We start from the raw sequence: 72,089 nt of genomic DNA on the forward strand, positions 1-72,089 counted from the left end.
CCATTTACAATATCATGAAAAATAATAAAATATTTAGGAATAAAATTAGCCCAGGAGGTGAAAAACATACACTGAAAACTACAAAACATTGCTAAATATTTTTTTAAGAAGACACAAATAAATTGGAAAGACATCCTATGTTCATGGATTGGAAGATGTAAAATTGTTAAGATATCAATACCATCTATCCAAAGTGATCTACAGAGTCAATGGAATCCTTGTCAAAATCTTAACATTTTTACAGAAATAGAAAAATCCATCTTAGGGGCCCCTGGGTGGTTCAGCTATTTGAGCATCTGACTCTTCATTTCGGTTCAGGTCATGATCTCATGATTCCTGGGTTTGAGCTCCACATTTGGCTCGGTGTTGATGGCATGGAGCCTACTTGGGATTCTTTCCCTCTCTCCCTCTGCCCTTCTGCTGCATTCTCTCTCTCTCTCTCTCTGTCTCTCTCTCTCAAATAAATAAATAACCTTTCAAACAAAGAAAAATCCATCTTAAAATTCATATAGTGTTATGCCCAGAATTCGTGATCCCCAAATACCACCAGGGAGCCGAGTCCGATGTAAAAACAAAAGAGCCTTTATTCAAGCTAGCCCGAGCTCAATCCCCTACCTGCACCAAAGCAGCGGTGATATACCGGGGAGAGAGAGCGAGTTTCAAAAGGACAAAGGTTTTATTGGGGCCTAGGGGCAGTTGGTGAGGTAATGGCTATGGCCTCAGCCAATTGGCTGGGGAAGGGTCCGAGTCCTGTTAGGCAGGTGAGGGGTGGGGGTTACTCAAGGGGAGGAGGTGTGGTCAAGGTGAAGGACACAGAACAAGATGGAGTCGGCCGGCGTAGGCCCGCCCTTTCATTCCCCCCTTGTCATGTAGCTTAGGGACCCAATCATGGGACCGGCTGCATTTATGGTGACAAGGGGAACAGAGTTTGGAGGTTTATGCAAAGTTCTGGGAAGCAAGTGTCCCTGGGGTGGCTCTGGGAGGTCTGATTAAGTATTCTCTCCGAGCTGGTGTCTATGATCTGCCAGGTGATGTTTTGGGGGGCGTGGGGACTCCTGGCAGCATGAGCAATGACAAGCAGAGTTAACAGAGTTACCAATATTAGGTGGGTCGAATGTGCTGCAGCTTGAGCTTGAGCGGGTTGTGTTGGTCCCGACTGATGGACCATCGAGTGATGAAGTCCTTCCGGATTGAGGAGGGGTCCACTGGCTGAACGTGGGTGTGATGGACCCAGGTCACGATGCCGTCTGCTTTGAGAGCAATGGGGGTTGTCAACACCACGATGTAGGGTCCCTTCCAGCGCGGCTCAAGGGTCTCTCGGTGGTGCCTCTTGACATAGACCCAGTCTCCCGGCCTGTACTGATGAGGTGTCGGGGTCGGGCCAGCCTCATAGATGGCAGGGAGGCACGGCCAAATGTCCTCATGCGCCCTCTGGAGCCCGCTCAAGGAAAGAAAAAGTTCTTGATCTTTAAACTCAGCAATAAGTTCAGCTCGAAGGCTGGGAATAACAGGGGGTGGCCTGCCAAACATGATCTCGTAGGGAGTAAAACCCAGAGTGTAAGGAGTGTTTCTAACCCGGTAAAGGGCGTACGGTAGGAGAGTCACCCAGTCCCCGCCAGTCTCCATGGTTAATTTGGTAAGGGTCTCTTTTAGGGTTCTGTTCATTCTTTCTACCTGTCCTGAGCTCTGGGGCCTATAAACACAATGTAATTTCCAGTTTGCCCCCACCGCCTTGGCTACTGCCTGTGTTACCTGAGAGATAAAAGCTGGTCCATTGTCTGATCCTACCATGGCAGGAAAACCATACCTGGGTAAGATGTCTTCTAGTAGCTTCTTAGCCACCGTCTGAGCCGTTTCATGCTTGGTTGGGTATGCCTCCACCCAGCCAGAGAAGGTGTCTCTAAATACTAAAAGATATTTAAAACCATACTTTCCTGGTTTGACTTCAGTGAAGTCGACTTCCCATTGGGCTCCCGGTCTGGTGCCTCTGAGCCTGGTTCCTTTTTTATTTGATGTGGCTCTCGCGTTGGCGAGTTGGCAGGTCTTGCAGGCAGATACAACTTGCTCTATTTTGGTGTCCTGTTGGTGAATCTTGATTCCGGCATGTCGGATTAAGTCTTTTAATTTTTGTCCCCCATGTGAGTAGACCGATGCATGTGCTCTAATATTGAGACTCCGAGCTGGTCTGGCAGCACGAGCTCCTTGTTAGGTGTATACCACCATCCCTTTATCTCCTGGGCCATGGGGAGTTTCTTGATCCGCTGTAACTCCTCCTGGGAGTATTTGGGCTGGTCTGGTAAAACTGGGTCTCCCAAGTCCGGTAGTTGTATGGTCATGGTGGGGACTGAAGTAAGGGCTACTGCCTTGGCTGCCTGATCAGCCTTTCAATTACCTCTAGCTACTGGGTTATCAGCTTTTTGGTGCCCTTGGCAGTGGATAATGGCTAGCTTGGCAGGAAGCCATAAGGCCGTAAGCAGGTTAAGTATCTCCTGCTTATTTTTTATAGTCCGTCCTTCTGCCATCAGTAACCCCCTCTCCTGATAAATTGCCCCATGAATATGAGCTGTGGCAAACGCATAACGGCTGTCTGTGTAGATGTTAAGCCGTTTTCCAGCTCCCAGCATCAGCGCCTTGGTGAGGGCTATGAGCTCTGCTCGCTGGGCTGACATTCCGGAGGGTAGAGCCTCCGCCCATACGGTGTCCGTTTCAGTGACCACCGCTGCACCTGCATACCTGTGTCCGTCTGCACAAAGCTGCTGCCATCAGTGAACCAAGTAGCCTCGGCATCGGGGAGGGGCCGGTCGTTCAGGTCCCTCCGGAATCCATGTACTTGTTCCAGGATTCCCGCACAGTCATGTAGTGGAGCACCTAGGTCAGGGTCGGGCAGCAGGGTTGCAGGATTGAGGGCTGCACTGGGGTGGAACCACACTCATGGAGGGTTGAGTAGGAGGCTCTGGTAATGAGTCATACGTGTATTGCTCATCCATCTATCCGGAGGCTGTTTCAGGACCCCTTCAATGGCATGTGGGGTCGTGATCCAGATCTCCTGTCCTAGGGTCAGTTTGTCTGCATCCTTGACTAGGAGTGCTGTCGCTGCAATAATTCTTAGGCATGGTGGCCATCCGGCAGCCACTGGGTCTAGTTTCTTAGACAGGTAAGCCACTGGGCAGTTCCAGGGGCCTAAGGCTTGAGTTAGAACCCCTTTTGCTATTCCCTTATGTTCGTCTACAAAGAGGTGGAAGGGCTTCGTAATGTCTGGTAGGCCCAGGGCTGGGGCACTTAGGAGGGCCTTTTTTAACTGATTAAAGGCAGTTTCTTCTTTTTCAGCCCATTTAAATGTTTTCCCCTCTTTGGTAGCTTCATATAGGGGCCTGGCGATCTCAGCAAAACCTGGAACCCAGAGGCGGCAGTAGCCGGCTGATCCTAGGAATTCCCTCACTTCTCTTTGGGAGGTGGGAGTAGGGATCTTTAGGACAGTTTCTCTTCTGGCATCTGATAACTGCCGCTGTCCGCCCTCCAGGATATATCCCAGGTAACTTACCCTCTCCCTGCATTTCTGAGCCTTCTTCGCGGATGCCCGGTACCCTAAGGCCCCCAGGGTAGCCAGCAGGTCCTGGGTCCCTCACTCACAGTCTTTGGCCATGTCGGCAGCAATCAGGATGTCATCTATGTACTGTAGAAGGGTGAGGCCAGGGTGCTCCCTTCTGTACTCACCCAGGTCCTCGTGTAGTGCCTCGTCGAAGATGGTGGGTGAATTTTTGAATCCCTGAGGTAGCCGTGTCCAGGTGAGTTGCCCACTGTAGCCCTCCTCCGGATCATGCCACTCGAAGGCGAACAGGGGTTGGCTCTGGGGTGCCAGCGGCAGACTGAAGAAGGCGTCCTTTAAATCTAGTACAGTATACCAGACCCTGGAGGGCGCCAAGGAGCTCAAGAGAGTATATGGGTTGGGAACAGTTGGGTGTATGTCCGCGACCCTCTTATTTACTTCCTGGAGGTCTTGTACCGGTCGGTAGTCATTTGTGTGAGGCTTTTTGACCGGCAGTAAGGGGGTGTTCCAGGCAGACTGGCAAGGAACTAGTACCCCTAGGCTTCGTAGTCTCCGGATGTGTGGCTGGATCCCCTTCCGGGCCTCCTGAGACATGGGGTATTGTTTGATCCTTACCGGACTCTCTCCTGGCTTGAGCTCTACCAGGACTGGGGTCCTATGAGTGGCTAGTCCCATCCCCGCACCCCACCCCCCCGTCTCTGCCCAAACCGAGGGGAATTCTTGTAGCCATCTGTCTATATTATCCTCTCTCGGGAGCGCCTCCTGGTGGAGGAGGTATTCATCCTCCAGTTTCATGGTCAGGACCTGGATGGGGTGGCCCTTGCCATCGGTGACCTGAGGCCCCCCTTGTCTGAAAGTTATCTGAGCTCCAATCTTGGTCAGTAAGTCCCCTTCTAACAGCGGGTAGGGGCATTCTGGTATTACCATAAAGGAGTGGGATACCCGGCCCGTCCCCAAATCTACTGTTCTTCGGGTAGTCCATGAATACTGGCTCATACCAGTTGCCCCTTGTACCCAGGACTTCTTGCTGGCTAGTTTTCCTTGTGGGGTGCGGAGGACTGAATGTTGTGCTCCAGTGTCGACAAGGAAGTCAATAGGGGTCCCCTCCACTTTAAGAGTTACCCTGGGTTCGGGGAGAGGGTCCAAACCCCGACTCCCCTAATCACTTAGTTTATCTAGCTCTAGGACTTTTACTTGATCAGTCTTGCTTCCCTTCCCGCCGGCCCTTTTTGGACAATCTCGGGCCCAATGCCCTATCTCCTTGCAGTATGCACACTGATCCTTCTGCAGCCTCTGCTTCCCCCCCTTGGTGGTTCTTTTACCTTTTCTTGCGTCGTCTGCCAGCTGCTGGAGACGGCAGTCTCGTTCCTCGGGGAAGTCAACAGTGGTAACTAGTAGTATTCTGGCCAGGTCTCGAGTCTGCTTACTGCTGGCAGCCGCCATGGTGCGAGCCTGCTTGTCCTCAGGAGGCTCCCGGTTGTTATATACCTTTTAGGCTACCACCAGTAAGTCCTGCAGACTTTTTTCTCCTAGTCTATCTATTTTCTGTAATTTTCTCCTAATGTCTATGGCCGATTGGTTTACAAAGGCCATGATAACAGCTGCCTTGCTTTCCGGAGCCTCTGGATCCATGGGGGTATAGGTACGGAATGCCTCCATGATCCGTTCTAAAAAGGCAGGCAGAGATTCATCTTTTCCCTGTTGTACATTTCCTACCTTGGCCAAATTGGTTGGCTTTCTAGCAGCCATTCGGAGACCCCCCATTAGAGTCTGGCGGTAGACCCGGAGCCTCTCCTTACCTTCTGCCGTGTTGAAATCCCACTGGGGCCGAGTTAAGGGGAAGGAGGCATCTATCTGAGCCTGGTTGGTGGTGGGATTCCCGTCTGCACCCGGAACTAGTTTTCGGGCCTCATTGAGGATTCTTTCTCTTTCTTCAGTGGTGAACAGGACCTGCAAAAGCTGCTGGCAATCGTCCCACGTGGGCTGATGGGTAAAAAGAACAGAGTCTAATAAATCAATAAGCCCTGCCGGTTTCTCGGAAAACTTAGGATTCTGAGCTTTCCAATTGTAGAGGTCACTAGTGGCGAAAGGCCAATAGTGATGGGGTTGATTCCCCTCCGCGTCTGGGGGTCCGGTGGCTCGCAGGGGCAGAATAGTGGAGTCGGTGGCGGAGGCGGATTGCTCCCTCTGAGCCCTTTGTTTGGTAAAGGGGGGGCTTCCCACTGGAGCGTTTCCACCTCCCGCTCTTGGAACAGCGTCTGCCTCCCCCGGAGGGGGAGGATGGTGTTCTTCCGGCATCCTAGAGGGGTTATACGGGGGAGGAAAAATTAATTCTTCTTCAGTACCCCCCTATAGGACAGGGTAGAGGGGTGCTGAAGGCTGGGTAAGACTTTTCCTCTTCTTTGTCCCCTGCAAAGCAAGAATGGGTTTTGGCTCTGGAGGGAGCGGGGCTAGGAAGGGCTTAAGCCAAGAGGGTGGGTCTTCTACAAGGTCCTGCCAAGTGATAATGTAAAGGAGCTGATCAAGATGGCCCGTCTTAGGCCGAGAGATGATACTCCTGACTCGGTGGATAGTAGGGAGGTCGAAGGTCCTCTCTGGTGGCCATCCGACATTGAAAGTTGGCCACTCACTAGAACAAAAAAACTGCCACCGACCCTTTCAGACTTCCACACTGAGGTTATTAGCTCTTCCCCTCACATCCTTAAAGTGATCAATCATAATACTTAGAGGAGTAGTCTGAGTCTGTCTCATAACGTCCGTCCAGTAAGTCCACAGAACAAAACAGAGAAACACAAAAACAGACAAACAGAGGGCCCCTAGAAAGTCTTCCAACTCCATGGAAGCAAAACTGAGAGCTAGCTTAGACATTTGAGGGGATTCCACGTCCCTCCAAAACCGATGAGGGGATTCCACATCCCTCCAAAGACGACGGCCTCACGCCGACCAGTGGGAGCGACCCGCCTCGTCTCAGACCTTTGAGGGGATTCCACGTCCCTCCAGAAGGGAGGATCGGAACGTCTTCCGAAACTCCTGGCCCATGGTCCTCCAGTGCGTCCACTTAGACCGCATCAGGCACTACCAGAATTCCAGAAATGAGCTCACACAGAAAAGACAGAACAAACAGACACTAACCATGGCCAGTCAGGCTCTCCGGGTCGGGGGTCCCTCGGGGGTCTTGGGGATCCCGGGCCGAGCCCCCAAATGTTATGCCCAGAATTCGTGATCCCCAAATACCGCCAGGGAGCCGAGTCCGATGTAAAAGCAAAAGAGCCTTTATTCGAGCTAGCTCGAGCTCAATCCCCTACCTGCACTGACGCAGTGGTGAGATACCGGGGAGAGAGAGCGAGTTTCAAAAGGACAAAGGTTTTATTGGGGCCTAGGGGCAGTTGGTGAGGTAATGGCTATGGCCTCAGCCGATTGGCTGGGGAAGGGTCCGAGTCCTGTTAGGCAGGTGAGGGGTGGGGGTTACTCAAGGGGAGGAGGTGTGGTCAAGGTGAAGGACACAGAACAAGATGGAGTCCGCTGGCATAGGCCTGCCCTTTCAATGGAATATCAAAGGACCCTGAATAGCCAAAGTAATCCTGAAAGAATTGAGGAAAGTTGGAAGACTCAGACTTCCTGATTTCAAAAGTTACTACAAAGCTATAGTAATCAGAACCGTGTGGCACGAGCATAAAGACAGACATACAGACCAATGGAATTGAGTAGAGTCCAGAAATAAACCCTTACATATATGGTTAATTAGTTTCAACAATAGTGCCAATATCATTCAATGAATAACAGATAGTCTTTTCTTCAAATGGTTTTTGAAAACTGGATGTTCATATACAAAAGAATAAAGTTCTGTCTCTACCTTACACCATATACAAAAATTAACTCACAATGCATTAGACTTAAATGTAAGAACTAAAATTATGAAACTAAACACAGAAAAAAAACATAAGGGGAAAGCATCATGGTATTGGATTTGGCAATGATTTCTTGTACAAGACAACAAGAGCAGAGGAAACAAAAGAAAACATAGATCAATTGTACTTCATCAAAATTAAAACTTTTGTCTACGAAAGAACACCATGAACAGAGAGAGAAAAAGCAACCTATGGAATGGGAGAAATTATTTGCAAATCATATATCTGGTAAAATATTAATATCCAGAATATATAAATAGCTCCTACAATTCAACAACAACAGTAAAAATAAACAACTTAGTTAAAAAATGAGGAAATGACTTGAATACACATTTCTCCAAATACTCAACAAAAGGTACTCAACATCAGTAATCCTTAGGAAAATGGAAATTGAAACCATAATGAGACATCACTTCAAACCCATTAGGATAGCCATTATTAAGGACAAAAATAGGAAATAAGTTTTGATGATTGTGTGGAGAAATTGGAAAACTTGTGCTTTGCTGGTTGGAATTTAAAAGTGTGCAGTGGCTGTGAGAAATAGTATGGCAGTTCCTCAAAAAGTTAAACATAGAATTACCATATGATCCAGTGATTTCATTCTGGGTATATACCCTCAGGAACTGAAAACAGTGATTCATTCAGGTTTTTGTACACCCATATTTATAGGACAATTATTCACAGTAGCCAAGAGGTGGAAGCAACCCAAGTGTCAATTGACAGATGAATAAATAAAACGTGGTATATACATACAATGAAATATTATTCAGCTTTAAAATGTACTTAGTACTCACTCTAAACGTCAATGGACTCACTGCTCCAATCAAAAGACATAGGGTAACAGAATAGGTAAGAAAACAAAATCCATCTATATGCTGTTTACAAGAGAACCACTTTAGACCTAGATGCTTTCAGATTGAAATTAAGGGGATGGAGAACAATCTATCATGCTAATGGTGAACAAAAGAAAGCCAGAGTAGCCATACTTACATCAGACAATACAGACTTTACAATAAAGACAGTAACAAGAGATGAAGAAGGGCATTACATTGTAATTAAGGGGTGTATCTACCAAGAAGATCTAACATTTGTAAACATTTATGCACCAAATGTGAATGCACCCAAATATATGAATCAATTAATCACAAACATAAATAAACTCACTGAAAATAATACCATAATAGTAGGGGACTTCAACACCCCACTTACAACAATGGACAGATCATCTAAATAGAAAATAAACAAAGAAACAATGGCTTTGAATGACACACTGGACCAGATGGACTTAACAGATATATTCAGAACATTTCATCCTAAAGCAGCAGAACATACATGTTTCTCCAGTGCACACGGAACGTTCTCCATAATAGACCACATACTGTGACACAAATCAGCCCTCAACAAGTACAAAAAGTTCAAGATCATACCGTGCATATTTTCAGACCATAACTCTATGAAACTTGAAATCAACCACAAGAAAAAAATGTGGAAAGAAAACAAATACTTGGAGACTAAAAAACATCCTACTAAAGAATGAATGGGTTAACCAAGAAGTTAAAGAGGAAATTTAAAAGTACATGGGGCGCCTGGGTGGCGCAGTCGGTTAAGCGTCCGACTTCAGCCAGGTCACGATCTCGCGGTCCGTGAGTTCGAGCCCCGCGTCAGGCTCCGGGCTGATGGCTCGGAGCCTGGAGCCTGTTTCCGATTCTGTGTCTCCCTCTCTCTCTGCCCCTCCCCCGTTCATGCTCTGTCCCTCTCTGTCCCAAAAATAAATAAAAAACGTTGGAAAAAAAAATTTAAAAAAAAAAAAAAATAAATAAATAAAAGTACATATAAGCCAATGAAAATGATAACACCACAGTCCAAAACCTCTGGGAAGCAGCAAAGGTGGTCATAAGAGGGAAGTATATGACAATCCAGGCCTTCCTAAAGAAGGAAGAAAGATCTCAGATATACAACCTAACCTTGTACCTTAAAGAGCTGGAAAAAGAACAGCAAATAAAACTCAAAACCAGCAGAAGACAGGAAATAATAAAGATTACAGCATAAATCAATGCTATTGAAACAAACAAACAAAAAAAACACTAGAACAGACCAGTAAAACCAGAAGCTGCTTCTTTGAAGGAATTAACAAAATTGATAACCCCCTAGCCAGTTTGACCAAAAAGAAAAAAGAAAGGACCCAAATAAATAAAATCAAGAATGAAAGAGGAGAGATCACAACCAACACAGCAGAAATAGAAACAATAATAAGAAAATATTATAATCAATTATACGCCAATAAAATGGGCAATCTGTAAGAAATGGACAAATTCCTAGAAACATATACACTACCAAAACTGAAACAAGAAGAAATAGAAAATTTGGGCAGTCCCTTAACCAGTAAAGAAATCAAATTAATAATCAACAATCTCCCAAAAAACGCAAGTCCAGGGCCAGATGGCTTTCCATGGGCATTCTACCAAACATTTAAAGAAGAGTTAACACCTATTCTCTTGAATGTGTTCCAAAAAATAGAAATGGAAGGAAAACTTCCAAACTCTTTCTATGAAGCCAGCATTACCTTTAGTGGAGATTTAGACTCCACTAAAAACGAGAACTACAGGGGCGCCTGGGTGGCTCAGTCAGTTAAGCAGCCGACTTTGGCTCGGGTCATGATTTCGCGGTCTGCAAGTTCGAGCCCCGCGTCGGGCTCTGTGCTGACAGCTCAGAGCCTGGAGCCTGTTTCAGATTCTGTGTCTCCCTCTCTCTGACCCTCCCCCGTTTGTGCTCTGTCTCTCTCTGTCTCAAAAATAAATAAACGTTTAAAAAATTTTAAAAAAAAAGGAGAACTACAGACCAATTTCCCTGATGAACATGGATGCAAAAATCCTCAACAAGATACTAGCCAGCCGGATCCAACAATGCATTCAAAAATTATTCACAACAACCAAGCTGGATTTACACCTGGGATTCAGGGTTGGTCCAATATTAGCAAAACAACGTGATTCATCACATCAATAAAAGGAAGGACAAGAACCACATGATCCTCTCAATAGATGCAGAGAAAGCATTTGACAAAATACAGCATCCTTTCTTGATAAAAACCCTCAAGAAAGGAGGGATAGAAGGATCATACCTGAAGATAAAAGCCATATATGAAAGACCCACTGCTAATATCATCCTCAATGGGGAAAAACAGAGATTTCTCCCTAAGTTCAAGAAGAAAACAGGGATGTCCACTCTCGCCACTGTTATTCAACATAGTATTGGAAGTCTTAGCCTCAGCAATCAGACAACACAAAGAAATAAAACACATCCAAATTGGCCAGGAGGAGGTCAAACTTTCACTCTTCGCAGATGACATGATACTCTATATGGAAAATCCAAAAGATTCCACCGAAAAACTGCTAGAATTGATCCATAAATTCAGCAAAGTCACAGGATATAAATAAATGCACAGAAATCCGTTTCATTCCTACATACTAATAATAAAGCAACAGAAAGAGAAATCAATAAATCAATCCCATTTACAATTGCACCAAAAGACACAAAATTCCTAGGACATAAAATACCTGTGAATAAATCTAACCAAAGAGGTGAAAAATTATACACTGAAAACTGTAGAAAGGTTATGAAAGAAATTGAAGAAGATACACACACACAGAAAAAAAGGGAAACATATTCTATGCTTCTGGATAGGAAGAACAAATATTGTTAAAATGTCAATACTACCCAGAGCAGTCTACATATTCAATGCAATACCTATCAAAATAACACCAGCATTCTTCACAGAGCTAGAAAAAAAAAAAAACGATCTTAAAATTTGTATGGAACCAGAAAAGACCCCAAATAGCAAAATCAATCTTGAAAAAGGAAACCAAAGCTGGACGCATCACAATCCTGGACTTCAAGCTGTATTATAAGGTTGTAATCATCAAGACAATATGGTACTGGTACAAGAACAGACACTCAGATCAATGGAACATAATAGAGAACCCAGAAATGGACCCACAAATGTATGGCCAACTAATCTTTGGCAAAGCAGGAAAGGATATCCAATGGAATAAAGACAGTCCTTCAGCAAATGGTTCTGGGAAAACTGTACAGTGACATGCAGAAAAATGAACCTGGACCACTTTCTCACATCATACACAAAAATAAACTCAAAATGGATGAAATACCTAAAAGTAAGACAGAAAGCCATCAATATCGTAGAGGAGGAAGAAGGTAAAAACCTCCTTGAACTCAGCCGCAGCAACCTCTTACTCAACACGTCTCCGGAGGCAAGGGAAACAAAAGCAAAAATGAACTATTGGGACCTCATCAAAATAAAAAACTCCTGCACAGCAAAGGAAACAATCAGCAAAACTAAGAGGCAACCGATGGAATGAGAGAAGATATTTGCAAATGACATACCAGATAAAGGGTTAGTATCCAAAACCTATAGAGAACTTATCAAACTCAGTACCCTAAAAACAATCCAGTGAATAAATGGGCAAAAGACATGAATAGACACTTCTCCAAACAAGACATCCAGTTGGCCAACCAACACATGAAAAAATGCTCAACATCACTCATCGTCTGGGAAATACAAATCAAAACCACCATGAGCTACCACCTCACACCTGTAAGAATAGCTAACATTAACAACCCAGGCAACAATAGATGTTGGCGAGGATGCAAAGAAAGAGGATCTCTTTTGCACTGCTGGTGGGAATGCAGACTGATACATCCCCTCTGGAAACCAGTATGGAGGTTCCTCAAAAAATTAAAAATAGAACTACCTTACGACCCAGCAATTGCACTACTAGGTATTTATCCAAGGGATACAGGTATGCTGTTACAAAGGGACACATGCACACCAATGTTTATAGCAGCACTATCAACAATAGCCAAAGATGGAAGGAGCCCAAATGTCCATCAATGGATGAATGGGTAAAAACGATGTGGTACATATATACAATGGAGTATTACTTGGCAATCAAAAAGAATGAAATCTTGCCATTTGCAACTACGTGTATGGAACTGGAGGGTATTATGCTAAGCAAAATTAGTCAGAAAGACAAATATCATATGACTTCAGTCATATGAGTACTTTAAGACAGAGAACAGATGGCCATAAGGGAAGGGAAAGAAAAATAATATAAAAACAGGGAGGGGGAAAAAACATAAGAGACTCTTAAATATGGAGAAGAAACAGAGGGTACTGGAGGGATTATGGGAGGAGGGGATGGGCTAAATGGGCAAGGGGCCTTAAGGAATGTACACCTGAAATCTTTGTTGCACCATGTACTTAGATGTAAATTATATAAAATAAATATATAAAGTAAAAAAAAGTATTACACATCACTATTAAATTATTAGAGAATTGACTGACTATATATTTACACTTACTGGTGAGTTTTACATCTACATTCATACATTTTATGACGTTAATTAGCATTCTTTTATTTCTACTTGAATAGCTCACTTTAGCATTTCTTATAAAACAGGTTAATCCAATTATTTCTGAGAAACAGAATATATATATGCATAGGAAAAGACTGTTAGAATAGATGGTGAGTTTATTTGCAGATGTTTCCCAAGGTTATTTTAAACATTTATATTTTTCTCACTTTTAGTTAATAATATGATATATATATAAAACTTACATATAAACTCTTTGGGGTCCTGAATAATTTTTTAAAATGCAAAAGTCTCCTGAGACCAAAAGTTTGAGAACTGCTGCTCCAGGTGAATCTGAAGCATGCACATGAGTTGGGTATCTGTGACATCCTCTAAGCCCTAGAGAAACAAGATCCTACACAAGATCCATGCCATGAGGTTGCAGGGACAGCAACTGGAGTGAGGATCAGAAGATCTATGAGTGCAAATGTCTGTGCCATTGCCATTATAGTGTGCACATAAGTTTGTTGTCTGGTATTCTGAGCCCCATAAAGACAATATATTATATTACAAGAAACACAGTGATAAATCTGCTGGGAAAGATGTTGCAGTAAGGGTCAGAAGAGTTTCCTAGGTCTTATAGCCAGAGGCATTGCCAATGACAAGACATTGAGTGAGTCAATTCCCTTTTACAGGTCCAAAGTAGGATGAGATCAGGTAGACTTCCCAGTGGTCCTGGAGTGTTGTGAAGACCCACAAGATCCCAGCTACGCAAGCACTTTTGCTTTCTCAGCAGGGTAGGAAGGAAGGAAGGAAGGAAGGAGCTCTGTTAAAGCCAAAGAATTATTTTAATTATGGATGAAACAGTTTAACAAAACAAAAGGAAAGTTACATTCAACTTTTACTCTGATATATTGATAGAAAGAAAGGAAGGAGCATTGAGGAGTGCAACGTCCCTATTAGCTCTTATTACTAATGTTATTTATTGAGCTCCATTAATGCAAGTAGAATACAAAGGTCACCTAAAATAAGAATCCCCTTTCTTCTAGGGAATTAGGGAAAATCACCATTAACCAGGGAATGCTGCATGCTTTCTGTGAGTTTTCCACTTTATTATCACCAGGTTTTGAGAGGAAATTACGTTCTGACCATTCTTCTTTTCTCAGAGGTAATTTTTTTTTTTAATCTTTTCCTTTGCCTCACGTTATTTTCAAGTCACTCCTCTTGAAGCAGTTGTTTTAAAGTTAGATGGGAGAGTTAATACGAGTATAATTGGCCAAAAAAAATCCACATTTGGATTTTTTGCCTATTTTGGGAAACTGTGGGAAAAGGAGAAAAAAATCTTAGGTTATTTTGCTATTTATTTATTTGTTTATTTATTTATGTATTTATTTATAAGGTATAAGTGTTTTAGTTATTATTATTATTATTATTATTATTATTGCTGTATAGTTAATATACACTGTTATATTCATTTCAGGTTTAGAATATAGTGATTCAACACTTCCATACATCACCCAGTGCTCATCACCACATGCACACTCCTAATCTCCATCACTTATTTCACCCATCCATCCACCCAACCCCCCCCCTCAGATATCCATTATTTTTTTCTATGTTTCTTGGTTTGTCTCTCTCAACCTCTCTCTCTTTTTCCTTCACTCATTTGTTTTGTTTCTTAAATTTGACACATAAGTGAAATCATATGGTATCTGTCTTTGTCTGATTGACTTATTTCATTTAGCATTACATATATACCGCATCTTCTTTACCCATTCATCTACCCATGGACTGATTCCATAATGTGGCTATTGTAAATAATGCTGCTATAAACACAGAGGTGCATGTATGCCTACAAATTAGCGCTTTTATTATCTTGGTGGTAGATACCCAGTAATATGATTACTGGATCATATGTCCATTCTATTTTTAACTTTCGGAGGAATCTCTATAATCTCTATACTATTTTTTACAGTGGCTGCCTCAGTTTGCATTCCTGCCAACAGTGCAGGAGGGTTCCTTTTCTCCACGTCTTTGTCAACACTTGTTGTTTCTTGTGTTTTTGATTTTAGTCATTCCGACAGATGTGAGGTGAGATCTCACTGTAGTTTTGATTTGCATTTCCCTGATGATGGGTGATGTTGAGCATCTTTTTATGTGTCTGTTGGTTATCTGGATGTCTTCTCTTGATAAATGTTCATGTCTTCTGCTCATTTTTAAATTGGAATACTTTGGGGGTATTAAGTTGTGTAAGTTCCTTTTATATTTTGGATACTAACCCTTTATTAGTTATGTCATTTGCAAATATTGTTTCCCTTCAGGAGGTTGCCGTTTTGTTTGTTGATTGTTTCCTTCACTGTACAGAAGATTTTTATTTTGCTATAGTCCCAACAGTCAATTTTGCTTTTGTTTTCCTTGCCTCAAAAGACATATACAGAGAGATTTGTTATGGCCCATGTCAGAGAAATTATTTTCTGTTGTTCTCTTGTAGAATGTTTATGGTTTCAGGTGTCACATTTAGGTGTGTAATCCATTGAGTTTATTTTTGTGTATAGTGTAAGAAAGTGGACCAGTTTTATTCTTTTCCATGTACCTAATCAGTTTTCCCAGCGTCATTTATTGTAGAGACTGAGTTTTTACCATTGGATAGTCTTTTCTGCTTTGTCAAAGATTAGTTGACCAAATAATTGTGGGTTTATTTCTGGGTTTTCTATTCTGTTCTATTAATCTATGTGTTTATTTTTGTGCCAGTACCATACTGTTTTGATTACTACAGCTTTGTAATATAACTTGAAATCTGGAATTGTGAAATCTGGAATTCCAGCTTTGCTTTTCATTTTCAAAATTGCTTTGGCTATTCAGGGTCTTTTGTGGTTCCATGTAAATTTTGGGATTGTTTGTTGTAGTTCTGTGAAAAATGATATTGGTATTTTGATAGGGAATGCATTAAATGTGTAGATTGCTTTGAGTAGTACAGACATTTTGATAGTATTTGGTCTTCCAATCCATGATCATGGAATGTCTTCTCATTTCTTTGTGGTATCTTCAATTTCTTTCATCAATGTTTTAGTTTTCAGAGTACAGGTCTTTTCATGTCTTTTTAGGTTTATTCTTAGGTATCTTATTATTTTGGTGTAATTATAAATGAGATTGTTTTCTTAATTTCTCTTTCTGCTGCTTCATTATTAATGTATGGAGATGCAAAAGATTTCTGCACACTGATTTTGTATCCTATGACTGCACTGAATTCATCCATCAGTTCTGGTAGTTTTTTTTTTTTTTTTGCTGGAGTCTTTAGGGTTTTCTATATAGTATCATGTCACCTGCAAATGGTGAAGGTTTTACTTCTTCCTTACCAATTTGGGTATCTTTATTTATTTATTTAGTTAGTTAGTTAGTTAGTTTATTTTATTATTAGTTTATTATTTATTATTTATTATTAGTTATTTTATTATATTAGTTTATTTATTTATTTATTTATTTATTTATTTAGTTGTTGTTGTTGTTTTCTAATTGCTGTGGCTAGGACTTCCAATAGTATGCTGAATAAAAGTAGTGAAGATGGACATCTTTGTCTTGTTCCTGACCTTAGGAGGAAAGCTCTCAGTTTTTCCCCATTGAGGATGTCGTTCACCATGGGTTTTTCATATATGGTTTTTATTATGTTGAGGTATGTTCCCTTTAAACCTACTTTGTGGAGGGCTCTTACCATGAATGGTCGTTTACTTTGTCAAATGCTTTTTCTGTCTATTGACATGATCATATGGTTTTTATTTTTATTTTTTATTTATTTTTAGGGAGAGAGAGTGGGAGAAAGGGATAGAGGGAACAAGAGAGAGAATCTCAAATAGGGCCACAGTCAGCGTGGGGCTCAATCCCATGACCCTGGGATCATGACCTGAGCCAAAATTAAGAGTTGGATGCTTTACCGACTGAGCCACCCAGGCACCCCTCATATGGGTTTTATCCTTTCTTTTATTGATGTGATGTATCATGCTGATTAATTTGCAAATATTTAACCAAACTTGCATCCCAGGAATAAATCCCACTCAATCTTGGTGAATGATTTTTAAAATGTATTGTTGGATTCTGTTTGCCAGTATTTTGTTGAGGATTTTTGCATCTATGTTCATCAGAGATATTGGACTACAGTTCCCTTTTATTGTCGTATCTTTATCTGGTTTTGATACCAGGGTGATACTGGCCCCATAGAATGAATTTACGAAATTCCCTTCTATTTTAGGGAATTGTTTGAGATGAATAGGTATTAACTCTTCATTAAATGTTTCGTAGAATTCACCTGTGAAGCCCTCTAGTCTTGGACTTCTGTTTGCTGGGAAATTTTTGTAGTACTAACTCAATCTCCGTGCTGGTAATTGGTCTGTTCAAATGTTCTATTTCTTCCTGCTTTGGTTTTTGTAGGTTATGTGTTTCTAGGAATTTATCCATTTTTTTACATTGTCTAATTTGCTGGCATATGGTTCTTCATAATATTCTCTTACAATTGTTTATAATTTCTGTGGTGTTGGTTGTTGTTTCTACTCTTTCATTTGTGATTTTGTTTATCCGAGTCCTCTCTCTTCTCTCTCTCTCTCTCTCTCTCTCTCTCTCTCTGATGAGTCTGGCTATAGGTTTATCAATTTTGTTGATCTTTTCAAAGAACCAGCTCCTGGTTTCATTGATCTGTTCTTTTATTTTTGTAGTTTCTATATCATTTATTTCTGCTAATGATTGTTTGGCTTTCTTTAGCGATATACTTGGATTCTTTTTCTTTATCTTTGTGTGTCTATTAGTATTTTGATTTCTGGTTACCATTTGTTTTATACATAACATCTTGTGCAAATAGTAGTCAGACCATTAAGCTGATGGTCACTTAATCTGAACTCATTCTTTATTCCTCTCCCCTCCATGTCTCAGATGTTTGGAATATTTTACATCCTTTTATCTTATGAATCTCATGCATGATTTTTACAGAAATACTTTTACTGATTTTGTGTTGTTTTAATTTTCACACTCTCAATTATGGTATTTCCTTTCCATTCAATGTCTACTGTACCACATTCAAAGAGTCCCCTTTAAGGGGCACCTGGGTAGCTCACTCAGTTAAACATCAGACTTGAGCTCAGATCATGATCTTGTGGTTTCTGGGTTCAAGGCCTGTGTCAGGCTCTGTTCTGACAGCTCAGAGCCTGGAGCTAACTTCAGAGTCTGTCTCTCCCTCTCTCTCTGCCCCTCCCTTGCTCTCTTTCAAAAATAAATAAATATTAAAAAAATTAAAAAAAGAGTCCCCTTTAATATTTCTTAACAGTGGTAGTTTGCTCATCATGAACTCCTTTGGTTTTTGTTTGTTTGAGAAACTCTATCTCTCTTTCTATTTGAATGACAGCCTTGCTAGATACAGTATTCTTGGCTGTAGATTTCCCTTTCAGTACTTTGAATATATCATGCTACTCCTTTTTGGCCTGCAAAGTTTTTGCTGAAAAATCAGCTGATAGGTTTATGGAGCTTTTCTTTGTATGTAACTGTCATATTTTCTCTTGCAACCTTTAAAATTCTTTATCACTATTTTTTTTGCCATTTTAATTACTATGTGTCTTGGTATGGACCTCCTTAGGTTGGATTTGTTGGGAAATCTCTACCTGAATCTGAATCTCTGTTTCCTTCCCCAGATTTGGAAATTGTCAGCTATTATTTCTTCAAATACATATTCTGCCCCCCTTTCTTTTTCTTCTCCTTCTGGGATCCTTATGATGAGAATGTTATTATTCTTGATGGAGTCACTAAGTTCTCTGAGCCTGTTCTCATTATGCATTATATGTCTCTCATTTGTTTAGCTTGATTGCTTTCCATTACTCTATCCTCCAGGTCACTGTTATATTCCTCTTGTCCTGTGTGTTACTACTTATTCCATATATTTTATTTTTAATTTTACTTATTGAGTTCTTCATCTCTGATATGTTATTTCTTATCTCTGATGTCATTCACCTTTTTCTGAAGTCCAGTATCTTTATAATCATTACTTTAAATTCTCTATCAGGCATACCACTTATTTCTGGTTCACTTAGATCTCTTCCTGTGATTTTGTTGTGTTCTTTCATTTGGGACATATTTCTCTGTCTCACTTTATCTACCTCTCTGTTTCCCTGTGTTAGGAAAGTCAGCTATGTCTTCTACTCTAGAAAGAGTGGCTTTATGAAGAAGAGGTCCTGTAGGGCCTTGCAGTGCAGTGTCCCTTATTCACCATAACCTGGCACTTCAGGGGAGTCTCCTGTGTGTGTTGTGTCCTGATATTGCATCTGAGTCACTTTTCCTTTCAGTCCAGACTTCTGTACTGACTCCCTGCCTATTATGGGCTGTGCTTGCTCTCTGTGTTGTTAGTGAGACCCAGGCAGGCCAGCTCTGAGGGGTTTTGACCACAGGAGGGCTGGAGAGCAGGACAGAGGTTTTAACAAAATTTTCACTGAGCTGCTAGACCTAGGCTTAATCCTTTGAGCACTGCTACAGTCAGGGGCATGGTGCACGTTTGTTAGTGGGTGTGGTGGCAGACATGGGTGTGCAGTGCCTGAGCAAAGCATACACAGCATTAGCAAAATTTGTGCTGAGTCACTAGTCCTAGCCAGGATCCCCCAAATCATGATGGTTGCTGACACCTTGGCATGCAGAGGCAGGTGTTGTGCAGGGCACCTAGTGTTAAAAAGACTTGCGCTGAGCCCAAGGCCAAGGCCAGCAGGCTTGGAGTGGGTGAGTGCTCAGGCACACCGTTAGCAGGTTGGGTAACAAGTGTCTGTGCCTCCTGCAGGTGGCTCTGTGTTTATGCTGGGGAGCTGGGGAGGAAAATGGTGACTGCCAGCACCATTGTTCCAGGTAAAGTCCCCCAGCATGCTCTGAAACACTTATAAACAGATCACCCTCCAGTTTGCCCCAGTCGTTGTGCTATAGATTCTATGTTACCTCTTTTGGGCTGTGGTCTCTTTAAGGGTGGGGACCCAGGTATCACTGGCTTTCCAGGCTAGCTCAGTGCTGAGTCAGCTGACTTTTAAAGCTCCAAGCTCCAAATCCTGTTGGTTATAGAAACTCACAGAATTCATACCCTGTGGTTTTCAAAACCAGACATCTTGGGGACTTGTTTTTCCCCTGTGGGCTTCCTGGGGATTTCAGCTCTCCATGCCCCAGAGTTCCTTCCCTCCAGCATGCAGCTCCTGGCCAGTTTCTGCCCTTCCTAAACCCTTTGATGTGGCTTCTTTTCTACATTTAGTTGTGGAGTTGTGGAGTCTTCAGATTGCTCTGCAGTTTATTTACTGGGATATGAGTGATATCTAGTTGTAAGCATCGGATGATGTGAGCTTACGGTCCTCTTACCCCACCATCTTCTGGACACCTTCATATTTTGTTGTTCAGTAGCATCTAATTTGTAGCCCATTCTTTGCACAATAAATGAATTTCCCCATTTTTGTGACTCACTAGCCAGTAGATATCTACTGAGCATCCACCAGTGACAAAAGAGCAGTGAAAGATAACGTGATAAATGTAATACAAAATGTTTCAGGGTCATAAAAAATAATGATGTATCAGTTAGGCCTCCACTTATAGCTACATAACCTTGGGCAAACAACTTTGTTTCTAAAATAGTTTCCTTTAGGGAATATAGATGAAAATGGTAAAATGAGATGCCATACATACAGTGCTTAGCATAGTACCTGGCATGTGGAAGATAATCAAGAAATCTGCTCTGCCCTCAACCTTGTTTTTTGTGCTCTCATTGCTACATCTCCTGGTATTTGGGGAATATAAAATATGTCTCCCAGATTGAGTTCTATTGTGAAAAAGATAAGTTCTATTGTGATAAAGATAATTACCAGAATTGTCATTCTCCTAGGTTGTTTGAATATCTATGTTAATGATGCAGCATAGGCAGTATCAGCTAAGGTTTAAACCAGCCAGTACCTGGACCACAGAAAAACTCTATGTATATATAGGGAGAATTCATTGAGTGTTAAGAGCACAGTCATTGAAATTAAACAAAACTATATGGGAGTTCTGGCTGTCACTAATTAGCAATAACCTCTGAAAGTTTCCTTAACTTTGTTCAGCCTTAGTTTCTCCATCTATCAAATAAAGATAATAAATAGATCAGAGATTTTGTAGTCAGGAAGGGAAATAAGCACACATTTACATTATATATAAACTTCAGCACCATTTTTGTGTTGTAGAATGATTAGGGTGATATAACTGGGGCAGGGATGAAAAAATCACCCATTTCCATGTAAAAGGTGTGTGTATATTCCTGTTTCCTGTTTTTGTACCCTCTTGGTCAGCAGCAGATAAGCAAGAGAATTGAATGTTGGTTCTATCATTCAAGTTACAGAAAGATAGAATCCTACAAAAGAACAAAGCAAAATAATGATTTTACTAAACAAAACACCATGATGAAAGGCAGGAAACCTGGGTCCCAGGGCTATATTCACCACAATTTCACTTTATGATATTGAGTAAGTCACTCCACCACTCCTTACTTCCATCAGAAACACTAATACTACCAGCTAGCCCTGAAGGTCATCAAGAAAAAGCATAATGAAGGGACACTTGCTCTGCTTTATTCTAAAATAATTACAAGGTTAGAATAATTAAGATTTATGCAAGTATATATAATTTAATAAAATAGAATAGAAAGCCCAGAAAAAGACCAAATTATATATAAGTTCTTATTATGATGAACGTGGCATTTCTTTTACAGTCTTGAGATATTTTATTTATTTTTTTACATTTATCATGGCATGAATTCATAGGGAATGGGTTCCAGCAGTTCAGGCTCCTTTCCATTGGTGCTCACAAAGTGTGCTTTTCTAGGTGGGGCAGGCTGGCACTTCAGTTGAACTCAAATACCTTTCTCTTTGGCTTCCTCCTTTTTCTGATCATTTTCCTTCATATGGTTCAGGAAGTTATTTCAGCTCTTTGAGTGCTTAATAGGCACCCTATGCACATTAATTCTCTTGTCAAGAATCTTGCTTTTAACTTCTTTGTTTATGACAATGCCAATAGCATGCTGGATAACACTGTAGACTCTTCCAGTTTTGCCTGGGTGACATTTGTGGGGCATTCCATTTTGAATAGTGCCCATTTCTTTAATGTCCACAATATCGTATCACAGATTCACATGTATGTGGCCAAAGGAACAACTTCATGTTTTCTTTAAGTTTATTTCTTTTATTTATTTTGAGAGAGAGAGAGGCGAAGTAAGAGGGACAGGGAGAATCCCAAGCAGGCTCCGTGTTGTCAGCACATAGCCCCACACGGGGCTCAATCCCACAAACCATGAGATCATGACCTGAGCCGAAACCAAGAGTCAGTCACTTAACCAACTGATCCACCCAGGTGCCCTGACAACTCCATGTTTTCTAAAAGGCCTAGAGAACAGGAGCATCTTGGTGGCTCAGTCAGTTAAGAGCCCAACTTGGGCTCAGGTCCATGACTCAAGGTCCATGAGTTCGAGCCCCCTGTTGGCCTCTGTGCTGATAGCTCAGAGCCTGGAATCTGCTTTGGATTCTGTCCTCTCTTTGCCCCTCCACTCTTTCTCTCTCTCTCTCTCTCTCTCTCTCTCTCTCTCTCTCTCTCCTTTCTCACAAAAACAAATAAATATTAACAAAAAATAAAATTAAATTAAATAAAAGGCCTAGAGAACTCACAGTGGGTATCTCTCCTCTTTCCATTTGTGTTGGTCATTTGGCATATGGCTGGAAGATGGCAGTTCCAAAAGTGGCATTTTAAAGTCATTGGGTAAAGAAAATAATTTTTAATTGTTTTATTAAATATTCAAAAGAAAGTAGTTAGATTTAATTCCTTGCAGCATATTATATAGGATATGTCAAATGATAAAAGTATTATTTAAAACAATATATTAATTAAGATTCCAATATTTAATTTAAGGGGCACCTGGATGGCTCAGTTGGTTGAGCACTGGACTTAGGCTCAGGTCATGATCTCTTGGTTCATGAGTTTTAGCCCTGCATCGGGCTCCCTGCTATCAGTGCAGAGCCCACTTCGGATCCTCTGTCCCCTTCTCTCTCTGCTCTTCCTCCACTCATTCTCTCTCTCTCTCAAAAATAAATGTATTTTTTAAAAAGATGCCAATATTTAATTTAAAAAAAGCACACAAAACCTCTATTGTACCTATACATACAAAACATTTGTATTGTTTGTATGGAAGAAGTTCCATACTCTTTGTATGGAAGAAGTTCACAATTATAGTTTGAGTTGGTTTGTTTATTAATACATGAAACTTGCCTGATCAGTAATGTGATGTGTGAATGATTACTGAAGAAGGGAGCCACTCAAATTCAATGCATTGTTCCTATCACAGTTTGAAATATATCAAAGACCATACATGTCACTCAAGAGATATTTGCATTTCTTGGTGGCAAAGGCTGTCCAAGAAACTAATGTTTAGTTCTCAACTTACATTTTAAAGATGAAGAAGTGAAAAAAAAAGATGAAGAAGTGTTTTTTCAATATCTGCGGCCTTGCACCTCATTCATCCATTCAGTAAAGGAACATTCAGTTGACTAAGTGCTCAGTTTTTTTACACTGTAGAATTTTAGATAGTAAATGAGGGTGTTATGGCAAGTATTAATAGTATTAATCAATAATGCCCCTTGATGCTGAAATCATATTATTGCCTTAATCAAAGAACGTAAAGAATGTCAGTTTCAGGGGAAAGAAGAGATGTCTTCATTAGTTACTTTTTATCACAATCACAGAATAATCACAAATGTCTAAGGAGGTACAACTTAACAAAAAGTCATAAGGCATTACCAATCAGTTGTTTCTGTGGCTGGTAAAATGAAGATAACACATAATGATTTTATTATCTTTTGCTTCTGACAAGATTTGATATGGTCACTTTTGTAGAAAGTCTGACGTCTGAATATGGAATGATTCTTTGCATTGCCTAATATATTCAACAACCATCTACGAACTTCCACTTCCCTTGACCAACTCCCTCAGAGAACAAAGAAGCTTTTCTCTTCCCAATATATACTTATAGCGTTTGTGTCGATCAGGTTTCTTGAGTTCTGGCTGTTTTGTGAATGTATATATTCCTGTTAGCCTCCCAACACCTTGGAAGATTTTTTTTTTATAGTAGTTTTTATAGAAATGGATAAGCTGATTCTAAAGTTTATATGTAAAAGCAAAAATAAAAATAACCAAAATAACTGAAAAATAACAAAGTTTAAGGATTCACACTGTCTGATTTCAAGACATTATAAAGCTACAGTAATCAAGACAGTGTGGCACTGCAATCAAGGTATACAAGTAGATCAATGAAACAGAATAAAGAGTCCAGAAACAGATCCATATATTGAAGGACAACTGATTTTTTGACAAAGAGGCAAAGACAACTCAAAAGAGAAAGAAGTCTTTTAGGCAAGTGATGCTGCAACAATTAGGTATCACTATGCCAAAATAAAGAACTTTATCCTATAACTTGGACCATACACAAAATCTCAAAATGGATCAGACCTAAATGTGAAAACTAAACTGTGAAGCTTTTAGAATATAGGATAAAATCTTTGTGATCCTGGTTAGGCAATGATTTCTCCTATATAACAGCAAAATACAACTGGTAAAAAAATGTTCTTTATCAAAATTTAAAACTTCTATTCCTCAAAAGACACTCAAAAAATTTATTTATTTTGAGAGAGAAAGCACAAGTGGGGAAGGGGCAGAGAGACAGAGAGAGAGAGAGAATCCCAAGCAGGTTCTGCACCATCAGCGCAGAGTCTGATGCGGGGCTCAAACTCACGAACCAGGAGATCATGACCTGAGCTGAAGTAGGACACTTTAATAGACTGAGACCCCAAGGGTTAATATCAAAAGACATTTTTAACAGTGAAAAAACAATCCATAGGCTGGGAAAAACTATTTGTTAAACATATATCTGTTAATAGACTTGTATTCAGTATATATAAAAACAACTCTTACAAATCAACACCAATAAAAATGAACCACCCAGTTAAAAAAAAAGCAAAAGATTTACATAAACTTCACCTAATACATATAGATGACAAATATACATATGAAAAGATGTTCCACACCACTGTCAATAGAGAAATGTAAATTAGAACTACAAATAAGAAAGAAAACACAGGCAGGAAAGTCTTGGGTCTTTCTCCTTATTTTTGCAAGGAAAGCAAAAATAAACTAATGGGACTATATCAAACAAAAGCTTTTGCACAGCACAGGAGACCATCAACAAAACAAAAAGGCAACCTACTGAATGGGAAAAGACGTTTGCAAATGATATAACCAATAAGGGGTTAATATCCCAAATATATAAAGAACTCATACAATTCAATATTTAAAAAACCCAAAACACAATCCAGTTAAAAAATAGAGGACCTGAATAGACATTTCTCCAAAGAAGACATACAGATGGCCAACATGAAAAGTTGCTCAACAATACTGATCACTGGGGAAATGCAAATCAAAACCACAGTATCAGCTCACACTGGTCAGAATGGCTAGTATCAAAAAGGAGTAATAACATGTTGAGGATATGGATAAAAGGAAACCCTCTTGCACTGTTAATGGGAATGCAAAATAGTACAGTCACTATAGAAAACAGTATGGAGGTTTCTCAAAAAATTGAAAATAGAACTATCATACAATCCAGCAATTCCACTTCTGGGTATTTATATGAGGAAAATGACAACACTAATTCAAAAAGATATATGCACATCTATGTTCATTGCAGCATTCTTTAAAATAACCATGATATGAAAGTAATCTAAGCGTCCATCAATAGATGAATAAAAATGTGATATATATATATACACAATGGAATATTACTCAGTCATACAAAAGAATGAAATCTTTCCAATCATGACACCATGCATAGATGGACCTAGAGAGTATTTTGTTAAGTGAAATAAGTCAGAGAAAGTCAAGTACTGTACGATTTCACTTATATGTGGAACGTAAAAAACAAATGAACAAACAAAACAGAAACAGACAAATAGATACAGAGAATAATCTGGTAGTTGCCAGAGGAGAGGGGGATAGAAAGAGAGTGGGGAAAACAGGGGAAGGGTATTAAAAGGTACAAACTTCCAGTTATAAAATAAGACACAAGGATATAAAGCACAGCATAGAGAATATAGCTAATAACATGTAACAACTTATATGGTGACAGATGATAGCTGGATTTACTATGGTGATCACTTTGTAACATATATAAATGTTGAATCACTATATCATATACCTAAAACTAGTATAATATTGTATGCCAACTATGCTTAAATTAAGAAAAAAAAAACTACAATGAGGGGCACCTGAGTGGCTCACTTGGTTAAGCATCTGATTCTTGATTTCGGCTCAAGTCATGATCTCACAGTTTCGTGAGTTTGAGCCCCATGTCAGGCTCTGTGCTGACACTGTGGAGCCTGGTTGTGATTCTCTCGCTCAGTCTGCCCCTCCCCTGCTTGCACTGTTTCTCTCACAATAAATAAATTTAAAAAAAAATAAAGAAAACTACAATGAGATACAGGTAAAATTAAAAAGACCAACCATACCAAGTGTTAAAAACTATGTGGGAGGAATCAGAACCCTCACACACTGCTGCAGGAGTGTAAAATAAAACAGAACAACCACTTTGGAAAATGTAAAAGTTAAATGTATATACCTACTATATGATCTAGCCACTCCACTCCTAGGTATTTATTTACCCAAGAGAAAAGCAAAACACATGTTCATAAAAACAGTGTGTACAAATGCTCACAGCAGCTTTACTTGTAATAGCCCAAATCTGGAAACCACTTAAATCTCTATCAACAGGTAAATGGATAAACGGTGATATAGCCATATAGTAGACTCGTGGCAATAAAAATCAATGAACTACTGATACACATAGTAACATGCATGGGTCTCAAGTCATTATGCTGAAAGAAGCCACACACCCCTGCTCCCCCCTAAAAAAACACATGCTGTATGGTTTCATTTATATAAAATTACAGAAAATGAAAACAATTCTATATTGTCAAAAGAAGGATCACTGGTTGCCTGGAGGCAGGGAGATATAGGGAAAGTTGGGAGGGACTAAAGCGGCATAAAGAAACTCTGGAGGGGTGGATGATGGATATGTTCACTATCTTGACTGTGGTGATAGTTTCACATGTGTATATGTATATCAAAATATATTAAATTGTATACTTTAAATATGTATGGATTAATGTAATGGATTATGTACCTCAATAAAGCTATAAATAAGAATCTTGTGGCAGATCTGCATAATACTAAATTGGAAAGATAATTATAAAGACAATGAGGCAAGCTGCAGAATACTACACTCTTGCTTCTGCAAAAAACATGTGTGCATGTTATTAAAGACGATATACAATGGGGGCACCTGGGTGGCTCAGATGGTTAAGTATCCAACTCTTGATTTCAGCTCAGGTGATGATTTCTTGGTTTTGCGAGTTCAAGCCCCACTTTGGGCTCTTCATGCTGACCATGCAGAGCCTGCTAGGGATTATCCCTCTCTCTCTGCCCCTCCTCTGCTCACACTCTGTCTCTCTCAAAATAAATAAATAAACTTTAGAAAAAAGAGGATATGCGATGAAATATTAGGGCACTATGCACTAAATGTTAACACAGAAGAAACATTAAGTGATTCAAAAATGTTATAGAAGCATATTTATTGATATGGAAAGATGCTCACAATTTACAGTTAGTGAGAGAAAAAGTAACAGCTTTTACAGTATGATCTTGTTTTAGTTTCTTAACTATTTAAAAATCTAAAAGCATATAATCTAATATTTTCACATGCTGAGACATTTTCTTCAGCTTACACCAGTGGTTGTTAAATGCCTACCATAAGTTATCTGATGCAGGTAGAATAAGGGAAAAACGGTAATTTCTCTTACATTAAACAGCCTATAGCAACTCCTCCCTTCTTTACATGTTGAGTGCACATTCAGCAATGAATGTGTATGTGTACAGATATATGTGAGTGCTGTTAGTTATCTTTTTGTGTATATATGCCTTATTTCTGCAAACTAGATTACAAATTCAATGATGTTTTCTTTTTTTGCCATTTGAAGCCACAAACATATTTAAACAAATACTAATGAAGAACTTAGTGTACTTATGAATTGGTTCACTATCTTCAGTAAAATGTTAAAAAGTTCCCCATCTACACAAGACAAAAATCAACAGATGTTTTCAGCATATGATATAATATTCATTTGGTATCTCAAAAATGGTATAGCTCAAAACTAGAGACTGTCACAGGTAATATCATGTTAAATATGTAATTTATAACGTACACACTGTAATAATCAAAACATTATGCAAGGGCCTATAGGGACAGCCTTTTAGAGTCTGAAGATTGTTCAGTGTTCACTTTTATTTCTGGCTCATTTTACATTGTTTCAATAATTCCTTTAACCTCACGGAAAATGGCCATCAGTGTATTATAATTCATGTGATCAACAACTACAATTGAGCCCTTTCTGATATGCTCCTTTATGTTAATAAATATGGCCACAGCACTAACGAGATTGGCTTTTGCCTCCTTCTGGTTAAAGATGAGTTTTAATGCTGCTAATGTCTTTGTATTGATCATGTCTCTGGCTGCAGTTGGATTTTCAGACATATTCAAAAGTACTTTTAAAACAAGATTTCTGGTTTTACGATTTCCCAGGGACAGCAAGTGGAAAAGTTCTGAAAAGTAATTGGCAACAATGTGGTGATGGTCAGAATCAGTAGTCAGTTGTCCTAGTATCTTTAATCCAGATTGTTGTCCAGGTGAATTCAAGGGAAAAGACATGGTTTCCTTACACATATGCTTAACATGTAATTCAAACTTGCGTTGTCTCTCACCCCCAGAAGGAGGATTCAGAGTAATTACAGCCTTTTTTCTGATTTCAGAGGAAGGAAAACTGAGCAAGCTTTCAATAAGCGTCACTACACCCACCTCATTAATAAACTCTTGGGCAAAGGGATGAACCTTAATGATCCCCATTGCAATTTGAGCTATTTTATGAATGAGAGGATCAGTAGTTGACTTAAGTAAGGTAACAAGTCTTTGAAATTCTTCAGAATCCATATAGCATTCCATTTTGCAAGGGCAAGCAAATGGCTTAATCCCATTCAGTTCCCTAATCCTGATTTGGCGTCTAATCTCCTCTATGGTCTGGATGCAAGGGTCAGAACCGAATGGATACTCAGGGACAGGCTGTGAGCATGAAGTAGTGCTCCTAGAAGGGCATGTTGTTGCCACAGGTAAAGAATGGGTATTTTCCTCGGCTGAGGCCAGGACAATATATGAAGGAGGCTTTGTCTCAAATGGGACTTGGGATCTAAATCCTAACACTACTGGAGTTACAGCAGGGGCTTTGGGCCAGATAGTTACCTCAGACCAGTCCTTGGGCCTATTTTTTTCATTAATTTCATCCACAGGCTGGGGCCTAACTATCCTGCTCACAGGTCTAGGATTAGGGTCATAACTAGTTTCATCTCCATCCCAAAACCAGTTCCCAATAACATTTTCTTCCTCTTCCTCCTCAGCCCCTGGCCTAGTTTTGCAGCTGGCCCCGGCCACAGATTCCAACTTTTCAGCATAGGACAGAGGATCAATACCAGCTTTACCTTCATCCTTAGCACTAGAATGATTATTGGCCTCTTCCCCACTCCAAAACCAGGAACCAACATTGGCTTCTTCTGCACTCCAAAACCAGGTATCAATACCAGCCTTATGTTTACAGGTGGACCCAGACTCAGAATTAGCCTCAGCCACAGAACAAATCCCAGATACTTTAGTGGCCTCATCTTCAGCTTTGGGACTAAAATATGCCAGGCCTCTTTCCTTTATCTCAGGAACACTCCTGTTCTTAGACCTTGCCTTCATCGCTGCTGTTGCATCAGCTTGAGACCCTGCCTTGGCTACTGCTTTGTCCTGGGTCTTAGCTACAGGTCTGACTATGCCAGTAGTCTCCCTCTTTGCTTCAGCTTGCACACCAGCCCTTTTTTGAGCTTTGCCTTTGTTTCTAGTCTCATTCTTAGCCCTAGTCATGGTTAAAGATCAGTTATATAGATAGCTCTATACAGTCTTGGCCTTGGTTTTCAATCTGTCCCAGGTCAATGTCTTAACACTCTTTCGCTGGATCAGACATAAACTTTGTGGCAAAAGTCAGTCGTCAGCTCAGCCGTCACACAGTCCCCTTTCCAAACACAGAACCTCTGTCAACAATACAGAGAAAAGACAGAGGCACTTAGTCTGAGGGAAGATGATAGTTCCTGAGTGCAGACCTGTTGAAGGTGATGATCTGCCACTACAAGGCCACTACAGCCACCACTGGAGATGGACCTGAGGTGGAAGAAGAAAACAAGCTTTAAGTCTCTTCCAACTGTGCTTCACTATGCAGAGAGCCACACATGATATGAGAGAATAGAAATGGATTGTGAGGTAGAATAGTAGAAAACTCTATTCCCTCATTTTATCCCTTCCACACTCCCACACTAATGCCCAACAATATCCTACCCAAGCACTAACGCACTCTTTTCTCTACATCACATAGGAGCAGGGATGATGGAAAAGTTTGCTGAAAGTGAAAGAGGCTAAGAAACATCCCGGCCCTTGGGTATACTATATGCTACAGGTCTATCCAGGTAGGTCTCACACCAACCTGTACTGATCTGGTGCGATTTCCTCCTCCTTCCTTACTTCTAGGATCAAAAAGCCCTACAGCCAATTCACAGGCAGACTTTTGGACAAAAATACAGGAGAGTTGGAATTCTGAGCATTTGGTAGACAGACATTTACTCTGGATTGTAAACCAAGTGTCTGTCTTTCCAAATCTAGAACTTTGGTTATATAACATTTCTGGTCTCTTTGGTCCTCCTCATGGCTTCCTACTCCATTTCCTGGGTATCTATCAATTACCCTGTAGGCACAATACTGGCTTAATTTATCCTCATTTTCTATACCCAAATGCGAGGGTAGAGGTTATCTGTAAAGTTGGAAGATAATGGCTCCAAGATATGTTTTAGGCTTGCCAATAGCCTATTTACATCCCCAATCAATACGCATGCTCATGCTCACACTCACCTTGAATCCAAATGAATAGTTTGCGTCTTTTTTTCTTAATTCAAAGTGAACAACTATCTACATATTTCTACAGGAACCTATAAAGGAACAAACTTAAGAATAGATAAAAAGACAAAAGAGAGAAACCAGAAGAGATTGAGCTAGGCCAACAGCCATCACAAGCATTATAATACAGACTTTTGTTTATTTAAGGCCATGCTAAATGTCTCCCACCTGTCTGCTCCTACCAAATGATTCCACATCAATTCCCCCCAAGACCTGAAACTTGTCTAATTATACTTCCTTCTAATTTTCAATTTGGTTATTTTCCCAGCAGAGACTACACCTCTTTTCCTGAACAAAATATGAGATGCAACAGTAGATAGTGAGCAACTGTATTTTGAAAGCAGTCAGTGAAGATAACAGGACTATTATTTTAATACCATCTTTGCATGCCCCTACCCTTCCACTTTCCCCATGCAAACATATATCCTACCTCACTGCCACCTATTTCAGCCAGCCCACACAGCAGGGGTCCTCAGGAAATTCTATCCTTTCCACCAAAGAACAGTTCTTTAGCTGGAGAAGAGTCACACCCTGCAAAAACAAAGAGGAACATTCAGCAAAACACCAAGAGAATATGTTGACAATCGTAGGAAAATATCAGGTTAATAAGACAGATACCCAGAATTCAGGTCCTGACACTACCTTTTGAAGAATCAGGAAATAAGTAAATAAATGACATAGGCTCTAAAATGACCCTTCAGAAAATACTCCCCTCTATTCTGACCCACCATTCCCACACCTCAACATATTAAGTGGGCTGGGATGTTGAGAAAAATGATCCTGAAGGAGAAAGGTGGATTAATACCACACTATTTTTTTACACCACACTATTTCTTTAGAAAGACCCTTAAAGGTGTTAATTTTAAGGTGATCTACTCCTTACTCTGTCATTTCCTTGCATTTAATTGACTGCAAGATATAAACATGGAAGGCAATAAACCTGCTGTATTAAGAGGTGGTTAAATATTTCATTTTGATGTCTTCATAATCTACCCACTCAACTGTCCTCTTGCTAAATGTGCCAGATCTACCCTGCAAAGATTTTGGCATCAATCAAGCGCCTATGAGAAGGGACAGCACCCAGGGTCCGGGGGCCCAACAGACCCCTTTACAGAATCAAGACCTGGAATAGCAGACGCCACCGGCCCACCACATCCGCCAATTGAGCACAGAGCTCCTAAGCCCCATCCCCGCTCTCGCCCCGGCGGCCTCCCCGGGTGCCTCCCACCCCAGCTCCCGCTCCGCCATTTCTTCCGCAGCAGGCTCCCCCCACAGCTCTCTCCCGGCACAGCACCGTCGAGGGCGGGTCATGGGCGCCTGGAAAGCTGGCTGCGGAATGGCTGGCGCAGTTCGCCTCCACAGGATCCGAGGGAGCCTCTCCCGCCAGCCCCCATGCCCTGGGCCCGGCCCGCACCGGTCACTGCCTCTCCTCGCCAGGGGTCCCGCGGCGCTGCGCACCTCTGTCACGGACAGGGTACGACCGGGTCGCCTCCCCCTTGCCAGGCTGCCAGAGGCTGGGGTCCGGGCAGGCTGTAAGCCGGGCGACAGTGGGGGTCCCCCCACCCCTCCCCACGACAACCCACTTGCCTTCACAGGCTCAAGGTGCAGGTCGTTGTCCTCCCCCTCTTCTCGGAGCTCCTCACTCGGACTCCCACCACCTAGCGTGCTGTCAGAATCGCAAAAAGGCGTCCCGCCCCCCCGCGCTGCAGCACCAAACTGGGCAGGGGCTGCGCAGGATGCGGCACGAACCGCTCTCAGCAAGGGTGTCGGGAAGGGGGGCGGAGGGATACAGCACGAATGGGCTAGACGCCCCCTCCCTGGCCCACCCTAGTTCCGACCCACGGGGGGCGGGGCCAGGAGGTGCGCCAGCCTAAGGGGCGGGCTCACAGCAGCCCGCCTCTGCAGACCTCCGAGGCGACCACCCCCTCATTGCTGGCACCGCAATAAAAGGGACCTGGGAACGACTGGCAGTGGGGGCTAGGATCCCGAGTTCGGGGTGGTGGTGGTGGTGGTGGTAGTGTGCTGCAGACAGCAGCGGATGGATATCAACCGTCCTTCGGTTTGTAAGAATCCTCAGCCTGTTCAGTGTCTGCCCTCCTCCCCCCCCCCCCCCCACCCAATCCCGCCCGCCCGCCTTCCTGGAGGCTGATGGGCTAGGGGCTGTGAGAACAGCAGGATGAGAGGGGAGAGGCGACTTAAGGCCAGACCACCTGGCCCTCCTGGAGTCCTTCTTTCATTGTTTCACGGAGCCCGGAGAGGAGGAAGTGGGAGGGGGCTCTCATGGAGGCCTCACCACTGAGCCTTTTCTAAAGAGAGGCAGACCTGCACCTCTAACCTGAGAAAACCAACCACTGCTCTGTGCCCATCCTTTCTGCCACACTGCTCTGTGCCCACCCTTTCTGCCACACTGCTTCCCACCCCCACCCCTCATTCAAACTGGTAATATGCTTTGCCATTTCGCAGTCCCCACAGTTGCCCAAAAAGGAGGGCCTTTCCCTGTCAGGACTTGCACCGGGTCATAGGATCTTTCCTGTCTGTTGCCCCATGGTCAGGTGTCAGGATAGTCCTGGCTCCTTTTCCACTATCCTATCTATCAAGCCTTCGCTTGTAGTCATGTCCAAGCTCTCATGATCTTTGGCAATGTGGATATGTGGCAGGGATTAGAACCAGCTTGGATCTCAGCCACTTGCCATACACACTTGCCTCGTTTATCCATTAGAGCTGTTAACATATTAAGCTTACTTATTTTTATTCCCCGATACTTCCAAATTCTGCATCATATCTGAGTCTGGTTCTGATGCTTGCTTTGTATTCTCAAACTGTGCTTTTTCTTGCCTTTTAGCATGGCTTATAATTTTGTGTTGAAAGCTGGATATTATGCATTAGGTGATAGGAACTGAAGTGAACAGTCCTTTAGTGAGAAGTTTTAAAGTTAAGCTGGTTAGCAGTTGGGCTGTGGGTAGTTTGCTGTAGCTTTAAGTGCTATGGTCTTCAAATTCGTCTAGTGTCTTTATTTTTATCTCCCCTCTAAACTCTGGGCTTCCCTAATTACTCCTTGCAGAGACTCTACATCTTGCAGCTCTTTTAACTATACTCTACTCTTATGACAATGGAGGCTTGTTAGCAATTTGACAATGTGTGGAGGAGAGCAAGTGTTCTATAATCTTATGATTAAATTCCAGTGTTTTGTGGACCTGTGTCCCTAAGCTATGACCTTCACAAGTGTTTCTTAGTGTCTTTGTCTTCCTTATGTGAGAACGGAAGTCTAGAATGGACTCAATAGGTGGAATGCCTTTCCTTCAGCTGGGATAAAGCTCAGGGAAAGGCTTTTCCACTGGAAAGTAGACCTTTATCTTGGAGAAGGTTCTGGGTCTATTTCCCCCTCCTAGAGCCATGTGGTGATCTTTCTGAAATGTTTACTTGTGAGAACCTGCTGGACTTCCTAGAGGTAAAGCCCACTAAATTTCTAAGCCAGCATGTCCCCATGGGGTTTCTTACTCTCAAACTATTCCACACTCATTACCTAGAAATTTGTCAAAATTACTATTTTTATGTTTATGTTTCTAGCAGTTTCTGCTCTAAGTAGAGAGAGAGGCTGTGACTCTCCAGATTTGTCTTTTCTCCAGAATTTGGGGTGATTATTTGCCCTGTGACCTCAGTTCTTTGATGGGTCTAAGATAAATCATTGCTTCTCAGTTTGTTCAGCTTTTTTTTTTCTGTTTAGAAATACAGGAAGAATGACTTCTAAACTCTTTACATGTCCTAACTGAATCTGGAAATACGGCTTATGGATTTTAATGGGGTAGCTAAAGACCAGTGAACACAGTGTTTTTCCTCTTCCTTTCAGCTATATATTAGATCTGGGAATTAAGTTGCCCTTGAAAACCAAGCTGCTCCATAAATATTGGCTCTTTTCCCTCCCAGGTATAGAATATTTGTGTGGCTCCCTGAATCTGGCATCTCAGCCCCCAAATTCATAACTTGGGAGTGCCGATTAGAGTTCATACTTCCAGATTCAAAGTTCCTGGTGGTGAGCTCTGAGCAACTGTGACTTAACTCTGGGAGAAAAAAGTCATCTCTGTTACCACCACCACCAAGAAGCAGATTACTATACTACTAGGTGCTTGCTTAGACTAGAATGGCCAGTTTCTGAGTCCTGGAAGCAGGTTCTAAAAGGAGGCTCTACTGGGGCACCTGGGTGGCTCAGTCAGTTAAGCGTCTGACTTCGGCTCAAGTCATGATCTCACAGTTCATGAGTTCAAGTCCCGTGTCAGGCTGGGTGCTGACAGCTCAGAGCCTGGAGCCTGCTTCAGATTCTGCGTCTCCCTCTCTCTGCCCCTTGCCTGCTTACACACACACTATCTCTCAAAAAGTAAATTAAATTATAATTTTATTTTTTAATAAAAAATTTTAAAAAATTTAAAAAACGGAGTCTCTCCTTTGGAACATGGCCAGACTTCAGAGCCAGGCAGTCCAGAACTTGAATAGAGAGTTTTTTACTATTAATTATTTGTGTCACTTTGGAAAAGGTACTTAATGTTTTTATCTGTGTTAATTCATGTCTCAGAAGAGGCTGGTTAAAACTACTTCACAGGATTCTTGTGCACACTAAATTAGGAAGTATCTGATATTCTGAAATACCTGCAGGTTATCAGGTCTTTCTAGTTGCTTTTAAAATTGTGATCTATCCATATTATGAAGTGGGCTGGGGAAAGTAGAAAAGAGTAGATGAGAACTCCATGGTGGCTTTTCGTGGTCATAAATGATAAGAAATTGCCACTGTGCTCTTTGTCTCTGTAACCTCAGTACTTTGTATACTGTGTTGCTTACCATGGCCCTTTACAAAAATAATGTCATTTTTGCATAAGGTATGCCCCCCCTCTCCTTGTAGTCATATAGCACAGGGAGGCTGATCCCTATTCCAGGGGTAAGTCAACTTGCTCCAGGGGTTATCCATCCCCTTGGTACTCTCTGGTTCAGGAAGGGGTGGCGATATAACGGTACTCATTGAGGCATTAGAAGATTGCAAAAGGACTTCTGAGCAAAGTGTCCTCACTCATAAGAAAAGGCCATCAGGAAACAGTCTCCTTAACCCTGGGTTCTCAGGGCCCTCTTGGTTCCCTCCCGGCACTTCAGACCAAAGCGAATACTTTTGTCCCTTGTACTGCAAATGGCACAAAGGAACAATTAAGAAGTCCTGTCCTTGTAAAACATTCCACTTGAGGTGTTGACAGCTAGATGACCCTGAAAGGGCAGGAGGGAATGTTACAAGAAAATAACTATGTTGTTCCCTAATGGGTGACTACACAAAGGAACATTTTTAGAATTAGGTAATGCCCAGAAACGTAGATAACGCACACTACAAGGAATTTGCTAAAAAATATAATGCTACGCTTGTTACAATAAAGTGGCCAGTCTAACACAATGCTGTTGTCTGTGTCCATTTATTTATTTTTTCGCTGATGCTGTTCATCCTTTGGGAACCCCTGGACCTGCTGGGGCTGGACCTCGGCACCAATGTGGCCTGAGTGCAGGGAAAGTGGAGAAGGGCTTGGACTAGGGTGAAGCGCCTGAAAGTGAGTGCTTCCTAAAACTGTGCTTCCTTATCTCATTCTAGTGCTGGCCCTGACTTGGAAGAATGTGTTGAGAGATAGAGATAGAAAGTTAGGGCCTTGAAACTCTCCAGAGAACCTGGGAATTTTTTAAAGATGAGATCCCATTGAAAGTTGCTCTTTTGAAACTGGGCACACAGTAGATGGTCAGTGAGTGATAACAGTTCAGCTGTACTATAAGAAGATACCTTTCTTTCATTCATGACTGGATTGATGACAAATCTGCTCTAATTTTATCCTCAGGCAGCAACATTTTAAGTCAAGTGATATCTGAATGGGCCCTGATATTCATTACTTGAGATAGCCCATAATATTTATCCAGAAAAGGAGCATAAACAAAAGGGCCATGTGAGTAAAAAAATTGATGGATGATCCTGGCCCCTACAAGTCATACCCAAGGGGTGATCAGAACAGAGATAATCATCCTATACTTAGGGACACACACACACACACACACACACACACACACACACACACACACCACACTTACCCTGCCTCTTTCCTGAGATTGAAAACATCCACAGGTGTTAACTGGCTAAGTATCTGCTTCAGGTTGCACATGGGACTTAGGCGGTATCCAGTGAGGCCACAGTATGAAGTTCCCCAAATATAAATGTGGTACTCCCCACAGGAATTCTAGGCTGAGGGAGCTCTAATGAGAAAAAATATACAGAAATTATAGAGAACTTTAAAAATTATTTAAATTGCAGGTGCTTGACACAAAAACACATGCTGATTTTTTCACCCATAATACACTGGAGGTTCTGCCTTCTTCATTTTTAACTTGTTTATATATGATAAATAGGATCAGAGACAGATATTAATCTACCGGTGGCTGCTAAAAATAGAGACGTGTAACATCATTGTTCCAACATCAGTTATTTGACACCAATTACCTGGAGTTAGCACCAGACTCCACAGGTTTAAAGGTGCAGTCCCCAACAATACTGCCCCATTTCAGATCAGATGCCAGTTACGAGTCATGGGAACCACTCATATTTCTGAGTGACCAGTTATAAATTCAGGATTTCCCATGATCTCCTCAGGTTTGATAATTTAGCAGAACAATTCACAGAACTCACTAAAAGTTCTATACCTAGGATTATAGTTTTATTATAAAGAATACACACAGGACAAGGTGTGGAAGGTTCTTAGACACACAGCTTCTATGCCCTCTTCCCATGGATTTAGGCCATATCAACCTCCCTGGATATCAGTGCATTTACCAGTCAGGAAGCCCCACTGATCCCTGAGTTTTCATTGGGGTTTCCGTATGTAGACATGATCCATTAAATCACTGGCCATGTGACTGAACCCAAAATTCAGACCTCCCCTCTTTGAGAGTTCCAGCTGGCCTAAAGTTCCAAATCTAGTCACATGGTTGGTCCTACTGGTGACCAGACCACAATCTGAAGCCAAAAGTCACTTTGTTATTATAACAAAGACACTCCTGTCACTCACTAAATTTCTTAAGTTTTTTGAAGCTCTGTGCCAGAAACCAGGGACAAAGTTTAAATATATTCTTTCTTATGCCACACTATGTTTGAGGTATTCTCGTTTGTCAAATTCTAAAAACACACAGACAATAGAAAACAGAGCTTGAGGGGAAAGACTATAACCTGAATATTGAACCCAATACATGTATTACCAGAATTCTGGAGAGTGGAGGGAAGGGGATAATAACAAAGCAGGCAAGAAGTAAGAGAGGAAGAGGTAGTCCTAGGTCTCAATCTCTGTAATTTTATCTCACATGCCTTCTGCTCAATCCTAGCTTTTAAATGTAAAAAGGTGGGCCTGAGTATTATTATGACGTGATTTCAACTCTATACTGAGTACAAAAAAAAAAGGATATGAGAAGGCTTAGTTAAGAAAACTCATTACTTCCTGGTGACACTTCCTAAACTATCCAGTGGAGGCATGGGGTGGGGGGACATTCAAATAGAAAGAGGTCAAGTATTTACCAAGGGCTGGTACCCAGGATGAGACCAAAGAAACAAGCCTTAAGAAGGGAGCAGAGAACACAGTGCAAGGAAGAAAGCAAAGTGTCTACAGAGGGAATCATGTGAGATCAAGAGTTTCTGTCAGTGATTCCCAGAAAGAACCTCTTCTGAGGCCCAGGACAACAGTGGGAGGGAGGCTCAGATAAAAAAGAAACTTTTGTGTTCCTAGATGGGAAGGAGCTGCTGCCCGGGGCTAAGATCCAAGGATCCTCTTGGGAGAGGAGAAACTTGATGGTTTCCTAATGAGAAATCCCATGTGAAGGGCACAAAGCCTCTAGGTTCCCTCCTCCTGAGTCTGTTCCCTTCCCCATTCCTTAGAGCTTCTCAGATTGGGGTTTATTCTACTCTTGCATCTGTTGGAAGCTGGAACCTTGGAATATAAGGCAGATATATCCCTGCCTCCTTTTCCCCCACCATCCCCCCAAATTTGGTCTGGTCTCAGTCATCCCCAACATTTGGAAGACAGAGTGAATGCCAACTAGGTGAGAGGAAAGGAATGCAGCTCATGGTTCCCATTGTTGAGGAATTTTTTTCCCTCTAACCTTCAAGATTTTTCTAGCTGGAGTAAGAATTAAATTGATGAGACAGATCAAATAAATAAAAATACAATGAAATAAGATTTAAATTCATACATATAGGGAACTCACACAGACAGGAGATTCCAAAGACAGGTAAAATGAGGTAATTTGCCATACCCAACTAAGAAGAAAGGTAGGGATTTGGGACTTCAAAGGGAAGGAAAGCAATTCAAAAAAGAATGAATATTTGGTAACCAAATATGGGAGTACATACACAAACAATAGGACATACAAAGGAATTTTAACAGATAGTTTGCTAAATTCCTCCCTGTCAACTCCTAGTTGACATATACTGTCCTATATGTCATATACTAGTTCATATACTGTGGTTATCTATGGAAGTAGTTGTCTTCCTGCAGCAGGTCCTCAACCTAAATTTTCCTCAGGCAATTAGTGGAGAAGGTCAAAGTTTCCTCCTGAGCCTTTTGGGCAATTGTTTTCAGTTCCAAATAATCTGCATGCCGAAATGGCATATTTTGGGGCAGCCTGCCCTAGTTCCCAATACCATTGTCACAATCCAGCACCTCAGGAGTTCAGGAATTGTCACCTCACCGTTTCCTTTCTCTGGTCTCCCCTGAAGCCAACTCCCTCCTTGTGTCCACCTCCCTTACTCGACACACAGTAACAAAGCCACACACAGCTGGGCTGGGCGGGGAGCCTGGGAGTGAGGGAGGGGTGTTCAGAAGGCAGAAGCAGAGACCCAGTAAGGTCCGAGGCACTTCTTGCACCAGGACTTATTCTCAGCCACCACATCCCATGGATGCCATTTCCCAGCCTCGCACCCACCTCCTCCAACAGCAACCGCTGCTTCTCTCCACGTTTGTCTCCTGCAGGATGACTTCCTGCCTCTTGAGCTCCTGGGCAAAAGACTGACCCCGGCTAAGACGCTGGCAATAGGCTGAGGGGTTGTGCCCTCTACCAACAAATGCTGTAATTGCGCTCGCCTGAGAGATCCGTTTTCAGGTTAGTGCAGCACGGAGAGACACCCACCCACTCAGCCCAATATTCTACCACTCCTCCCACGGCCGTCTGTTAGTCGTCAGGTGTATATCCTTCCTGTCCGCTTTCAGTACAACACACCTCTGTGCTTGCGCAAGAGAGAGCATGGTCACGTGACCCACCACCAGCTTCACGTGACCGTGTAGACTGTGTAGTCGGCCGTATCCCTGCATCATGGATGGCAGAATCTTCTGTCTCTGAGGTTGAAATGCTTGCTAGAAGAATCTGACGCTCCAGGTGAAGACAGAGAGCTTAATTAAGGAAGGCTGGATTTAGAGCCGGAGCTTCCAGCGCTAGCGCTAGGCCTGGGCCTTGCTCTTTAGGAGCACAGGGCTGGCGAGGAATACTCGATGAGAAGGAGTTTGAAGAGGAAGTGATTTTTATTAATCTGTGTGATACTCGGGCGACATATTAACACACACACGCACACACACACACGCAGAACCTGTCTTAAAAAATATTGATAAGTAAAACAAACATTCAAATTACCATGTCCACTACCAGGATGATCTCTGTTAACACTTGTGGTTTGTGAAGTTAGGCAAAACTGCCACTTTGTCCTACTTCCATAAACCTTGCATATCAGAATCAAGTGGGGAAAAAACATGTTGCACGGTCAGAAAAATTATACAAAACTTGAGTAAAGACAACATGGGTGCTGGATATTATTCCAGTAGTGCTGGGCTTCATTCTCTATTGAGCAAGTTTTCAACCCTGAGAGGCCAATGTTAACTTGTAGATATTTTGTCTAACGGATATGGAAATGATTTACGTTCAGTGGACAGATAACATCAATGGTTACAACGTAATGCCCTTAGAATACTAACTAGTTTTGTATTTAACCTAGAAATTTTATCCTAACATTTACTATTTTTCTGTGTATTAAACTTAATATTTAACATATATTTTGTTTATATTATTATATTGTGTATGTGATATATACATATCGCCTTTAACCATTTTCATATTCTTAGCAGTTCCTTAATTGTGTTGAAAAAATCACATAAACATTTGTAATTCACAAATCATATTACTTTTTCAAAAATTAGCATCCTCAGACAAAACAAATATTTTCACCATGTCTAAAAATAATAAAATATGATGTTTCCTGCAAGTCTGGGACCAACTCTGTCCCTGACTTATACAATTCTTCTGTCTGATGGTATGGTATAATCTATTTACTTATTATTATGGAAAATACACACAAAGTAAAACTTAATCATTTTAACCATTTTAAAGTGTACAATTCAGTGTGGTGTTAAGTATATTCACAATGCTGTGCAAGCACCACTATTTTGAGTGTTATTGTTATTCTAAAAGGAAACATGATCTTTTGAGTGTAACTATCATGTGAAAACATTACCATCTTTGTACACTCAAAAGACTACTATAAACTTAGTAACCTTGGTAATTTTTTGAAGCATTTCATTAAAAAGTTAGTCTTTCAGAAGTCTCATTACTTTCCAACTTTTCTAAATGTTATTATCTCTAAACATTTTTAACACTGATAGCTCAATCTTTTCATGTAACTGTGTCTGTTCCAATATGTCCACATATAACTTGAGGCACTAGATACAAGCATATTAAAAGGAAATACCCTTAGTAATTTTTGTATTTCCCCAATGCTTGTCTCTGAAAATTCTTTTACTATGGTATTTTATTCCAGACTATTGAATGTATGAAGTTTCTTAGGCATATTGAAGTTACATAGAAATTGTGTGTATTTACACACAAGACTTTAAAATGGGATCCAATTTTCCAGATATCACAATCTTCTGTTTCACTTGACATTAAAGCATCAGTATAATTTCATGCCAATAAATAGATAATTTTTTTAAAGCTGCATAATTTCCTTAATACCTTCCTTGGACTAGGAACACAAAGGAAATATTCTTCCTGACTCAATTTGTGTGCCATTGTACTCTTTCACTCTTTAGGTGGCAATGAAGCAACAACAGTACTAGGATTTGTAAAATGTGCAGATTTGGCTGACTTAGCTCTCCAATCTGGCCTCATTCCAACTGCATCCCTCACTAAATTTGTCTTAACCTATTCCAGGCAGATAGGCTAAATCCATGCTACTAGGACAGGTTTCCCAATCATGCACATTTCTTCACACTTTTCTTCCCACTCCTCACTTCAGAGAATGACCTAATGGTTTGTCTTATCCTACACTAGTTTAAGTGGGTCCCTCTTTGCTGAAGCATTTCTCAAATACCACCAGCGCACAGTAATCTCTCCTTTCTCAAACTCTAGGAATGGGATTTTCCAATGAGGGTGTTTGTCACACTACTAGTTACCTGTATTTGTACGTGTGCACAATGTATCTGTACCTGGATTTCAAACTGAAGGGTCACTTTTGCCAATTTTCACATAGACCTTTATTGAAAACACAGACTTGAATAGAGAACCATATGTTTAAACAACAAATAGCAGGGTAGCTTACATAGGCGACTCAGTTCACTGGAAGCTCAATACCAAAAAAAATATTGCAATCTGGACAGCAAGACAAATATCAACAAATATGTTTTCAGCTCTAATATTCATTTGGCATCCACAAAATGATCCAGCTCAAACCAAGGATTGGACAAAGTTAACATCAGCATTAAAATATAAGTTACAACATAAAACCAGACTGTGAAAACCAAAGCACTACTCAGGGCTCTTTGGGAACATAAGGCTGATCAAAGGCAGGTGATTATTCGCACTAGCTTTGTCGTCCCATCTCAGGATCATTTTGATTGTCTATTTGGACTTGTAGTTCCTTAGCTAACTTCTCAAATTCATGGAATGCAGAAATAAGTGGCTCAAGATTGAAATCATCATCAATTAAAGACATAGTTCCATTTTTTATAATATTACTGATATTCTGAAACATCTTAATAACAATTTGAATATTATCATTTGTCTCTTCTATGTTAAAGAGACCCACAAATATTGATAGAGCTTTGGCACTGAATAGTTTTTTTGCCACAACAGGATTTTCGGACAAATTCAATAGCATTTTTAGAACATGAAACTTTGTTCTTGCATTGCCTGTGGTTAATAAAGAGAAAAACCCAGACATATAATTGGCAACCAGTGTGTGATAGTCAGTAGTTGTAGTGAGGTGTCTAAGCATCCTTAATCCAAGCAGCTGCTCAGGAGAACTCACACTATGAGCAAGGGTTTCTTCACACACTTGACATATGAATGTCTCAATCATGTTTAGATTTGGGTAAGGTGGAGCCATGTGAATCATATTTTCCAAAAAACTTGTCCTAACTCGGGAGGAGGGATAATTGAGCAAGGTTTCAATAAGTGAGACAACACCTGAATCCCGAATGAAATCTCGGGTAAACTGAGAAGCACTTCTCATGCCCATTGCAATTTTAGATATTTCATGAATAAAAGGATCTCGGATTTTGTCCATTAATAGAAGGAGTTCTTCAAATTCTCCAGTACCAATTTTAAGCTCACATTGTATGCAGCTGCAGGACCAACTCTCAGGTGCTACACTCTCCCTGGCCTTAAGATGCTCCCGGATTTCCCTGACTGACCTGTAGGATGGATCATAATGAAATGGGAACTCAGGTTCAGGCTGATCAGACTGAAGCAAAGATTCCTGCCCTTCCCCTTCTGGGGTAAATTCCAAATTCTTGGGCTTTCCCTCAAACATGTCAGAGAATACAGATGCTGCTTCTTCAGGAATTCTAAAGGAGCTTGGGGATGGGAAGCCAACCCCATGACAAGGACCAGGTTTGAATTCAACAGTGACCTCTTCCCAGGTTTGGGGCCTGGATGATGCTTTAAGTTCCTCTTCAGCTGAATCTCTGAACCTGGAACTAGCCTTATACACAGGACTGGGATTTAGATCAAAGCAGGCCTCATCCCTATCCCAGAACCAGGACCCAAATATGGCCTCTTCTTCAGACTCTGGCCTGGCCTCTTCTCTGGCCACAGCCCCCAAATTGGACTTTTCCTCAGTCCAAAGCAAGGATCCACCAATGGCCCCCTCCTCAGACCCTGGTGTAGATTCACAGATGGCCAAAGCCCCAGCCTCCATACTGGCCTCTTTTTCTGCCCAGAACCAGGACCCAATAATGACTTCCTCTTCAAACCTGGGCTCTTGTTTGACTCTACCACTGTTATTAACATCTTTCTGGCCCTTGGGCTTCAAGACAGTATTAGGCTCTTCCTGGTCTCTGGTCCTGAATCTACCATTGGCCTCTTCTCCAGGCAAAAACCAGGACTCCTTAGAGTACTCATCTTCAGACTCAGACTCAAAAAAGTCCTCTCTCTTTGTCCTAAGCTTGGACCTCATAGTTTCCTCATCCCGGACTCTGGGCTTGAACAAGTTATTGGTATTTTCTCCAGCCCACAAGCAAAATGGGTTGCCAGACTCCTCCTCAGACCCAGACCAAGAATCAACATAGGGATCTTGCTTGGATCTGGGCCTGGACCTGGGGTTAGGCTGATGTTTAGCCCTATGCCTGGATCTGGTATTGGCCTCTTCCCTGGGCCACGATCTGATACTGGCCTCTTCTCCAGCCCAGAAAGAGGACATTGTAGAGGTCTCATCTGCTGACCAGAATCCAGACTCGTTAGAGGCTTCCTCTCTGGCCCGGTGCCTAGGATAGCACCAAGACCCCATATTAACTTCCTCCCCTGATCCAAACCAGGGTTGAATTCCTGTCTGAACCTGGGAGCCAGGAAACGTCTCAGTGTCCACACTGACCAGTTCCCTATCCACAGATAGAGCCATAGGTTTAGCAACAGGCCCAGACTCAGTACTGACGAGTGGCCAGGCTACAGCACTGGTCTGGGCCAACCCCTCTGTTTGCGACATTGCCTCCGCCCCAAACTCAGTCTGGGGCCAAGCTTGGGCTTCATCTTTGGGCCTCGCCCCAGGGATTGCCTTGGCCTCGGTCTTAGGACGTCCTCCCCCTACTGTCCTGGCTTCAGCTTTGGGCCTTGCCCCAACCACTGACTGGGACTCAATTTTGGCCCTTGTCCCAGCCATTCCCTGGGACTCAGTTTTGGGCCTTGCCCCAGCCATTGCCTGGGATTCAGTTTTGGGCCTTGCCCCAGGCATAGACTTTGACTCAGTTTTGGGCCTTGCTCCAGGCATTACCTGTGCCTGGGTCCTAACCTTGGGTCTGACCACCATTGGGACTTCATTCTCTCTTTCAGCCCCACCTCCAACCTCTTCTCCAGCCTTCTTTTCAGGCTTTGCCTGGGCAGCAGGTTCAATCTCAGCCCCAGTCATGGTATACGTTACAGAGGAGGCCCAGTTAAGTACCCCTACCCCAGTCTCAGCCTCTACCACAGATCTCACAGTTTTGTATCTTCACACTGTGATCTTTCAGTGATTCACGTGATATAGTTGGAAACAAAAGTTAGAGTCAATCACCAGTCCAGCAGTCAATCGATCTGCTTCCAAAGCCTAGCCTCAGTCAATATCACAAAGCGCAGAAGAGGCACAACCAAGCTGGGGGATGATGGATGCTCCCAGGTGGGTGCAGACCTGTTGAGGGTGGTGGTCAGCAGCAATTCCAACACCAGCAGAGATGCCACTGGAGGTAGATCTAAGGAAAGAGAATCACATAGGGCTTTGAATCTCTTCAAATTGCATCACTCCATGCAGAGATTCACACAGAGACTGGACCTTGAATACTTAGGGAACAGATGGAAAGTCTTTCCATCACCCTCATTTCACCCATGTTTTACCCCAGATTTTGCCACATTACTTTGCCTGCTACAAAACAGGTGTGAAATTGGTGAGTGTTGGCAATGGGAGAGGCTTAGGAGCCCCCAGACTACCCTAGTCATTCTTGGGCCAGTGTTGATCTCCACTTCCCCACTCAAGTTTGCACCCAATCTCATACCAACCTGCAAGGATATGGTGCAATTTCCCCCTCCTTGCTTTGTTTCAGTGGTATTAAGCTCTACATCAGAGAGCAGGCAGTCCTACGGAGAAGTAAACATACAGGAGACAATGAAGTCTGAGTGCCTCGTTGACAGACTGACACACGGACCCCTGATGTAAACATCTGTTTAATTTGTCTAATTTTTTCCTATCTAATGGTCCCTGCTTTCTGGTTGTCTCCTCCCATTCATGGCCCAATCCGTAACTACACTAATATGCCTAATACCTCCTACAGGAAATAAGGAAAAGATGCTGTGACAGTGTGCAAATATGGCAGAGGGTAGGAGAGGTGGATCAAACACACCCAAGTGGATCAAAGACACCTGCTATTGATCTTACTCTGCCACTATCCCCTGCATTGCTGTCCTTCATACCAACCTCCAGAGATTTGGGCCAGTCTATTCCTCCTTCCCTTCCTTACAGAAGTGAGCAGCTTTAAAGCAGGCCTATGGACAAACAGATGAAAAGGCATGACAGTCAGGAGACCATGGCAGCAACTGAGTTCTGGGTGGACCCACAAACACCAAGGATAGGAGTCCACATATTATTTGTCTTTTCAACATTTAAAGTCCTCTTGGTAGAATGTTCTCTATTACTTAAGCTCTTAGTTTCAGGGTTGCAGACAACGACATCTTCTCTTGACGTCACACTTTCACATGGCTCCCTTCTCCAATTCTGAGGATTCACCACTAGGTGCACCACATCCCACCGCCTTGCGCAGCATAAATTGGGGGAAGGGTGCCCCTACGTATATTCTAGAAAACAGGTTGTGCAGTGACACTTGTAATTATGACTTCTGTCTCACCCTCACCTCCTAGCTCATCTTTTCCTGCCACCAATTTTGGGTGGAGGTGAAGGAGAAAGGCATGGGAAGGACTTAGAAGGCTAGTAAAAAGGGGAAATTTGGAAGGTACTCTTGGATGCGCCTGACCTGTTCTGATCACAGTCACCCCACTCCGATTTGGGTCTCCACTCAATGGTTGCTGCTCATTTCCCCCCTGCACCCCCAGCCCCACATACCTCCAGAAATCCAGGCCATTGTCCTGCTCTTCCTTTTTCTCAAGCCTCTCCTCTACAGATGCACTCTGCGGGATGAAACCACCAGACCTACCTCGCAGAGAGAAGACTTTCGAATCAACCAGGAGCCTGTGCTAAGGGACAGCACCCAGGGTCCGGGGGCCAATAGGCCCCTTTACAGAATTAGGGCCCGTAACAGCCGACGCCACCGAACCCAGGCTCCTGCCAGTTGGGCAAATAACTCGAACGCCACCCCCCACCCGCTCTCGCCCCGGCGGCCTCCCCGGGTGCCTCCCACCCCAGCTCCCGCTCCGCCATTTCTTCCGCAGCAGGCTCCCCCCACAGCTCTCTCCCGGCACAGCACCGTCGAGGGCGGGTCATGGGCGCCTGGAAAGCTGGCTGCGGAATGGCTGGCGCAGTTCGCCTCCACAGGATCCGAGGGAGCCTCTCCCGCCAGCCCCCATGCCCTGGGCCCGGCCCGCACCGGTCACTGCCTCTCCTCGCCAGGGGTCCCGCGGCGCTGCGCACCTCTGTCACGGACAGGGTACGACCGGGTCGCCTCCCCCTTGCCAGGCTGCCAGAGGCTGGGGTCCGGGCAGGCTGTAAGCCGGGCGACAGTGGGGGTCCCCCCACCCCTCCCCACGACAACCCACTTGCCTTCACAGGCTCAAGGTGCAGGTCGTTGTCCTCCCCCTCTTCTCGGAGCTCCTCACTCGGACTCCCACCACCTAGCGTGCTGTCAGAATCGCAAAAAGGCGTCCCGCCCCCCCGCGCTGCAGCACCAAACTGGGCAGGGGCTGCGCAGGATGCGGCACGAACCGCTCTCAGCAAGGGTGTCGGGAAGGGGGGCGGAGGGATACAGCACGAATGGGCTAGACGCCCCCTCCCTGGCCCACCCTAGTTCCGACCCACGGGGGGCGGGGCCAGGAGGTGCGCCAGCCTAAGGGGCGGGCTCACAGCAGCCCGCCTCTGCAGACCTCCGAGGCGACCACCCCCTCATTGCTGGCACCGCAATAAAAGGGACCTGGGAACGACTGGCAGTGGGGGCTAGGATCCCGAGTTCGGGGTGGTGGTGGTAGTGTGCTGCAGACAGCAGCGGATGGATATCAACCGTCCTTCGGTTTGTAAGAATCCTCAGCCTGTTCAGTGTCTGCCCTCCTCCCCCCCCCCCCCCCACCCAATCCCGCCCGCCCGCCTTCCTGGAGGCTGATGGGCTAGGGGCTGTGAGAACAGCAGGATGAGAGGGGAGAGGCGACTTAAGGCCAGACCACCTGGCCCTCCTGGAGTCCTTCTTTCATTGTTTCACGGAGCCCGGAGAGGAGGAAGTGGGAGGGGGCTCTCATGGAGGCCTCACCACTGAGCCTTTTCTAAAGAGAGGCAGACCTGCACCTCTAACCTGAGAAAACCAACCACTGCTCTGTGCCCATCCTTTCTGCCACACTGCTTCCCACCCCCACCCCTCATTCAAACTGGTAATATGCTTTGCCATTTCGCAGTCCCCACAGTTGCCCAAAAAGGAGGGCCTTTCCCTGTCAGGACTTGCACCGGGTCATAGGATCTTTCCTGTCTGTTGCCCCATGGTCAGGTGTCAGGATAGTCCTGGCTCCTTTTCCACTATCCTATCTATCAAGTCTTCGCTTGTAGTCATGTCCAAGCTCTCATGATCTTTGGCAATGTGGATATGTGGCAGGGATTAGAACCAGCTTGGATGCCATGCACATCTGCCTGCACATCTATCTAGTTTCCCCAGACATTCTTTGGAGAAGGCCCCATCATGTACCCACTTGTACAAGACAGAAGCCTGGCGGTTCTTGAATCCTCTGACTCCCTTAACCCTACATCCTTCCTCTAGTCTTGAGCCCTTCCTTTCTGTGCTCCATAGGGCAAACAGAAAAACTGTGTTTAAGCATAACTGTGGTTGAGCACAGACCTGTTGGTGCCCATTGTAAAACTTTTAAACTCAATTAAATGGCACTTTCACTGTGGTAGGCTGAATAAAGTTCCCTCAGTGATATCTGCATCGTATTCTCCAGAACCTGTAAACATGTGATGTTACAGGGCAAAAAGAATTAAGATTGTTGATGCAATTAAGATTGCTAACCAGCTGACCTTAATAATAAGAATATGCTGGGTCTTCCTGGCCTTTGTAATTGCAAGGGTATATCTTATGTGGAAGAGGTAAGTAGAAGAGTCAGTGTGACAGTGAAATAGCATGAGAATGACAGGACAGGCCTTTGCTGGCTTTGAAGATTAAACAAAGCCATGGTCCGAGGAAGGCAGGCAGCTCCCAGAAGCTGGAATAGGCAAGGAGACAGATTCTTACCAGGGTTCCTCAGAAAAATGAAGCCCTGCCATCATTGTAGACGAGTGAGACCTTTTTTGTATTCCCAACATACAGGACTGTAAGATTATATATTTGTGTTATTTTAAGCTGCCAAGATTGTGGTAATGTGTTATAGTAGTGGTAGGAACTGAATTTACTTACCATCATGATGGTCCATTCTCCTTAACCTTCTTTATTTGTGCCTCAACCCCTGGGAGGATCACTTTGGGGGCTCATTTCTTACCACTATAACCACCCTTTCTAGCAAACTCCTGTCTCTGTTTTCCATATAAGATTTATGCAAGGGCCTTTGAGGTTCATCTTGGAACAAATCCCCATTTTCTGAGAATCACTTACATTTTTGAGGATGAAAAGGGAACCATATTCTTACTATGACCTTTCATGTATTTTTATTTCAGCTTTTATTTTAGATAAATATGTATTATATGTATTATAACTTCAATATTAGGTGACAGGAAAAAATCTGGAGATGATTATATACAGCATCTGGACTGACAACAGATGTCAATTATCAGAGGAGGTCCACTTTATGTAAGTATGTATGTATGTATATATTTATTTAATATAATTTATTGTCAAGTTGGTTCCACTTTAAAAAATATTTATTTTTGAGAGAGAAAGAGATAGTGTGTGTGTGGGGGGGGGGTGCAGAGAGAGAGGGAGATGGAGAATCTGAAGTGGGCTCTGTGCTGACAGCAGAGTGTGATGTGGGGCCTGAACTCATGAACCTTGAGATCATGACCTGAGCAGAAGCTGGATGCTTAACTAAGCCACCCAGGTCCCCCAGAGGAGGGCCAGTTTTACTGTACTGTTTAAATGGCTTTAAGCTGAATTGTGGATCATTTTCCTTATTCCACAGTATACTATGTTGGATGAATGCCAGGCTTGAAGAAGTGTCTGAGCTCTGCTGGGATCTGTGGGTGTGTGTGAATCTTCCTGCCTCCCTGAACTATTCTTTCACTTTGTTAAAGTCTCTGGTGCCTTTAATTCATTCAAGAAATACATGTGAATACCTTTTTTATCCTAGGGACTGGAGATACAGTAGAAACAAAAGTGAAAGAAATCTCTGTTTTGTGGAAGCCACATTTACTTGTAGTGTATGTCTTATACAGTTTCTTATCCTGAAAGTTTACAGGTATATTCAAAATCATACAAGCATAAGCTTCTCTGATAAGTGTGGATGCGGTGGAATCTTGATTCCAAGATCTTTGTGACAGAGTGGTGGATCTACCAATAGCTGAGAGATTTTGCTGTAAGACATTTAAATGCCCGTTGAACAATATATTGTAAATTCATTTATAGAACAGCCACTATTACTCATTAACACTTGTTGAACTGAGAGAGGCCTTATTTTAAGGTATTTATGCATATTAACTTACAACAATAGTGGACAATAGGGACTACTATCAAAATATACTATTACTACCTTCATATAATAGGTGAGGAAACCAGCTCAAATTGGTTAAATTTCATCTGTAACGTCAGAAAACAAGAAAAAAAGATTAAAAGATTAAAGGATACTGACCTATGTCTAATTGCCAAACAATATTTAGTTTACCCTACAATGGATTACCGTCTAACACATTTCAACAGCCATGTTTCTACTATCCAGTGACTGCACTAACACCTGTGTTTACCCAACTTGCCCCTGAAATCTAAATTTCAGAATCAAATAAACACCAATTGTTAAGCCCGAGATATAGAAGCAACTGTGCTGATTCATTATAACTACAGCTCTGTCCCCAGCCCCACCCCCACTTCCTACAAACATACAGGTAAACTTTCACATGTTCACCAGGCCTGGTCTATTCCTTGTCCATCTCAATCACTATGGACAATGACTTTTTTTTTTTTTTGTCCATTTAGCTTAACTTGGCTCTTTTTGTTGTTTTAATTTGCAATTTTATAATGACATACAATGTTGAGCATCTTTTCATATGCTTATTTTCCATCTTTATAGCTTTCTCGGTCAGTTGTCTGTTCAGATCATTGCCCATTTTTAATGTGGTTGATAGTTTTCTTATTGTAATTTTAAGAGTTCTTTGTATATTTTGGATACCAGGTTTCTAGTAGATGTCTGTCTTGCAAAGCTTTTCCTCTCAATTTTTGGCTTGTCTTTTCATTATATAAACAGAATGTTTTGCAGAGAAGATTTATTTTTAATGGAAGTCCAAATTAGCGATATATTCTTTCATGGATCACACTTTTTTTGTTGTATCTAAACAGAGTCATCTAGACTTTCACTTCAGCTTCTAAGAGTTTTAGAGTTTTTCATTTTACCTTTAGCTCTGTGATATAATTTGAGTTAATATTTTTGAAAGATGTAAGATTTGTGTCTAGATCCACTTTTTTTTTGCTTGTAGATACCAGTTGTTTCAGTGCCATTTGTAGAAAATAGTATACTTTCTCCAATGAGTTACTTTTACTCCTTTGTCAACAACCAGTTAACTATATTTGTGTGGATCTATTTCTGGCCTCTGTCTTCTGTTGCACAGATCTACTTGTCTTTTCTTTTGGCAATACCACATTGTCTGGATTACTGTAGTTTTATGGACTGTACTGAAATCGGGTAATGTCTGTCCTCTGCCTTTGTTCTCTTTCAGTATTTTGTTTGCTTCTTGGTCTTTTGCCTTTCCATATAAACTTTAGAATTAGTTTGCTGATATCCACAAAATGACTGGTAGGAATTTTGATTGGCATTGTACTGAATCTATAGATTGTGTTGGGAAGAATTGACATCTTGAAAATATTGAGCCTTCCTATTCATGCTTATGGAATATTTTCCCATTTATTTAGATCTTCTTTGATTTCTTTCATCAGTATTTTGTAGTTTTCCCCAAATAAATTTTGTACATATTTTTAAATATTTATACGTAAATATTTCATTTTTGGTGTTAATATAAATGGTATTATGTTTTTAATTTCAAATTCCATTGTTCATTGCTGGTATATAAGAAAAAAAAATGAGGTTTGTAAATTAACCCTGTATCCTGCAACATGGCTTCAATTGCTCACTAGTTCCACAGCTTTTTTCTTGATTATTTGAGATTTTCTATAGAGACAATCATGTCATCTGGGAAGAAGTACAGTTTTAATGCTTCCTTCCACATTTGTATACTTTTATTTCCTTTTTTTCTCTTATTGCATTAGCTGGGACTTCCAGTGTGATATTAAAGAAGATGAGTGAGTGAGTAGGGATATCCTTTCCTTGTTCCTGTTCTTAGCAGAAGGCATCTCACCCTTATGTTAGCTGTAAATTTCTTGTAGATACTCCTTATTAAGCTTAAAGAATTTTCCTCTATTCCTAGTTTTCTGAGTTTTTATCATAAATGGGTATTGAATTTTGACAAATGTTTTATTCTGTTCTATTGATATGATCATATCATTTCTGTTCTTTAGCCTTTGATGTCATTGATCACATTAATTTATTTTCAAAAGTTGAATCAGTCTTGCATACTTGGAATAAATTCTACTAGGCTGTGGTGTATATTCTTTTAATACATTGCTAGGTTTTACTGGCTAATATTTTGTAAGGATTTTTACACCTATCTGCATGAAATATATTGGTCTATAGTTTTCCCTTTTTGTAATGTATTTGCCTGGTTTTGGTACCAGGATAATGCTGGTCTCAGAATTTGGGGGGGAATTATTCCCTCAACTTCTATTTTCTTTGAAAGATTAGATAAAATTGGTATAATTACTTCCTTAAATATTTGGTAGAATTCACCAGTAAATCTGACCCTGGTTCTTTATCTTTTGGAAGGTTGTTAAGCATTGATTCAACTTCTTTGACAGTTACAGGATTATGCAGATTATCTATTATCCTTGTGTTATTTTTGGTAGATTATGTCTTTTAAGGAATTGTTGCAATTCTATGTTATCAATGTTTTGGACAAAGTTGTTCATACTATTCCTTCATTATCCTTTTAATGTCCATAGAAACATTTCTGGTAATAATAATTTATCTTTCTCTCTTTTTCCTTAAACTGCCTAGTGACTTATAAATGTTATTAATCTTTAAAGAACCAACTTTTGGTTTTATTGAGTTTCTCTCTTGATTTCCTGTTTTCATATCAATGATTTTTGCTCTAATTTTTATTATCATTTTCTTCTGCTTACTTTAGCTTTAGTTTGCTCTTATTTCTTTAGTTGCCTAAGTGGAAGCTTCAGTTATTGATTTTAAGATCCTTTTTATTTTTTAATATATTCAATGCTGTGAATTTCTCTCTAGGCATTGTTTGCTGCATCCTACAATTTTGATAAACTATATTTTCATAATTTTTTTCCAAAATATTTTAGTTTCCCTTGAGAGGTCTTTGACCCATGTGTTATTCAGAAGTGTGTTGATTAATATCCAAGTATTCGGGAGGAGTTAAGATGGCAGAGAAGTAGGGGGACTGGAATTTCCTTCTTTCCTCAAACACAGCTATATAGAGGTCAGATCACTTAGAACACCCAGGAAATCAATCTGCAGAGTGGTAGAAGGATCTCCACAGGTGGAGGGAGACAGCTTGGTGGGATTGAGATGCATGTATGTGAATTGGGGGAGATAAAACAGCGTAAGCATGGAGGGGAGGTAACCCCTTCTGTGGAGAGACAAAAGGGAGAGAAAGACAAAGGGGCTGTGAAATTGCAGTACTGAGTTAACACAAGAGGAAAACCTCTCCAGACCACGGACTGAGGAATGAGAAATACAGAAAGTGCCAGGTTCTATTTTGCAAACAGCTTTAGGAACTTAAGCTTAGAGGTTTCAAAAGTGTGTGACTTTCTCTGGACCAGAGCGTACCATGTGTGCACACCATTGGGGGAAAAAAGCTGACCTTGGGGTGCTGTAGTGATCTCAGGGGCACACTGGGAGAGAATAGTCCCCTTCCTTGAGTAATGTGGGAAGAGGATTAATTGCCTCCCCAAGGAAAAAAGACCCTGCAGGTGCCAGCCAAAGGCCTTAATTGGTAGGGCTGAGTGGCGCTACATCAGAAAAGGGTCCACACATCGCAGGGCACTTTAAGACACTGTTTTTTTTTTTAATTTTTTAATATTTATTTATATTTGAGACAGAGAGAGAGTGTGAGCAGAGGAGGGACAGAGAGAGAGGGAGACACAGAATCCGAAGCAGGCTCCAGGCTCTGAGCTTTCAGTACAGAGCCTGATGTGGGGCTTGAACCCACAAACCACAAGATTATGACCTGAGCCGAAGTTGGATGCTTAACTGACTGAGCCACCCAGGTGCCCCAAGACATTGGGTTTTGAATCTGAGCTGAGTGCCAAGAAGGCGCAGGAGAACTGTGGACCAAGGCAAGCCAACTGCCTGTGCTATTCTGTGAGGGCTGCCTGAACAGTGTGGTTTGAGATACCCAGTCCAGGGAAGGAGAGATTGGGGTGTCACCATTTTTCTCTCCAACACCAATACAGTGGGGCTTCAGGGAGCAGCACAGTGACCCCCAGTGGAGGCGGGACCCACTTATACCAAACCTTGCCCCTCCATGCCTGGCAACTGCTTATTTACTGCAGGAAGACTGACCCAACACAGCTTGCCTCGCCTCCAAACCAGCACAGCCACAGGTCCCAGACACCAACAGGCAACTATTTTTTTGTTTTTATCTGTCTGTTTTTTCCTCTTTTCTTTACTTTTTCTTTCTACCCCCTTCTTTTTTTTTTCTTTTGGAATCAGGCTCATAGTTTCTGATTCGTTTCTCTGGATTTAGCCTTATAGTTCTTTTAGCTCTCTGTTTTGTCTTCTTTTCTCCCCTTTCATTTTTCTCTTTGCATGGGATCACACTTCCCCCCAACCTTGTTTCATTTTTTTTCCAGGATTACTTCAACAAACAAATCAAAGCACACCTGGGTGAAGGTCCAAACACTCCACCACTACAAAAAAGGAGAAGCTTTGCATAAGACTGACCAGTGGGATAGAATAGTCAAAATGCAACAACAGAGTGCATGCAACACACTCCAGAAACACTTCCTTAAGTGCCAGACCTTGGACAGTGTATGACCCCTTTTTCATACAGTAGTACTCGCAGGTACAGGACACATAACAAGATATTAAAACATGTAAAAGACAGAAACCTAGCCAAAATGATGAAATGGAAGAGCTCTCCTCAAAAATAAAAATTCAGGAAGAAATGACAGCAAGACAATTGTTCAAAACGGATATAAACAATATATCTGAATAAGAATTTAGAAAAAACAGTCATAATACTAATACCTGGGCTTGAAAAAAACATAGAGGACAGCAGAGAATCTATTGCTGCAGAGATCAAAGGCCTAAGAAAAAGTTATGATGAATTAAGGAGCTGAAAAAAGGGAAAGGGAATTACTAGATTACAAGGGGAGAATTTGATAATTAAGTTATTCCATGAAATGAAAAAATATCCATATCATAGGAGTTCAGAAGAAGAAGAGCAAGAGAAAGGGGCAGAAGGTTTATTTGAACAAATTATAGCTGAAAACTGCTCTAATCTGGGAAAGGACTCAGGCATCCAAGTCCAAGAGGCACAGAGAACTCCCTTCAAAATCAACAAAAACAGGTCAACACCATGCATATCATAGTGAAACTGTCAAAATAAAAGATAAAGATAATTTTGAAAGCAGCTAGGGACAAATGGTCCTTGACCTACAAAGGTATGCATATAAGGGTAGTGGCAGACTTGTCCACTGAAATTTTACAGGCCAGAAGGGAGTGGCAGGAAATATTCAATGTGCTGAATAGGAAAAATATGCAGCCAAGAATCCTTTTTCCAGCAAGGCTGTCATTCAGAATAGAAGGAAAGATAAAGGCTTTCCCAAACACAAACTTAAAAAGTTCATGAAATTAAACCAGTCCTGCAGGAGATCCTAAGGGGGACTCTGTGAGTGGAAAGCAGCAAAGACTACAAAGGACTAGAGGCATCACCAAAAACAGGAAACCTACAGATAACACAATGGCGCTAAATCCCTACCTTTCCATAATCACTTTGAATGTAAATGGACTAAATGCTCCAATCAAAAGACATATGGTGTAGAAATGGACAAAAAACTAAGATCCATCTATATGCTGACTAAAAGAGACTTGTTTTAGACCTGAGGACACTAGCAAATTGAAAGAGAGGGGATGAAGAACCATTTATCATGCTAATGGACACCAAAAGAAAGCTGTAGTAGTCATACTTATGTCAGAAAAACTAGATTTTAAAACAAATACTGTAACAAGAGATGAAGAATGCATTATATCATAATTAAGGACTCCATCCATCAAGAAGAGCTAACAATTGTAAATGTTTATGCCCCCATCATGAAGAACCCAAATATATAAATCAATTAATGACAAATATAAACAAAGTGTATAGATAATAATACTGTAATTTTAGGGGACTTTATTACTCCATCTACAACAATGGACAGATCATCTGGGCAGAAAATCAATAAAGAAACAACAGCTCTAAATGACACATTGGACCAGATAGACTAACAGATATATTCAGAACTTTTCATCTTAAGCAGAAGAATATGCATTCTTCTCAAGTGCACATGGAACATTCTCCAAAATAAATCACATACTGGGTAACAGCCCTCAACAAGTATAAAAAAGATTGAGATTATACCATGCATATTTTCAGATCACAGCACTATGAAACTTGAAATCAACCACAAGAAAAAATTTTCAAAGCCCCTAAATACATGGAGGTTAAAGAATACTCTACCAAAGAACGAATGGGTCAACCAGAAAATTAAAGAAGAAATTAAAAAATATATGGAAGCAAATGAAAATGAAAACACAACAGTCCAAACTATTTGGGGTGCAGCAAGGACAATCCTAAAAGGAAAATACATTGCAATTCAGGCATATATAAAGAAGCAATAAAGGTCCCAAATGCACAACCCAACCTTACACCTAAAGGAGCTAGAAAGGCAGCAGCAAAGAAATCCCAAAGCCAGAAGAAGAATAGAAATAGTAACGATTGGAGCAGAAATAAACAATATAGAATTAAAAAAAAAGAGTAGAATAGATCAAGAGTCTAAGAGCTGTTTTTTTGAAAGAATAAACAAAATTGATAAACCCCTATCCAGACTTATCAAAAAGAAAAGAGAGAGAGAGGACCCAGATAGCTAAAATCACAAATGAAAGAGAGATCACAACCAACACCACAGAAATACAAACAATCATTAGACAATACTATGAAAAATTATATGACAACAAACTGGACAATCTGGAAGAAATAGACAAATCCCTAGAAATGCACACATTACCAAAATTCAAAGAGGAAGAAATAAAAAATTTGAACAGGTGCATAACCAGTGAAGAAATTGAATCAGTTATCAAAAATCTCCCAAAAAATAAGAGTCCTGAGCCAGATGGATTCACAGGGGAATTCTACCTGAACTTTAAAGCAGAATAAATACCTATTCTTCTCAAACTGCTCCAAAAAGTAGAAACAGAAGGGGAGCTCCTAGACTCATTCTATGAAGCCAGCATTACCTCGATTGCAAAACCAAAGACTCCACTAAAAAGGAGAATTACATTTGTAAATATCTTCTCCCATTTTGTAGGTTGCCCAAATGTCCATCGATGCATGAATAGATAAAGAAAATGTGGTATAAATATACAATGGAGTATTACTCAGCAATCTAAAAGAATGAAATCTTGCCATTTGCAACTACATGGATGGAGCTGGAGGGTATTATGCTAAGTGAAATTAGAGAAAGACAAAAATCATATGACTTCACTCATATGAGGACTTTAAGAGACAAAAGAGATGAACATAATGGAAGGGAAACAAAAATAATATAGAAACAGGGAGGAGGACAAAGTGTAAGAGACTCATAAACATGGAGAACAAACTGAGGGTTACTGGAGGGGTTGTGGGAAGGAGGATGGGCTACATGGGTAAGAGGCATTAAGGAACCTACTCCTGAAATCATTGTTTCACTATATGCTAACTAATTTTGATGTAAATTTTTAAAAATAAACAATAAAATTATTTTTTTTAAAAAGGAGAATTACAGTCCAAAATCCCTGAGGAACATGGATGCAAAAATTCTCAACATGATACAAGCAAATTGAATTCAACAGTACATTAAAAGAATTATTCACCATGGTCAAGTGGGATTCATTCCTGGGCTGCAGAGCTGGTTCAGTATTCATAAATCAATGAACGTGGTACATCACATTAATAGAAGGTAGGATAAGAACCATATGATCCTGTTAATAGATGCAGGAAAAGCATTTGACAAAATACAACATCCTGTCTTAAAAAAAATTTTTTAGGGGCACCTGAGTGGCTCAGTTGGTTAAGTGTCCAACTTAGGCTCAGGTCATGATTTCCCTGTCTGTGAGTCCCAGCCCCACATCAGGCTCTGTGCTGACAGCTCAGAGCCTGGAGCTTGCTTCAGATTCTGTGTCTCCCTCTCTCGCTGACCCTCTCCTGCTTGCACTCTGTCTCTGACTCTTTCACTCTCAAAAATAAATAAAAAAATTATTTTTAAAAAATAAGTAGAAAAATTTAAACGTTTTTATTTTTGAGAGAGAGAGAGAGAGAGAGAGAGAGAGAGAGAGAGAGCATGAGTGGGGGAGGGTCAGAGAGAGAAGGAGACACAGAATCTGAAGCAGGCTCCAGGCTCTGAGTTGTCAGAACAGAGCATGACTTGGGGCTTGGACTCATGAACCATGAGATCATGACCTGAGCCAAAGTCAGACGCTTAACCAACTCAGCCATCCAGGCACCCATACAGCATCCTTTCTTAATTCTTCAAGAAAGTTAGGACATAAGGGACATATCTTAATATCATAAAAGCCATATTTGAAAGGCCCACAGCTAATATCCTCAATGGGGAAAAACTTAGAGCTTTCCCCCTGAGATCAGGAACATGACAGGAATGTCCACGCTCACCACTGTTGTTTACCATAGTGTTGGAAGTCCTAGACTTAGCAATCAGACAATAAAACAAAATAAAAGACATCCAAATCAGCCAAGAAGTTAAACTTTCACTCTTCACAGATGACATGATACTCTACATGGAAAACCTGAAAGACTCCACCACAACACTGCTAGAGCTGACACACGATTTCAGTAAAGTTGCAGGATATAAAAACAATGTACAGAAATTGATCATATTTGTATACACCAATAATGAAGCAACATGAAAAGATAACAGGGAATCAATCCCATTTACAATTGCATGAAAAGCCATAAAATACCTAGGAATAAACCTAAACAAACAGGTCAAAGATGTGTACGCTGAAAACTATACAAAGCTTATGAAAGAAATTGAAAAAAGACACAAAGAAATGCAAAAACATTACATGCTCATGGATTGGAAGAACAAATACTGTTCAAATGTTAATACTACCCATAGTAATCTACACATTCAATGCAATCCAAATCAAAATAGCACCAGCATTCTTCACAGAGCTAGAATAAACAATCCTAAAATTTGTATGGAAATTCAAAAGACCCTGAATAGCCAAAGTAATGTTCAAAAAGAAAACAAAAGCTCAGGCATCACAATCCCAGACGTTAGCCTGTATTACAAAGCAGCAATCATCAAGACAGTATGGTATTGGCACAAAAACAGACACATAGATCAATGGTATATAATACAGAACTCAGAAATGGACTCACAAATATATGGCCAACTAATCTTTGACAAAGCAGGAAAGAGGGTCCAATGGAAAAAAGACAGTCTTTTTAGCAAATTATGCTGAGAGGACTGGACAGCAACTTGCAGAAGAATGAAACTGGACCACTTTCTTAAACCATCCACAAAAATAAACTCACAATGGATGAAAGACCTACCTGTGAGACAGGAAACCATCAAAATCCTACAGGAGAAAACAGGCAGCAACCTCCTTGACCTCACCTGCAGCAACTTCTTACTTGGCATGTCTCCAGAGGCAAGGGAAATAAAAGCAAAAATGAAGTATTTGGACATCATAAAGATAAAAAAACTGCATAACAAAGGAAACAATTAATAAAAGAGGCAACTGACAGAATGAGAGAAGATATTTGCAAATGTCATATAGGATAAAGGATTAGTATCAAAAATCTATAAAGAACTTACCAAACGCAACACCCAAAAAACAAATCATCCAGTGACAAAATGGGAAGAAGACATGAATAGACAGACAGTTTTTCAAAGAAGACAACCAGATAGCAAACAGACACATGAAAAGATGCTGAAAATCGCTTATCATCAGGGAAATACAAATCAAAACCACAATGAGATACCACCTCATACCTGTCAGAATGGCCAAAATTAACAACCCAGGAAATAACAGAAGTTTGTGAGAATGTGGAGAAAGGGGAACCCATTTGCACTTTTGGTGGGAATGAAAACTGGCGCTGCCACTCTAGAATACAGTATGGAAGTTAATCAAAAAATTAAAAATAGAATTATCCTATGGACCCACAATTGCACTACTAGGAATTTATCCAAAGAATATAAGAGTGCTGAATCGTAGGGGCACATGCAACCCAATGTTTATAGCAGTGCTATCAACAATAGCCAAATTATGAGAAGAGCCCAAATGTCCATCGACTGATGAATGGATAAAGAAGATGTAGTGCATATATATATATATATGCAATGGAATACTACTCAGTGATGAAAAAGAGTGAAATCTGTCATTTGCAACAATGTGGATGTAACTAGAGGGTATTATATTAAATGAAATAAGTCAGGCAGAGAAAGACAGATATCACATGATTTCACTCTTATGTGGAATTTGAGAAACTTAACAGAAGACCATGGGAGAATGGGAGGAAAACAAATAGTTACAGAGAGGGAGGCAAACGATAAGAGACTCTTAAATACAGAGAACAAACCAAGGGCTGATAGGGGTGGGGAAAATCAGTGATGGGTGAAGGTGAGCACTTGCTGAGATAAGCACTAGGTGTTATATATAAGTGATGAATCACTGGATTCTACTCCTGAAGCCAAGAGTATACTGTATGTTAAGTAAGTTGTGAATAAAAAAAAAATCTCCAAGTATTTTAGGGTTTTGCAGTTATTTTTCTGTAATTCATTTCTAGTTTAATTCCATTATGATCTGAGAGCACAGTTTGAATGGTGTCTATTTTTTTTTTTTTTAATTTTTAAGGTGTGCTTTATGTCCCAGGATGTCCCATGGTGAATGTTCCATGTGAGCTTGAAAAGAATGTGTATTCTGCTGTTTGGGATGAAGTATTTTTAAAATGTTAATTAAGTGCTTTTTATTGATAGTGCTGTTCAGTTCAAGTTGTTTTTTATGGATTTTCTACCTACTGAACCTGTCAATTACTCATAGGGGTAATTGAAGTCTCCAACTATAATAGTGGATTTGTCTCTTTTTCCTTGAAATTTTATCAGTTTTTGCCTCATGTATTTCTTCACTCTGTTGTTATGTGCACATAGAGTAGGGATTGTTATGTCTTCCTTGAAAAAGTGAGCCTCTTATCATTATGTAATACCCACCCCCCTTTATTCTGTTAATGTTTCATGCTCTGAATTCTGCTTTGTCTGAAATTAATAGAGTAACTCCAGCTATCATTTGTTTAATTCTATTTTTTAATTTTTTATTATTTAATTATATTCTATTTTTATTCTATCCATGTCTTTATATTTAAAGTGTGTTTTAGACTACATGTAATTGAATCTTATTTTTTTTAACTGATCCTGGAAGTTTCTTTCAATTGGTTTATTTAGACCACTGACATCTAAAGTGATCATTGATATCATTGGATTAATATCTGCATATTTGTTACTGTTTTCTATGTTGTCTTTTTCTTTGTTTCTTTTTCTCTTTGCCTTTGCTTTAAATTTGTTTTAATGTTTATTTTTGAGAGAGAGAGAGAGAGACAGACAGAGCGTGAGTGGGGGAGAGGCAGAGAGAGAGGGAGACACAGAATCCGAAGCAGGCTCCAGGCTCTGAGCTGTCAGCACAGAGCCCAATGCAGGGCTTGAAGCCATTAACCATGAGATCATGACCTGAGCCAAATTCAGACACTTAACTGATTGAGCCACCCAGGTGCCCCACCTGCCTCCCGCTTTAAATTGTACATTTTATATCATTTTCTCTCTTCTCTTAGTATATCAATGATAGTTCTGTTTTTACTTTGTTTTAGTGGTTGCCCTAGTGTTTGCAATATACATTTACAATGTATCCAATTTCACTTTCAAATAATGCGACTACTTCACAGGTAGTGCATGTACTTTATAACAGAGTATTTTCAATTCCTCCCTCTTACCCCTATAACATTGCTGTCATTCATTTCACTTGTCCATAGGCTGTAATAACCACACACACTGTTGATATTGTTTTGTACAATCTGCTATCTGTTAAACCAATTAAGAATAAAAAGAATAGTTCACTTTACCTTAATTTATTCCTTTTGTAATAATACTTTTTTAATTATATATTTCAATTAGATAATATACAGAGAAATACTGGCTTCAGAAGTAGAATTCAGTGATTCATCACTTGCATACAACACCCGGTGCTCATCATAACTGGTGCGCTTCTTCATACCCATCACCTATGTAGCCCATCTCCTCCCACCACCACCTCCCTCCAGCAACCTTCAGTTTGTTCTCTATCATTAAGAGTCTCTTGTGGTTTGTTTCCCTTTCTTCTCTCCCCCCTCTTCCCATATGTTCATCTGTCTTGTTTCTTAAATTCCACATATGAGTGAAATCATATGGTATTTGTCTTAATCTAATTGACATATTTCACTTACTGTAATACATTCTGGCTCCACCCACATCATTGAAAACAGCAAGATTTCATTTTTTTGATGATTAAGTAATATTGCATTGTGTATGTGTGTATATATATATACATATATGTGTATATATATACATATATAAATATGTATATATTTATACATATTTATATACATTTATATACATATATAAATATGTATATATATATACATATATATGTATATATACATATATATGTATACACACACACACACACACATATATATATATATATATGTATGTATATATATACCACATTTTCTTTATCCATTCAACAGTGTACATTTGGGCACTTTCCATAGTTTGGCTATTGTTGATAATGCTGCTATAAACATTGGGGTGCATGTACCTCTTTGAATCTGCTTTTTTGTACCCTTTGGCTAAATACCTAATAGTGCAATTGCTGGATCCTAGGGTAGTTCTACTTTTAGTTTTTTAAGGAAACTCCATACTGTTGCCCAGTGTGGCTGCACGAGTTTGCATTCCCACCAACAGTGCAAGACGGTTCCCCTTTTTCCTCATCCTCACTAATACCTGTTGTTTCTTGTGTTGTTAATTTTAGCTATTCTGACAGGTGTGAGATGTTATGTCAATGTGGATTTTATTTGTGTTTCCCTGATGATAAGCGATGTTGAGCATCTTTTCATGTGTATGTTAGCCATCTGGATGTCTTTAGAAAAGCATCTGTCTTCTGCCCATTTCTTAACTCCATTGTTTGTTTTCTGGGTGTTGAGTTTGATAAGTTCTTTACAGCTTTTGGATACTAAACCTTTATCAGATATGTCGTTTGCAAATATCTTTTCCCATTCCATCGGTTACCTTTTAATTTTTTTTTTTTTGATTGTTTCCTTTGCTGTGCAGGAGCTTTTTATCTTGATATATTCAATATTTCATGTTTGTTTTTGTTTCCCTTGCTTTCGGTGATGTGTCTAGTAAGAAGTTGCTCTGCTGAGGTCAAAGAGGTTGCTGCCTGTTTTCTCCTCAAGGATTTTGATGGTTTCCTGTCTTAAATTTAGGTCTTTCATCCATTTTGAATTTATTTTTCTTGATGGTGTAGGAAAGTGGTCCAGTTTCATTCTTCTGCATGTTGCTGCCCAGTTTTCCCAACACCATTTGCTGAAGAGACTATTTTTCTTCCATTGGATATTCTTCCCTGCTTTGTTGAAGATAAGTTGACCATATAGTTGTGGGTCCATTTCTGGGTTTTCTATTTTGTTCCATTGATCTATGTGTCTGTTTTTGTGTCAGTACCATAATGTCTTGATGGTGACAGCTTTGTTCTATAGCTTGAAACTTGGCCATTTGCAATGTCTTGGATGGAGCCAGAAGGTATTATGCTAAGCAAGATAAGTCAAATAGAGAAAGACAAATACCATATGGTTTCACTCATATGTGGAATTTGAGAAACAAACAGCTGAACATATGCGAAGGGGGGGGGGGGGAGGAGGAGACAGGGAAACAAACCACAGTTGACTCTTAATGATAGAGAATACACTGAGGGTTGATGGAGGAAGGTGGGTGGGGATGGGCTAGATGGGTGATGGGATTAAGAAAGCACATGTAATGAGCACTGGGTGTTGCATGTAAGTGATGAATCACTGAATTCTACTCCTGAAACCAATATTGCATTGTATGTTGGATAACTAAAATTTAAATTAAAAAAATTTCCTGGTCTGATAATTCCAAAATTTCTACTGTATCTAAATCTGGTTCTGATACTTGCTCTGTCTTTTGATACAGTGGATTTTTGTTTTTGTTTTTGTTTTTTTTTTGTGTTTTGTTTTTTGGCTTTTGGTATACCTTGAAACTGACAGACAATATGGGCTAAGGAAACTGACATAAATAGGCCTTTGGTGTGAGGTTTTATGTTTATATGGATAGAAGTTAGACTGTGTATACTGTTTGCAGTTGCTGTGTATGTCAGAGGCTAAATTTTCTTCTGATGCCCTTGTTTTTATCTCCCCTGTTACCTTTGTGTTTCCTTAGAGACCTTTTTTAACAGAAATATGAGGTTGGGAAGGCATGTTTGTACTGTATGTGATACAAATGATGCACTTACAAGGATATAACATTTAGATTTTATCTTATTTTTTTTTTATTTTTTAACGTAGGTTCTATGCCCAATATGAGTCTTGAACTCACTACTCCAAGATCAAGAGTCCCATGCTCTACTGACTGAGCCAGCCAGGCATCCCTTTTATCTTAATATTTAAAGAGAAATATGCAAACATGATTGTCCATGTTTCTAAAATTTTATTCCATGGAACAATAGGTCGGCCAGATGTTAATGGGTGTTCCGCTTTTAACATCATCTAATGAAACTGGGAAATGTTGTTATAGAAGGCCCTGAAATATTTTGATTGAAATGATGCAAAGGACTTATGAATAGAAATTAAAGGGGAAGGGAATTTTTTTTTCAGGAGTAAAACAAAACTGATGGGAGAACAAGTAGCTGTAAGTAGGAGGGTTATTATAATTTGAATATACTACAGCTGCTTTGCCTCCATAAAGTCAGAAATTGCATCAAAAGAAAGATGGATTATCAACTGATGAATGGATAAAGAAATTGTGGCTTATATACACAATGGAATACTACTTGGCAATGAGAAGGAATGAAATATGGCCTTTTATGGCAACGTGGATGGAACTGGGGAGTGTTATGCTAAGTGAAATAAGTTATACAAAGAAAGACAGATACCATATGTTTTCACTCTTATGTGGATCCTGAGAAACTTAACAGAAGACCTTGGGGGAGGGGAAGGAAAAATAAAAGTTAGAGAGGGAGGGAGCCAAACCATAAGAGACTCTTAAAAACTGAATAAACTGAGGGTTTATGAGGGGAGGGAGGGAGGGGAAAGTGGGTGATGGACATTGAGGAGGGCACCTGTTGGGATGAGCACTGGGTGTTGTATGGAAACCAATTTGACAATAAGTTTCATAATAAAAAAAAAAAAAGAAAGATGGATTAGAAATGGACTTCCTGATGAGGGTGTGAGAAGAAAATATTAAATTATTATTTTGAGAGAGCATCTAATATTCAACTTTGGACACAATATAGGAAAAGCAGAAAACCATTTAAGATGATTTATGTGTCTTTCTTCTTGGAGCTGTGAGGCATGTGACCCTTTGAATTTCTTTCTCACTCCAGAATTCCATGAAGCTAGGACTGTGGACCCAAGGATGACTTTAGATATATATATTTTTTTCTTAAATAAGGCCTGGGATATACACTTTCTTTAGTTTTAATCTGCTGTTACTATACATGAGCCCTATTGAAAGGTGTGGGGGAAATGGGAAGCATTCTATGGTTCTATTATTAGGTTTAAGTGTTTTAGTGAGCCTGGTTGTGATCTTTATAAGTGCTTCTCAGATTTTTTTTTTCATTTTAGGTGAGACAGGAAGTTTAGAGTGGGCAAGATTTGTGTATTTTCCTCTCGTCTGTGATCTCACAAGCATTTTGTACCTTTTTTCCTCCCAAGGTAAGACAGGAATGTTAGATGGGGCTGGAATTGAAAAAAATGCCATTCCCCAGGTGAAGTAATACTCTTCTAGACTTTTGCCATTCATAGTAGGTAGTTATGGAGAATGCTGTGAGTACATTTCAGAATGGTTACTCTTCCTTTCCTTCTGCTGTACCTGTGAGGGAGTACTTCTTGGCTTTTCACCATGAGAATTGAATGGTTTCTCTGAAGGTGAAATCAACAAAAGCCTAACTAACACTATGACACACAGAATATCTCACCCTCCTGTTGGTCCACACTCAGCTTTTAGTAATTTATCAAAATTACCATTTTAAGCATTCCTACCAGTTTATGGCTCCTGTGGATACTACTTCAGGGAAGCAAATCTCAACTGTGATTTTGAATGTGTCTGTTTTTCCAGATATTGTGGTGGTGATGGTTTAACCTATGAACTTGGTGTTTTGATGAGTCCCAGAAAATCCATGTAGTTTTAGTTTGTTCAGCTTTACTTGTTATAAGTTTGGGAGTGATGACTTCCAAGCTCTTTATATATTGCAACTGAAACAAAAATTCCGGATACAGTATTTTAAAATTTATGCTATTTGAAGATAAAGTGAGTGTTATATTTTCTTAAGTATCCACAGGTTTTCAAGGTCTGTACCAAATATTCTAGAATTCACTCAGGTGACCATGCTTAGTGAAAGAGAGCAAAAACTATAACTGGACTGAAACAAATAAAAGTATATAAGTGAAATGTACCATTTAGCAACAGAAATTTGCCACAGGGATGTTTATCACAGAATTGTTGGGGCACCTGGGTGGCTCAGTTACTTAAGTGCTCAGGTCATGATTTCACAGTTTGTGATTTTGAGCACCACGTCAGGCTCACTGCCATCAGCACAGAGCCCACTTCAGATCCTATTTCCCCCTTTCTCTCTGTCTCTCTCCCTCTCGTTCACTCTCACTCTTTCAAAATAAAGAAATAAAAACTTTTTTTTTTAAAAAAAGAACTGTTTATAATAGGTAAATAGATATAACCTAAACACATGGGTATAAGAAATTTCTTAATTATGACAAGCTCAGCAGATAGAATGCTATGCCAACAATAAATGGAAGTGTCTGTTTCAGAAACATCTTGTCAGCATTGGCTGTTATCCCACTTTTTGTCAATATTCCAGGTAAAAACTGGAATCCTATTATTTTGATTTGGATTTCTACAATTGTGCATGAACATATCAGTCAGATCATCCTACATTATGTAGCAGTAACAAATAACTCCCAAATCTCAGTAACTTAAAACAACAAAAATAGATTTCTTTTTATGTTATTTTATTTTTTATTTTTTAAAATTTACATCCAAATTAGTTAGCATATAGCACAACAATGATTTCAGGAGTAGATTCCTTAGTGCCCCTTACCCCAAAAATAGATTTCTTGTTCACACTACATATCCAACACATGTTGGGTGGGGGCTCTGCTAGGCTTAGAAAGACCAAAGTGTGAGGTTCCCCTTTCTCCACATCCTTGCCAACACCTGGAAAACAGTATGGAGTTTCCTCAAAAAGTTAACAATAGAACTATCCTAAGACCCAGCAACTACACTACTAGGTATTTACCCAAAGAATACAAAAATACTAATTCGAAGGAATAAATGCACCCTAATGTTTACAGCAGCATTATCTACAACAGCCAAATTATGGAAAGAGCCCAGATGTCCATCAACTGATGAATGGATAAAGATGTGATATATATATATATCATATATATATATATATGATATATGATATATATATATATATATACACATACATATACATACTTAGCTATAAAGAAGAGTGAAATCTTGCCATTTGCAAGGACATGGATGGAGCTAGTATTATACTAAGTATATACTAAGTATATATTATACTAAGTATATACTAAGCAAAATAAGTCATTCAGAGAAAGACAAATACCACATGATTTCACTCATATGTGGAATTTAAGAAACAAAGCAGGGGCACCTCGGTGGCTCCATTGGTTGAGTGCCTGACTCTTTGATTTTGGCTCAGGTCATGATCCCCGGGTCGTGAGATTGAGCTCCATGTCAGGCTCAGCACTGAGTGTGGATCCTGCTTAAGACTCTCTCTCTCTGCCCCTCTCTCCCGCTCATAGCCTTTCTCTCTAAAAATAATAATAAAAAGAACCAAGGCAAATGATCATGGGGGGGGGGGAAGAGAGAGGCAAATGAAGAAATAGACCCATAACTGTAGAGAACAAACTGATGGTTACCAGAGGGGAGGTGGCTGGGTGGATGGGTTAAATAGGTGATGAGGGTAAAGGGGTACACTTCTGATGAGCGCCGGGTGTTGTATGGAAGTGTTGAATCACCATATTATGCACCTGAAACTATTATTATTATATGTTAACTAACTCTATTTAAATAAAAAACTTTAAAAAATAAACTGATGAAATAGCCACTATGTATAACATTACTTATTACCATGGAATAAGAAGACAGATCATGAGAAATCATACAGTGGCTATTAAAAGTTTCCCCCCAGAATTGACAAAAATCTTTCTGTTCCACTTTATTGGTTAAAGCAAGGTATGTGGCCATAGCTGTATTTAAAAGGAGTGGGAAGTGCAAGCCTGTGTTTGGAAAATTAAACAGCAGGAAATCTTGGTGAACAACATTGATAACTAAAAAGGGTCTCAAATCTTGCCATTGAGTACTTCAAGTTCAGTTCATTTCCTATGAACTGAACTACTTACTATTTGCTTACTTACTTATCCATTGGGTTTTTCACTCCATTGGTTTGTAACATTTCTTTGCAAATTCTGAAAACTAGTCTATAAATTGCATCTATCTTCTAACTAGTGTTTCCATTATATGCTGTATTTTCACTTGTTTATAGTATTTTGCAACAACTTTATTGAGATACAATTCTTATGCCACACAATTCACCAGTTTAAGGTATAAACTCAAAAACTTTTAATATATTAAGAGTAGTGAATTCATCATCAAAATCAACTTTGTAACATTTTCATTACCCCAAGAATATATCTTTCAGCTCTTAGCTGTCAGACTCCATTGCCCCTACTCCTAAACCAGAGTCCACAACTAGTCTACTTTCTGTTCTGGATGGTTAATATAAATGGAATCATACAATAGTTATTTGCTGCTGGCTTCTCTCACTTATCATGTTGTAACATGATCAGTACTTCATTGTTTTTCTGCTAAAAATTATTCCACTGTAGGAATATGCCAAATTTTATTTAATTTTAATTGATGGGCATTTTGGTTGTTTCCACTTATTGTCTAGTATGACCAATGCTGCTACAAACATCTGTGCACAATTTGCATGGATATATGCATCCATTTCCATTTCTTTTGGATGTATACCTAAGAGTAGAATTGCTGAAACATATGGTCACCATTTGAAGAAATATCAGACTGCTTACCAAAGCAACCGCACCATTTTACATTTCCACTAGTAATGTATGAGGATTCCAATATCTCTATATCCTTGCCAGTACTTACTATTATGTCTTCACATCCTAGTGGATGTGAAGTAGCATCTACTTATGTTTTTTTATTTGCTTTTTCCTGGTGGCTGATGATGTTGAGCCTCTTTTAATGCAATAACCTCCTTGGAGAAACATCTATCTGCATCCTTTGACCATTTTATCATTAGGTTAGTTATCTTTTTATTTTTTAGTTGTCCTTATATTATTATGTTGGGACATTTTTTAATGTATTCTGGATTCAAGACCCTTACCAAATATATGATTTGCAAAATGTTTACTCATTCTGTGGGTTCACTTTTCACTTACTTGATCGTATCTTTTGAAGCACAAATGTTTTAATTTTGATTATGTCGTTTGCCTATTCTTTCTTTTGTTGTGTTTGTGATATTATATGTGAGAAACTATTGCCTAACCCAAGGTAACATATAATTATACCTATTTTTTCCTCTAAGAGTTTTATAGTTTTAGGTCTTATATTTAAGTTTTTGATCAATTTCAAGTTTTTATATATTGTGTGACATAGGGATACAAATTAATTCTTTTTCATGTGCCTAACCAGTTTTCCCAACACCATTTGTTGAAAAGACAATTCTTACCCCACTGTATGGTCCTCTCACCATTGTCAAAACTCAGTAAATGTGAAGACTTTTTTCTGAAGTTTCAATTCTATTTGATGTGTGTGTGTGTGTGTGTGTGTGTGTGTGTGTGTGTGTGACAGACAGTCTTGATTGCTGTAGCTTTGTAGTAAGTACCAAAATCCAATAGTGTGAGTCTTCCATCTTTGTTCTATTTAAGGTTTGTTTTGGAAATTCTGGATCCCTTGAATTTTCATATAAACTTTGAAGAAACTTGTGAGTTCCTGGGGGAAAAAAAGGAGGCTGTAATTTGGTAAGGATTGCATTGACTCTGTAGATCAATTTGGCTAGTATTTTTTAACGTTTATTTATTTTGAGAGAAAGAGTGAGTGCATGTGAGTGGGGGGAGGGGCAGAGAGAGAGAGAGAGAGAGAGAGGGAGAGAGAGAGAGAAAGAGAGAGAATCCCAAGCAGGGATGCTCCATATGGAGCCTGATGCAAGGGCTCAATCCCATGAACCATGAGATCATGACCTGAGCCAAAATCAAGAGTTGGATGCTCAATGAACTGAGCCACTCAGGCATCCCTGGTTAGTACTGTTACCTTAAAAATTTTGAGTTTTCCCATCCATGAACATAGGGTATCTTTCCATGTGTTTAGGTCTTTTTAAATTCCTTTCAATATTTTGTATTTTCAGTGTATAAATTTTACACTTATTTTTGGCTTTAAAAAATTTTTCTGATGCTATTATATAGTTGTTTTTAAAATTTTATTGTTGATTTGCTCATTACTACTGTATAGAAATACAAATGATTTTTGCATATTTGTATTTTATCATGAAAATTTGCTGAACTTACTAGTTTTAAGAGTTTTTTTAGTAGATTTCTTAGAATTTTCTATATATAAGATTAATTCACCAGCAAATGTTAATGGTATTATGAATCATGTTTGATATTGATTTATTTTTTAAACATTATTTTTTAATGTTTATTTTGAGGAGAGACAGAGAGACAGAGAGAGAGACAGAGGGAGAGAGGGAGAGAGAGAGGGAGGGAGAGAGGGAGAGAGAGAGAGAGAGAGAGAGAGAGAGAGAGAGAGAGAGAATCCCAAACCAACTCTGCAGTGCAGAGCCTGATGTGGGGCTCAATCCCACAAACCATGAGATCATTATCTGAGCTGAAATCAAGAGTCATATGCTTAACCAACTGAGCCACTAGGCACCTCTGAATCATGTTAACATTATCATTCAGCTTTATCAAACTTTTTTTCAAATATACCCACTTATTTCTATCTAACCTGCAATGCAATTTTCTCTCACCAAGAATATAGGTTAAGAAAAGTCTCTAATATATTCTCCTAGTACTTTTATGTTTCAAAATTTGCATTTAAATCTTTGA

At 40.5% G+C, this 72,089-nt stretch overlaps 3 protein-coding genes across 8 annotated transcripts; all 3 read right to left on the bottom strand.

Annotated features, from left to right (window-relative positions):
- Nucleotides 1-1,101: 1,101 nt before the first annotated feature.
- Nucleotides 1,102-5,949, bottom strand: LOC109260362 (uncharacterized). Its single transcript, XM_053891344.1, is given in 3 exon segments — nucleotides 1,102-2,126; nucleotides 2,129-2,746; nucleotides 2,749-5,949. Coding segments are annotated over 3 exon segments (4,740 nt in total). The 5' UTR covers nucleotides 5,846-5,949.
- Nucleotides 5,950-27,495: 21,546 nt separating this feature from the next.
- GPRASP3 (G protein-coupled receptor associated sorting protein family member 3) lies at nucleotides 27,496-40,228 on the bottom strand. 5 transcript variants are annotated; one of them, XM_019438522.2, is made up of 5 exons: nucleotides 39,947-40,228; nucleotides 37,073-37,234; nucleotides 31,401-31,501; nucleotides 30,926-31,002; nucleotides 27,496-30,184 (listed from the first exon to the last, which is right to left on the bottom strand). In XM_019438522.2, exon 5 carries the CDS (start codon nucleotides 29,888-29,890, stop codon nucleotides 28,238-28,240), a length of 1,653 nt encoding a protein of 550 aa, XP_019294067.2. In that variant the 5' UTR covers nucleotides 29,891-30,184; nucleotides 30,926-31,002; nucleotides 31,401-31,501; nucleotides 37,073-37,234; nucleotides 39,947-40,228; the 3' UTR covers nucleotides 27,496-28,237. The 5 variants fall into 5 exon arrangements, with proteins under 5 accessions (XP_019294067.2, XP_019294066.2, XP_019294070.2 ...); XM_019438521.2 differs by having other exon boundaries at nucleotides 30,926-31,017; XM_019438525.2 differs by lacking the exon at nucleotides 30,926-31,002.
- A 2,288-nt stretch (nucleotides 40,229-42,516) lies between these two features.
- Nucleotides 42,517-47,706, bottom strand: LOC109260356 (G-protein coupled receptor-associated sorting protein 2). Of its 2 annotated transcripts, XM_019438526.2 has the most exons (4): nucleotides 47,088-47,706; nucleotides 46,446-46,513; nucleotides 46,031-46,108; nucleotides 42,517-45,726 (listed from the first exon to the last, which is right to left on the bottom strand). In XM_019438526.2, the coding sequence occupies exon 4, from the start codon at nucleotides 45,405-45,407 to the stop codon at nucleotides 42,867-42,869; it is 2,541 nt and encodes an 846-aa protein (XP_019294071.2). In that variant the 5' UTR covers nucleotides 45,408-45,726; nucleotides 46,031-46,108; nucleotides 46,446-46,513; nucleotides 47,088-47,706; the 3' UTR covers nucleotides 42,517-42,866. The 2 variants fall into 2 exon arrangements, with proteins under 2 accessions (XP_019294071.2, XP_019294072.2); XM_019438527.2 differs by lacking the exon at nucleotides 46,031-46,108.
- Between the last annotated feature and the right edge of the window lie 24,383 nt (nucleotides 47,707-72,089).

Source organism: Panthera pardus, unplaced genomic scaffold, assembly GCF_024362965.1.
Source record: "Panthera pardus isolate Hobbes unplaced genomic scaffold, ASM2436296v1 HiC_scaffold_27, whole genome shotgun sequence".
Lineage (NCBI taxonomy): Eukaryota > Metazoa > Chordata > Mammalia > Carnivora > Felidae > Panthera > Panthera pardus.

Excerpts from the sequence above, each read along its gene's own strand:
- GPRASP3 (XM_019438525.2), bottom strand. The coding sequence starts at position 29,890 with ATGACTAGGGCTAAGAATGAGACTAGAAACAAAGGCAAAGCTCAAAAA.
- LOC109260356 (XM_019438527.2), bottom strand. The coding sequence starts at position 45,407 with ATGACTGGGGCTGAGATTGAACCTGCTGCCCAGGCAAAGCCTGAAAAG.